This window comes from Saccostrea cucullata, unplaced genomic scaffold (assembly GCF_032062105.1).
Source record: "Saccostrea cucullata isolate Sc308-1 unplaced genomic scaffold, CSIRO_AGI_Scuc_v1 ctg9241, whole genome shotgun sequence".
Taxonomy (NCBI): domain Eukaryota; kingdom Metazoa; phylum Mollusca; class Bivalvia; order Ostreida; family Ostreidae; genus Saccostrea; species Saccostrea cuccullata.
This window is the reverse complement of record NW_026933318.1, coordinates 1-57,427: the sequence shown is the minus strand read 5'-3', so window position 1 is coordinate 57,427 and position 57,427 is coordinate 1. Positions and strand designations below refer to the sequence as shown.

The following is a 57,427-nucleotide window of genomic DNA, read 5'->3' as shown; positions in this document are numbered from 1 at the left end:
AAATAACGATTGTTATCTGCATTTATTATCATTTCGCGTTTTCTTGTATATCTATCACTTGTATATTATTCATTTCGTTAGATAGTGCAAGTATAAATTAAAAAATTGGTACGTCATTTCCATAGTTTTTATTCATTCATAAATTCTTTGATCCGCTCCTGATGGTTCGCAAAGCCTTGATCACCACTGTATACAAAACATTCATCTCGCCGAAAATGTTCATGATTCCGCTAAACTGAGAAAGTTCACACATGATTTATCATCTCATAACACACATCAGCTCTCTGCAATGCAGAAATGCTCGAATTGAAGGGGAAAATTCAGGAGTTATTGATGAGAAAAATTCAGGAGTTATTATGTCGCCCCGAACGAAGTCGGGGACGACATATTGATATTGTACGCATGTTTTTTTTATCCAGGCTGTTTCTCGGAGATGGCTGGGACAATCTTCCTGAAACTTTCCTCAAAGGACGATCACTGGTTGTAGTTGTGCAGTGAGGTCGTTCAGTTCCAATATGTCTACCGTTGCCATGGAAACCTGTAAAAAGCGACAAATTTTGTCCGAGAGTGTTCTCTCTGGTCCCTTAAACGTTCGTCATGAAACTTTTCTTATTTTAAGGATTAGTATCTGTAGTTCTGCAACTCGTATTTAAAATTTTCATATAATCGATTATTGCCATGGAAACCGGGTGAAAGTAAAAATTCTTTAATTTCGATTTTCTCAATAACTACTCAGGCAATCGTTTTGAAACTTTCAATGTTTATTCCTTGCAATGTGTCAAAGTGATTTCTACTTTCAAAATAATTGTAATGAGTCGCTCACGGTTGCCATAGAAACGAAACAGAAAAAAAGATTCAGATGTACACATGTGTTCTCCAAGGTCTAGGTCAAAGGGTCAAAGTTCGTCGTATCCAATAAAAGTTCTTTTCACAAGGATTACATATTTGAAATACGAAAGCCCTAGTACTTACCGTTCAAACGTTATGGCTATTTACTATGTTCAAGACGACCCCCCCCTTTTTTTTGAAGCACACAGCCAAGTAGAATACACAGATATAACATATACAACTTACAAGTAACTTTTTAAAATCTTCATTCATAAAATTCAGTTCCCGTCATGTGATATTTTGCCATCATTCATTCTCCTTCTGTTTTGTCTCTTGAATTTATAAATATTTTATTTTATCTATATAAAAAAAAATAACGATTGTTATCTGCATTTATTATCATTTCGCGTTTTCTTGTATATCTATCACTTGTATATTATTCATTTCATTAGATAGTGCAAGTATAAATTAAAAAATTGGTACGTCATTTCCATAGTTTTTATTCATTCATAAATTCTTTGATCCGCTCCTGATGGTTCGCAAAGCCTTGATCACCACTGTATACAAAACATTCATCTCGCCGAAAATGTTCATGATTCCGCTAAACTGAGAAAGTTCACACATGATTTATCATCTCATAACACACATCAGCTCTCTGCAATGCAGAAATGCTCGAATTGAAGGGGAAAATTCAGGAGTTATTGATGAGAAAAATTCAGGAGTTATTATGTCGCCCCGAACGAAGTCGGGGACGACATATTGATATTGTACGCATGTTTTTTTTATCCAGGCTGTTTCTCGGAGATGGCTGGGACAATCTTCCTGAAACTTTCCTCAAAGGACGATCACTGGTTGTAGTTGTGCAGTGAGGTCGTTCAGTTCCAATATGTCTACCGTTGCCATGGAAACCTGTAAAAAGCGACAAATTTTGTCCGAGAGTGTTCTCTCTGGTCCCTTAAACGTTCGTCATGAAACTTTTCTTATTTTAAGGATTAGTATCTGTAGTTCTGCAACTCGTATTTAAAATTTTCATATAATCGATTATTGCCATGGAAACCGGGTGAAAGTAAAAATTCTTTAATTTCGATTTTCTCAATAACTACTCAGGCAATCGTTTTGAAACTTTCAATGTTTATTCCTTGCAATGTGTCAAAGTGATTTCTACTTTCAAAATAATTGTAATGAGTCGCTCACGGTTGCCATAGAAACGAAACAGAAAAAAAGATTCAGATGTACACATGTGTTCTCCAAGGTCTAGGTCAAAGGGTCAAAGTTCGTCGTATCCAATAAAAGTTCTTTTCACAAGGATTACATATTTGAAATACGAAAGCCCTAGTACTTACCGTTCAAACGTTATGGCTATTTACTATGTTCAAGACGACCCCCCCCCTTTTTTTTGAAGCACACAGCCAAGTAGAATACACAGATATAACATATACAACTTACAAGTAACTTTTTAAAATCTTCATTCATAAAATTCAGTTCCCGTCATGTGATATTTTGCCATCATTCATTCTCCTTCTGTTTTGTCTCTTGAATTTATAAATATTTTATTTTATCTATATAAAAAAAAATAACGATTGTTATCTGCATTTATTATCATTTCGCGTTTTCTTGTATATCTATCACTTGTATATTATTCATTTCATTAGATAGTGCAAGTATAAATTAAAAAATTGGTACGTCATTTCCATAGTTTTTATTCATTCATAAATTCTTTGATCCGCTCCTGATGGTTCGCAAAGCCTTGATCACCACTGTATACAAAACATTCATCTCGCCGAAAATGTTCATGATTCCGCTAAACTGAGAAAGTTCACACATGATTTATCATCTCATAACACACATCAGCTCTCTGCAATGCAGAAATGCTCGAATTGAAGGGGAAAATTCAGGAGTTATTGATGAGAAAAATTCAGGAGTTATTATGTCGCCCCGAACGAAGTCGGGGACGACATATTGATATTGTACGCATGTTTTTTTTATCCAGGCTGTTTCTCGGAGATGGCTGGGACAATCTTCCTGAAACTTTCCTCAAAGGACGATCACTGGTTGTAGTTGTGCAGTGAGGTCGTTCAGTTCCAATATGTCTACCGTTGCCATGGAAACCTGTAAAAAGCGACAAATTTTGTCCGAGAGTGTTCTCTCTGGTCCCTTAAACGTTCGTCATGAAACTTTTCTTATTTTAAGGATTAGTATCTGTAGTTCTGCAACTCGTATTTAAAATTTTCATATAATCGATTATTGCCATGGAAACCGGGTGAAAGTAAAAATTCTTTAATTTCGATTTTCTCAATAACTACTCAGGCAATCGTTTTGAAACTTTCAATGTTTATTCCTTGCAATGTGTCAAAGTGATTTCTACTTTCAAAATAATTGTAATGAGTCGCTCACGGTTGCCATAGAAACGAAACAGAAAAAAAGATTCAGATGTACACATGTGTTCTCCAAGGTCTAGGTCAAAGGGTCAAAGTTCGTCGTATCCAATAAAAGTTCTTTTCACAAGGATTACATATTTGAAATACGAAAGCCCTAGTACTTACCGTTCAAACGTTATGGCTATTTACTATGTTCAAGACGACCCCCCCCCCTTTTTTTTGAAGCACACAGCCAAGTAGAATACACAGATATAACATATACAACTTACAAGTAACTTTTTAAAATCTTCATTCATAAAATTCAGTTCCCGTCATGTGATATTTTGCCATCATTCATTCTCCTTCTGTTTTGTCTCTTGAATTTATAAATATTTTATTTTATCTATATAAAAAAAAATAACGATTGTTATCTGCATTTATTATCATTTCGCGTTTTCTTGTATATCTATCACTTGTATATTATTCATTTCATTAGATAGTGCAAGTATAAATTAAAAAATTGGTACGTCATTTCCATAGTTTTTATTCATTCATAAATTCTTTGATCCGCTCCTGATGGTTCGCAAAGCCTTGATCACCACTGTATACAAAACATTCATCTCGCCGAAAATGTTCATGATTCCGCTAAACTGAGAAAGTTCACACATGATTTATCATCTCATAACACACATCAGCTCTCTGCAATGCAGAAATGCTCGAATTGAAGGGGAAAATTCAGGAGTTATTGATGAGAAAAATTCAGGAGTTATTATGTCGCCCCGAACGAAGTCGGGGACGACATATTGATATTGTACGCATGTTTTTTTTATCCAGGCTGTTTCTCGGAGATGGCTGGGACAATCTTCCTGAAACTTTCCTCAAAGGACGATCACTGGTTGTAGTTGTGCAGTGAGGTCGTTCAGTTCCAATATGTCTACCGTTGCCATGGAAACCTGTAAAAAGCGACAAATTTTGTCCGAGAGTGTTCTCTCTGGTCCCTTAAACGTTCGTCATGAAACTTTTCTTATTTTAAGGATTAGTATCTGTAGTTCTGCAACTCGTATTTAAAATTTTCATATAATCGATTATTGCCATGGAAACCGGGTGAAAGTAAAAATTCTTTAATTTCGATTTTCTCAATAACTACTCAGGCAATCGTTTTGAAACTTTCAATGTTTATTCCTTGCAATGTGTCAAAGTGATTTCTACTTTCAAAATAATTGTAATGAGTCGCTCACGGTTGCCATAGAAACGAAACAGAAAAAAAGATTCAGATGTACACATGTGTTCTCCAAGGTCTAGGTCAAAGGGTCAAAGTTCGTCGTATCCAATAAAAGTTCTTTTCACAAGGATTACATATTTGAAATACGAAAGCCCTAGTACTTACCGTTCAAACGTTATGGCTATTTACTATGTTCAAGACGACCCCCCCCCCTTTTTTTTGAAGCACACAGCCAAGTAGAATACACAGATATAACATATACAACTTACAAGTAACTTTTTAAAATCTTCATTCATAAAATTCAGTTCCCGTCATGTGATATTTTGCCATCATTCATTCTCCTTCTGTTTTGTCTCTTGAATTTATAAATATTTTATTTTATCTATATAAAAAAAAATAACGATTGTTATCTGCATTTATTATCATTTCGCGTTTTCTTGTATATCTATCACTTGTATATTATTCATTTCATTAGATAGTGCAAGTATAAATTAAAAAATTGGTACGTCATTTCCATAGTTTTTATTCATTCATAAATTCTTTGATCCGCTCCTGATGGTTCGCAAAGCCTTGATCACCACTGTATACAAAACATTCATCTCGCCGAAAATGTTCATGATTCCGCTAAACTGAGAAAGTTCACACATGATTTATCATCTCATAACACACATCAGCTCTCTGCAATGCAGAAATGCTCGAATTGATGGTGGCATGTCAGATTCGTTTTTCGGTAGAACCTCTAAAATGAAAGTGAAAGAGGGAAATTTCAGAGTTCCCACTGGCGTTACAATACACAAAATAATTCGGCTGATCTTCTTCATAAATTACATTTCCCAAGCTTTTATGATAGGAAAGATACTGCCAATTAACAAGTATGAGGCTCAGTTCAGTACATCTGCCAGATTTCGTTTATGCAAGTCTGCAAATTGAGGAACTTGTAATTTTCCTGCACTACTTTCTTCTCCTACCGATTCTAAAAATAATGAGAGGGATGTACCGAATTAAGGTCTTCCGTTTCCAATGGAAAGGACTGATATAACTCAAAGGTTTTCAAACTTAGCTTATGGACTTTTGTTTTAGTGATGATAAAAATGAAAGTCTTGTCTAATACGGGGCGACATATGCTATTGCTTGCAATAGCAGACTTTCTAGTTATTATTCTTATTCTTATTATTATTTTTCTTCTTGGGAAAATTTTGTCCGCGAGTGATCTTGTAAACTACACATCCGACTTAGGTGAAACCTTTTTAGGGTAAGTAGGCATGTTATGTAGATTTGCGGAATCAAGGTCATTTTGCGCGCACGTGCTTGCAAGAGCGCGCACGTGCAAAACTTAAAATGACCAATATATTTAATGGATATAACCGTAACTTCTCTATTTTGTGACGAAATGTTTTGAAACTTATAATGTAAGGATATATTAGTAATATGCACAAGATGACATGGTCAAAATAGCAAGATCGCACGCACATGCACGTGTGCTTCGCTCTGATTGGCTGAAACTAAAGTCTCAATATCTTTTTTGTTTATTGATAAAATCATTTGAAATTTTGAACATAGTCATACATTTGGGAGATCTACAGCCTGTAATATAAGATTTTTCATGAAAGCATGTGCATTCACATGTGCTTGCAAGAGCTCGCACGTGCAACACGAGAAATGTCCAATATGATTGATACAGACGTAACTATTAAAATTATCGATGAAATGCTTTGAAACTCATTTTATAAGTATATATAAGTTGTATGCACAAGATGACATGGTCAAAATAGCAATATCGCACGCGCATGCACGTGTGCTTCGCTCTCATTGGCTGAAACTAAAGTCTCTATATCTGTCTTGTTTCTTGGCATAATCCTTTGAAATTTTGAACATAGACCTACATTATGAAGATCTACAGCATGATATATAAGAATTTTCATGAAAGCAGCGCATGACCGCGTCCTGAAATCTGATTGGCTGAAACTTTAAATGGCTAAATCTACTTTGTTTTTTGACGAAATGCTTTGAAATTTAAAACATTGTCATGCATTAGGACATCCTACAATATGATATAGAAAAAAAATCATGAAATCACGCGCATGCACGTGTGCTGCAATCTGATTGGCTTAAACTTGAAATGGCTATAACTCCCTTGTTTTTCAACCAAACAGGATGGGATTTAGAATATAGATAGATGTAAGGGACTCCTACAAGAAGGTATGGTCATCATGCACGTGCACGCACGTGCATGCATTTGGAACGAGTGAAATGAAAAATACACTTGAAAGAGTTATTTTTCATACTTTTGGACTGAATGCTTTAATATATTGTATATTAAAATATGTAGATAGTGTAGACAAGATGATATGATCATAACGGACATGCATTCACATGCGCAGGGGTGCAATGCTAAAATCAGAATATTATTGGTATCCTTCTGAGAAAACGTTGTTAAAGTCAAAATGCACAGAGTTTGTCTTATTTAATGAAGCTTACAGGGAATATGGCACCAAAAAGGAGTTGGGGAGCGTTTGGGGAACATCTGTAACGGTTCCCGTTACAATTAGCACTAGTTAAGGTCTTCCGTCTCCAACGGAAGACCTTCTTGTTTTCGTTCGGTTTCTTTTTCCCTATTATTATTATTATTCTTCCAACCGATTTTGTGCAAGCGATTTCTCAGAGATGGCTCGTCCGATTTCTACCAAACTTTCAGATCTGAAAGATATTCAATTGATCTTGATAGGTTTTTTTCCTTTTTGATTATCTCACTTCCGGTCGTGAGATATGGACGATTTTCTGATTTTCAGAGGGTCGGCTTGTCCGGGAAACTCCTCCGAAACGACTTTAGATATGGACTTGAGATTTTCAGGGAAAATAGAGGAAGGTTTGGTGAGTTGTAATTGGGTCTCCAAATCTTTCTAGCGCAAAAGGCACCGGAGTTCGGTAGGGCCGAAAAAATGTCTCAGAAATATCTCACAAAATTTGACGCATTTTGTCTCATATCTTCACACCTGTTCATAATTTGTTAAAACATATTGAAGACAAAATGTGCAACATCGCAAGACCTTTCATTTGATGTCAAAAAAATAGGGCTGACCCTTCAAATTAGGGGCTCAGAGGGGCCAAAAGTCTTTTATCTATAACTCTCTAATGATCAATATTTTGTTATATATTACTGAGCAAAAGTATTCATCTTAACAATTTGATGCTTACTATATAAGTCGTTTGAAAATTGGCTTATCTGAATTCTAGATATTAATATTTGAAAATCTGAAGCGGGCCCAAGATGGCGGCTGTCTTTGTCAATTCCGCCATTTTGCAATTTCGCAATTGGGGTTTATGGAGGCAGCTGAGCGTTTGATTGAACTATTCCGACATAAGAATGCATGAAATGTAAAAGATTTACTTGAACTTTCACGTAGGAGTACGTTGCAATTCAGTGTCAATCTTAACACTTAATTACCATTTCACTACTTTAGTGTAACTGGGCTAGATACGATATATGTAATGTTTACAATGACTTTTTAAACGTTGAAATAAAATAAAGGCGATAAGAACGTTTTATTTATTTTATTTCATTGAAACTATCACACCTATTTAATAGATTAGTCCAAAGAAAATACGCGAATATTTACTCGTGGCGTTTGGCGCAAATTATTAATAGTGACCCGCCTTTTATGATTCTTAGACAGGTGTACGGTTGCAAAAGTATACACACAAGTATATTTAGAGCAGTACTCCCAAAAGCTGAATGGTTTGCGCGTTGGGGATAAAACAGAAAAAGGCGACATGGGTTCAATCCCCTTTGCGACCAAAATTTTGAATCACTTATCAGCTCGATTTTACGAGATTTTTTTCCTGAATCGGACGGAAGACCTCTCGTTGCTCGCAACGAGATCGTTTCTAGTTATTATTATTTTTCTTCTTCTTCTTCCTGGAACTTTTTTGTCCGGGAATGATCTTGTAAACTATTCGTCCGATGTAGGTAAAACCTTTTTAGGGTCAGTAGACATGTCATGTAGATTTGCGGAATCAAGGTCATTTTGCGCGCACGTGCTTGCAAGAGCGTGCACGTGCAACACGTGAAATGACCAATATAATAGATAAAGCCACAACTGTTCTATTTTTAGATGAAATGCTTTGAAATTCATACTGTGAGGATATATTTGTAGTATAGACATGATGACATGGTCAAAATAGCAAGATTTCACGCGCATGCACGTGCGCTTCGCTCTGATTGGCTGCAATTAAAGTCTCAATATCTTTCTTGTTTTTAGACGAAATCCTTTGAAATTTTGAACATAGCCATGCATTAGGATATCCTATTACATGATATATAGCAATTAACATGAAACCACGTGCATGCACGTGCGCTGCAATCTGATTGGCTTAAACTTTAAACAGCTATAACTCCCTTGCTTTTCAACCAAACCGGGTGGGATTTAGAACATAGATAGATGTAATGGACTTCTACAAGAAGAATATGGTCACCATGCTCATGTATGCACGTGCGTGCATGTGAAATGAGTAAAATCAAAAATACACTTGAATGAGCATATTTTATAATAATTTTGGATTAAATACTTTAATATTTAGTGTATCAAAATATATATATTGTGTAGAAAAGGTTACAGGGTCATTACGCACAGGCATTCACATGCGTACGTGTGCAATTCTAAAGTTTGAATGAACTCGGTACACTTCTGGGAAAACGTTGTTAAAATCTCAAATTCATAGAGTTTTTCTTATTTAATGAAGCTTACAGGGAATATGGCACCAAAAGGGAGTTGGGGAGTGTTTGGGGAACATCTGTAACGGTCCCCGTTACAATTAGCACTAGTTAAATACAATTTGGTACATAAAATATATTATTTATTCACATTTTAAGATTATTCATTCCTATGTTAAAAATAAAAACTCTTTATTACTAATAAATTTTTTTCATCTTTTTGCATTCTTTTTTTCATTATTTCCTCCTTATTTTCTTACTTTTCATCAATAAATAATTATTAAATTGGTAATAAAACACATAACTTCACATTGAATGCAGACAATAAATTGTTAGGAAAACATATTTCACCCTTGTTATTCTGTACGTAATTATTAAATGTGTCAAAAATGGCAACACAACTTGTAGTAATTAAACAATGAACTCTTATCTGATCATTCATCCCCAATAGGCTAAATAAATACCGGTACATTCAGTCCAAGTTTGATGCACATAAAAGATCATATCCATTTTGTGATTGCATTACATTACGGTAATTGCGACAACTCAGTATTTCAATCTTGATGTTTACCAAGTTTGTTTGTTGAAAAATCATAAACACTTTCATTAATTAATGGACATTTACAGCATTTTCATTAAAACAAACTGTAAAGGTTATTATGCACACAACATAAGTCATCTTTAAGTACATAAGTACACATTAGGTATAGTTTTTAACCACGACACCTATTTATGCATCTTGCCGACACAAGTCTTTCTATACATGCTCCACATATGTCTAAACAGAGGTAACAACAAGTTGATGAAACAAGAATTTCAGCAAGTCTTGTTTAAAGTTAAAATTTCATGTGTTGATACAATGACCTTGTCAGCAAGTACAATTTATCATTGAGTCAAATGCTGACTAATGTATTTCATAATATTTATTATGCCATCATTTACACACTGAATTGTCGACAGATTTTTCCGTTATTTCCAATTATGACAGAGGGCACATACTGTGAGTGTGACTGGTTAGTAGGGAATGCTCACTCCGCAATGGCACCTGATCCCACCTCTGATGTTTTGAAGGCCTATGTTTGCTCTGCTCCTATTTTGCATTGTTTTATGGGTTCTTGAGCTTAAATTCTGTTCGTTATCTCCATATATTTCATTCCCAAAACTTTCACCTTTGGGACGTTTTTTAATGAATTTGTCAACACAAACAGATGGCAAGCAATTATGCACAAATGAATTCTTTTACCAGGTTGGGCGCAACCTACCAAATGGTCTTTATACCCCTTTTGGTAGACAATCTACCATATCGGTGAAGAAATTTACTAACCAAATGGGGGACTTTTTTATTCAATTGCAATTTTTATTAAAATAAAACAAAAGGCATTTATTTAGGCATTGGGAGATTTTAGTGAACATATTCCTCACACAACATAAATCGGTCGAATTTCTATGTGCAACTTCTCCGTAACTTTGTAAAAACAATACCCATAGTTGTCTGTAACAGCCGAACTTCTTGATCAATCGATCAAAAAAAATCTTTGTTGTGTCTTGTTGGATAAAAAGGACAAGTGCACTTAAGCAATGCTTAATGGGCCCTTTTTATGTGCCATTTTACTTTAGAATGTATAACCAAATCGTTCTCTTTGGGAAATAGTTATATACTAGTGTATATTTCTAATTAAAAAGCACGATAATCATCACCAAAATCAGCATGGATTTGAAACAATTGACTATTTTTAAATGCCTATATGGACACCCTAAAAATCCGGAAAAGTCAAACCGAACCTTCTTTTAGTTTCGTTTATGTAAATCAAGGCGAAGAGATCTTGAACAATCTGATGGTGGATCATAGTCGGGCGCGTTTGTGGAATGTAACTTTTTTGTGCTATATCTGTTTTAAAAAATTGAAAGAAGTTGTGTAGTTGCCTGTAGCCATAATAATCAAACTAAGAAATCGGTACTCTTGCAGTTGAAAAAATATATACAATAAAATGAATTTGAAATCTAAAAGGAGTGTTTAGGTGGCTTTCAATACCTGTTTCATTGTCTTGCATAAATGTTAAAAATGTCTGACACTTTTATGAGTGGCGCTAACCTCTCTTTACCCTACCGTAATCTTAAATATAGATACATAGAAATATTTCTAAGCGGCGCGACTTTGACTAAATGATAAAAAAAAAACCTGCCGATGTTTTACAGTGAGCACCTTTGAGGAATGTTTACCTGGGTAGAACTCACGTGACTATCAGTATTTTAAATAATTTATTCCACAAGTGGGTTCAACATGGGTCATACAGGTTAATACCTCTCACTTGCTATAGTAAAAACATTGTACTTTTTGTACATTTTTAATATTTTAACTACCAGCCTAATCGTGTACAAATTTCCTACTTTCACACAAGTTTTATAAATGTATTATGCGTCCTTTGTCATTCGCACAAGTTTGTACAAAGTTAGGCTCATAGTAAACAAAAGCTTTGAAGTGTATGACCGTTCTCGATTTACTATAGAAAATCATAAATGTCGGTTGACCCCTGCCGCATTCTATGGTTTTGTTCTTTGTATATACGTGAATTTCAGCGGTAAAATTTGTTGAATCTTACGGTTTAGATATCAATTAATGATTTGGGATGAAAAATTTTGCTTAATTTGAATGTTTATTTTTTCACATTTTACCGGGGCCCATAAGTGCACTCGTTCTTTTATCTAGTGATTTAACTCTTGATGAGTTAACTTTCAATCTCTTTTTGGATCTTCGTCAATGTTTATCTCGGTGAAATCCTGTTAAACACGAGCTCCTCATGCCTTACCGGTATGGTGGGCACTTACTGCTATAAAGTTAAATTTTTCCATAGTTGAACGTAATATGTGTTGTCATTTTTCTTTTAGGATGAAGTTGCAGATTCCTTGCGACCTTTTGGGGTTTACTATGCATATTACTGGTGAATTTAATGAATTTGAAAAATAATATTATGCATTCCAGAATAAAAAAGGAAAATCCAGGAGTACTTTTTCTAGCTTTCAGTCAAAATTAATGATGGAAATTGCTGAATTAGAGGAATAATTGTATATAGAATACTGGACATAACTAGTATAGGGTTCATAATAATTCGATTAACTATCTAGATGAGTAAGATTACTTGCGGGTCCATAGTTATATCAATTTACTGAATTATATGGACCTGATGATCATACCTGAATACTGATAAACACAATATAACAAAAATGAACATTTCAATATCTTTGTTACAAATTATACATAGGGGAACATTCCTCTATCATTCCTGAATACTGATAAACACAATATAACAAAAATGAACATTTCAATATCTTTGTTACAAATTATACATAGGGGAACATTCCTCTATCATTCCTGAATACTGATAAACACAATATAACAAAAATGAACATTTCAATATCTTTGTTACAAATTATACATAGGGGAACATTCCTCTATCATCCCTGAATACTGATAAACACAATATAACAAAAATGAACATTTCAATATCTTTGTTACAAATTATACATAGGGGAACATTCCTCTATCATACCTGAATACTGATAAACACAATATAACAAAAATGAACATTTCAATATCTTTGTTACAAATTATACATAGGGGAACATTCCTCTATCATACCTGAATACTGATAAACACAATATAACAAAAATGAACATTTCAATATCTTTGTTACAAATTATACATAGGGGAACATTCCTCTATCATCCCTGAATACTGATAAACACAATATAACAAAAATGAACATTTCAATATCTTTGTTACAAATTATATATAGGGGATTCCTCTATCATCCCTGAATACTGATAAACACAATATAACAAAAATGAACATTTCAATATCTTTGTTACAAATTATACATAGGGGAACATTCCTCTATCATCCCTGAATACTGATAAACACAATATAACAAAAATGAACATTTCAATAATGATGTGCATGCTTGTGACAATTTGTATATGTAATCTTCGTCAAAATTTCATTTAAATTAATGTTTGTCAATGCAGTCAGAAAAAGCTTCCATGTTTCAATGCAAATATAGGCTAATGAAACTGTTCGACGAATCATTTTCCTTGCCAATATTTTTTCTATCTCCTTGCTTGGTTTTTCTTTCCTTTCTTCTTAGGTTTTGCTTTTGAAAGGATTATCTGAATTTACACAAATGCAAAAAATGTTACACATAGCTGAAAAGAAATATGTACGAAATAAAGATGATGAAAACAGTTATCGATGGGAAGAATTAAAAGTGAAAAAAAATACTATGTGAACAGACAGCACTTAATAACATGAACCTCATAAAATTCAGAAGTGGGATCAAGTGCTAGGAGAAAAGAAATAAGTATCCTCTGTTAACCATTTATAGCTTGCTGTTTGAGCCTTATAGGTATGCATGCATGTGTTTATGAATATGCTGACTGACAATATTCACAAAATATAAATTGACATATGACTACATATACTACATTTTGTACATACTACATGTACATTACACTATTGTCTTTGTACATACCTTATGGTCGTCAAGTTCTCTGTCTAGCAGTTCATGTAAATGACTTTCAATTTCATCACTAGAGCTTTGTTTTTTCTGCTGTTTGTCCATTAATTTTGGTAATAACCAGTCTGCTTCTTTTTTTGCATAATCTGACATTACATCTTCATTAGTTTTTACTAGTTGCAAGTACTCCAAGTATTGCTGCCACCACATGTACTCACTACCTCCAGACATATGGTATTGTTGCTTCTCTACATTCCTTCTTATGGCCTCTATGTCGATTTTATGGAAGCTTGGAGGTACGAGGGGTTTTGGTTTGCCAGGAGGGACTGTATGAAGCATAGTTTCTTCTGTTGGAGACCATGGTCGACTGCTGTTGGGCCGGTAGTGCATAACAACTTTCTTTGATGTGTCTCTGCTAAACTTAAAATGCAGCGGTTTGGAATGTTTTTTGATCTGATTCAAACATGGTTCAAGCCATGTTTTAAGGTCGAATAGCCCTCTTAATTGTTTGGCTCCATTCAAAAGTGCAAGAAGTTTTGGCATTGTCTCCGCATCCGATTTTCTAAGCTTCGTTGATAACTGTGAAAATGCAGCATCGATGTCTTCATGGGTGTGACCTACATGAAGAAACGATAAATGAACCTGGAAGAAAAAAAAATAACCTATTAATAATTACCGTAAGAAATTATTATTTTTATTCAAAAAATTCATTCATTAAACAACAATATTTTCGATTAAATGTGTTTTTTTCTCAATCTGATGTCCATATTCAAAATTTCAAAAATACATTGAATATAACAGTCTTGATCCAGATAAATCATGTTATTGTAATGAAGTACTAGGACTAAATTTAATCTTGCATTACCCAGTAAAATTAACATTATACATGTAGTGTCATTCATTTGTCTTCTAAACCAAATTGTTACTTACTTCTTTGAATATATCCAAAGTTACAAGTAGCTCACAGAAGCCAAGGACATATTTATTCTTATTTTCTCTGGCACAATTGTCAGCTTGAATGTAAAGTGTGCTTTGTAGAAAACCAGTCTGAAATTTTTTTTCAAAATCTTTTCGTTATTTGACTGTTGATCATTGATAAGTGTTCATATTTTTATTATTCTACTTTTCAGAATTTTTAAGATAGCATATTGAAAAACAGGTAATTGAATCTTACTTTTAATAAGGCCTTGTAAGAGCTTTTCAATATGATATTCATCACTAGATTTGCATCATGCATATATTCATTTATGTCAACATACAAATCTAGTGATTCCAGGCCATGATTCAATACTCCTTGAATATGAGTCTTCAGAAAACTGTTTGGGTCAACACCCTAAATAAAGAACAAACTTTGTATGAATTAATTGATTTAAGTTAATAATTAATTATTTTCAGATTTAAATTGAAAAGTGTTAAAAAATGATAAACTCAAAGTATATAATAAATCCGATAAAACGGTACCTCTTTGATAAATAATTAAAAAAGATGTTTAAAATACCTTCATAAGTCTTCCTGTGAAATGTGGCAAGTTAGTTTTACCTGTAGAAAATATCAATATGTTAAATGATTTGGAAATTGGATTTGACAGTGTAATTAATATATACAAACTACAAAAAATCATTTAAATTTACAAGAAACTTACTCTGGTCCATGCCATCAATGATGATACTTAGAAATTGACTAGGATTGCGCCTAGCCAATTCTCTTTTCTTGTAGTAGTATCTTCTTTCTTTCCTTAAAAGATTATTATAGACAACTTTAAGTTATTCTCCCTATCATGAAGCAGACGATGGATATTTATAATTTATATATTTTCCTAGATATTCTATATAATAATGTGTACAATTTAAAATTAAAACTTTCTATTATTCAATGCTTCGATTTGCTACGCTTACATTTGCCTTTGATTGTGGACAGACATCATTTCTTTAAGCTTTTCTCTTTTAACAGGATCCCGTGTTTTTTCTAGCTCTCGGTCAATGTGCACACACGTGCTACATCTCGAAAATGAATTTGTCTGAAAAGAAGGTGTATATGCAATTTCTTTAATTTTGATTAGCTATTTCTTGAAGGATTATTTATTTTGTAATTACATGTATTTCAATGTTATAATGATACGATTATGAAGTTATACCTGTTTTATCTTCAATTTTGGAAATTCTGTTTTCCAAACTTCATAAAATGCCGACCTGCTGACAGTATATGCAAATTTAATAGATATTGTCAGTTGCTGAATTTTTTCATCAACATATAGATCATAAAGATCGATCTTTCTTGTTTTGAATGGCAACATCATATCACCATTATCAGGCATTCTGTCTGCATGGAAGTACTCATAATTTTGCAACCACAAAATGGCCCCTTCTCTTGCCTCTCCAAATCCCCTAGTATTTCTATAGCTAGCTGCTGATTTTCCTTCTGTAGCTTTTTTGAAATACTTGTAGTAGAAATTTTTGTTGATCTTCAGCAGCAATTGGAAGCAAGAAGAGCACACATTGTGGCCACCATCGATTGTAAATGTAGCCTTTCCTCTTTGGCATTTAGATTCTTTTACTTTGTCTATAAACCACTCAACTCGTTGGTCATAACTTTTTGTCCAAAACCTATATCTCATACATTTCATCATTTCGGAAGTGACATGTTTCAAACAAAACTGTTGGCATTTTTTTCTTTTCTCTATAGATGACGAAATGTCTTTTAATGCTTTTGTTAAAAGGATAGAACTATGCTTTTTCTTGCTTGATTTTGGCTTTCTTTTCTTAACATTTTCCTCAAAACTTGAATTGAATATGCTGATATTACTAATATTCAGCCTTTCCTCTGAGTGACTTCTGTTTATTTCATCCTAAAATAAAAACCACGCAAAGTCAACAATCGACTACAAATAAATTACTAGTATAATCTACCTCATGTTTCTTAATTCGAGTACATGTACATTGAAGCAGCCTAACTTTACACAAATCACAGTTGGAACAAGTGTAATATACCAAACATAATTTTATCTCCCATCAAATGAATGATGTGTGCAAAATTGATTTAAAGTTACTTAAGAATAATTCAAACACAAAACATATTTATCATTTTATCATAAACAGTACAATAAGCTGTAGACTAAACATATGTACCGTGACTACATGTCAACCTTCATAATGCACATCAAACACTTGAATTAGGGGATTTATCATAAGTATTTTTGACGATTTTGCTTTCATCTGTTACGTTAAATACATGGTATCTGATTGCAATATCATATTCTTCAATAGCACCGCCAGTTTCTTTATTTTGACACCATTAATTTTCAGGAAAAAGCATGAAATATTTCAACTATATTTATTTGATAATGTTACCTTAAATTTCGGCGAAACTTGTTTCCAGTCTAAATGAGACTTAATTTTTTTTGGTGTTGATGTTAGTTGTAAAAAAGGCTCCCTCTTATAATCCAACATATCCTACAAGTAAAACAATATATCACTAAGTCAAATAATAATCATTGAAAGATGGTTATAAGATTTTTATTTATTGTTATACAATAAAAATAATAAAATCCCATTTATTACACTCAGGTTGAAAATGTTTCAAAACAATGCAACATTCAAACTTAAATAATCTTTAAAAAAACACTTTTTAAAAATTAAATATGTTCCTTTTCCCCTTAGTTTTTAATTTGATTTGGTTTTCCACTCTGCAATCAATAAAATAAATATTTAAAATTCATTAAAATATACATTGAAATAGTGACTATTAGTTTTTATTACCTCATTTTCAAATTCAAAAGGGTCCTCTTTTTGTCCACTTTGTAAATCTGGCTTTTCTTTCACATGACTCTTATAGCTTTCAATTGATCCATTTGCATCACTTTCTTCAAAACTCATGCTTTGCAATATATCAGAAAGATTTGACTACAAAGATATTAATATGAATAGCCAATTAAAATTTCGTGTAAGGTAGACATTTTTTTAAAACCGACATATTTGAAAAGAATTTTTTTTAAGTATCTTTCTATCTAATACTAACTAAGAACAAACATTGCAGATTGAAGTTGGAAAATAGCTCTTTCAAGATCTATAATGATTCTTGTTGGTTTATCTAACTGTTAATATTTTAATTAAATAAATATGATTTTATTACATCTTAAACTTGGACTTTACTTAGCCTGTAATTGTCAATGATATACATGTAGATAGAAATAGTGATTTAAATAATAAATAGAGAATTTTGAATCAAAAAGGTCTTTTAAGAATGAGGATTTATAAAAATACATGTAAATATTATAAAAAAGGAATGGAAGCAATAATTCTTGTTGGAGTGTTCTTTATGAATGCACCCTTTTTGATTAACAATTTCCATATTATTTTTGTAGTAAGTTGTAGACATAAAGATATATTTTAACTGTGGCATAGATAGATGTTTTCTGATATAAGTATTAAGTAATATAAAAGCAGAAAATTATACCCATTTTTATAAACTTTTCGAAGGCTATTAATAAAGTTAAAATTTTACTCACCATGGAAATATTGAAGTGTGTCTCCTCCTTTTCATTTTGTTTATCGATATCAACAAGAATAAAGGGCTTGGTTTTATTTTCATCTTCACATACTGGTAAATCAATTTCAAGTCTGGAATTTGTAACAGATGTAACGACATCATAGTGATCACCATTCTTATGGTGCAGATAAATTGCAAAATCTGTGCTTTTGCTATTTGAGGGTTTAAATTCTAACCAGTCATATCCTTTTCCATGCTTTGAAAAAACAAAAATTGAACAATTCAAAAACATTGCCGCAAAATATAGTTCTATATCAGTCCCCCACACATGATTTTCCCTCATCCGAGTTCGTTTTAAATAACAATCAGGAGTCTCATCACGTACAATAGGATCTTTACTCCTTGAAATAAATGATGTGAGCAAGGTCCTGAAATACATGTGAAGTTCTTCATTTCCACTGACAGAAAATGCAAGACTTCTGAACAAACAATTTCCATCACCTTTGATTCTAATACAAGTAGACGGTTCTCCTAAATAAGAGTTTGGTTCATGAATATGATCAGCTCTTTCAATTAAAGAAATTCCAAGTTCGTTACAAGTGTCTTCTTGCCACTCTTTGGAAACAGGGTTAAATTTTCTTGGATTGCTCATTTTTTGCATAGATCTCTGCTGAAGTGAGTAAAAGAATAATTTCCACTATTTGATAGCAGTGCACTTAAGTTCAAAAGAAATCACACACGCTGATTGGTTAAATTCACTCAGCACTGCGATTAGTTAAGCTATACTAAGGCGCTTCACTTAGAATCATTACCGTTAGGTATAGGATCCTATACAACCTTGTAGATTAATTATCAAACTTCAAGATGTCTCAAGATATCGATAAATCGGAGGAAATTTTCAGAAGTATAGATGCTGGTATAATTCAAAAATCACTGAAAGGTATGTTATAATTGATTATGATTTAATTCAATTTATTACAAGACAGGACATTTTGAAATTACAATTTTATTGTTTATTATATTTTAGGGAATCATGTCAAAGTACATGTTGCTAACCTTATTTCTCCAGACAATGATCACTGCATAAGATTGCTAAATGAAAAGCATGTGAATGAACTTGTTGAGTCATTTGCAAAAAACTTCCAGCCTTATACTACATTGGTTGGACTTATAAGCGAGGATTTCACAATTGAAGACCTTGCAATACCAGGAAAAAAGCAAATAGAGGTTCTTGGTGGAAATCATACAAGAGCAGCCTTACAGAAAATTGTGAATTCTGCTGAAAGTACTCATAAGGATCAATATGAGTTTATTTATATGGATGTTTATCAAAACTTGACGAAGGATCAGGCTCTTTTTCTAGCATACAAACATAATGAGCTCCATGAACACTCCCAAGAGTTAAGCTTTGCAGAAAAAGTTTGCTTTTTTCACAGACTGCTTCTTAAATGTCAAAGGAACAATGCCGGACAACCTCCAAAAACTATATCAGCTAAATGGAGATCTGACATTGCTGCAATTATGAACAAATCCGTAAGTATTAGTTTTTAAAATTATTCCTGTTAAATACAGTATGTATACATGATTGTGATTGTACATCTCAAGAATGAAAAATGTATATTCTCTTTTTAACAAAAATAATTAACACGATGCATGTGTTACTAATTATCCCGAGAAATGAAAATTACAAATTTAATTTTTTGTAACAACGGGGGAGAATATCTATCTACTGGAGAAACAAAAAAAAAAAAGAATTCATCATTCGCTTAAAATTTGAATATTTCTTTTACAATTAAAATCTGATTTTAAATTTTTTTGTAAGTATATCTCATAAGTAAACATTGCTCAGCAAACAGCAAAAAACAAACATCCCCCCCCCCAAAAAAAAAAAAAACGATGTAAAACGGTAAAATGATATGGGCTCTGGTAAGTCTTTATAATAAATATTTCACAATCTAAATTTTGTATTCTGTATTTTATATACTTTTCATTGATTTGCTTTAGTCTACATATACTGGATATTGAAAAGTTATTTTTAAGCAATATTTATGACAAATTAGAAAATGTATCCCTCTGTAGATACCAAACCTTATGGATTACAAAATCGGAAGTACTTGAGCCATTTAAGTGACGATCAAAAAAGGAGGTCACCTGTAAAATATTATATCTTTAATTAAATAATTACATGTACCTATAAAAACTGTAACTGTGTTGAATTTAGTTGCATATCCATATACTTTTAAATATACATATTTGTATTTTTTTTAATTATATGTAGCTTTGAACAGTTAATCCTGCAGTTTACAGTAAGATGTATTTCTTACCCAATAAAGTGAACTGAATTTATTTAATGATAGAAAATAAATTATATAAGTTTTGTAAAATGCAAAATCCAATGATCTATTGACCTGGTACATGTAAAAACTAAAAACAAAATAATAATAGTTAAATGAAACAAATTAAATGAAAAATTTTAACATTTAAAAAATAAGACATATTTCTCCTTTTTTTTAGTCATTCAGCTAAATTTTTTTTTGTTTACTTTGTTCTTCCCAACTCAATAACATTGCTCATTCCTCGTAATTAATTGATCATTTTTTTGATAGTATTAAAATTTCAGTCTGATGCTATAAATTAAAGCATATGGCCACAAAAGGGTTAGAAAGACATGTAGAATGTTACTAAGGGTTTTCTACGAGATATAGAAGTCGAGCGACAATGAAACATACGCTTAGAGGACAAGGTTTACTCGAGACAATCCATTAAATCTGTGTCAAATTAATCAGAATCATTGATACCAGCTTCTGATTCATATAGAGTGATCTGGTAAAACTTTAAAAAAGTAGATGTAAAATAAAATAATGTTACAATTCAAAAAATTCAGATTTATTTCGTTTTTTTAAAATAAATTTGGCTTTTTAATATTATGAAGTTTATTTTTTATTCTGATGCTGTAATACAGCCACTAGCAGGTCAGAATAAGATCAGAGCTTAGAAAGTAATGAAACTGGATTAATGTAGGGCACAGAAATTTCACAATGTTCAAAGTGTCAGAAAAATATGTTACAAAACACAATCCAGATACAGAGCGTGCCAAGTGAGGTCAGGCTGTCCAAATAAAAAAAAGAAATAAATTAAAAAAAAAGGACAATGATCTTTATACACATGGGTCGGGGAATCAAAAGTTACAAGATAGGATAATGACCCAGAAATTCTTCCCAAGTTAAAAATTACATGACCTTGTCAGGTCAGGAAGAAATAGAAAACAGCGAAAATTAAAAAAAATGAAAATGTAGGGCACCAAGATTTAACATTCAAACTTGCAATAAAGATATGCAATAAAGATATGCAAGTCAACAGAATCCAGCTGCGGGGCACACCATTATTAAAGATAGTTTAGGCTATATATTCACAAATATAGAAAGGGCATGTCATTGGTCTTAATGGTAAGAGCCTGGCTGTGCTCTTTGTCTGCAGCAGGTAATAAAGACAAAACCTGTTGCCAAATTAATTCAATGCAAAAACAATGGAGCAATAATGCATATTTTGATTAAGATAAATTGTAAGTCTTACAGTTTATTCTATTTTATTAATTATTAATTTTAATTAATTAATAATATTTTATTATTATTAATTAATTGTATTAATAATATTTTATTGATTATTTTTATTACTTCAATACAAAAAGAATGGAGCAACAAAACATATTGTGATTAAGATAAATTGTAAGTCTTACAGTTTATTCTATTTAAAAAGGAAAAATAAATGTTTTCATTTAAGACAGTAGACACTGAGCTTTTGATTATTGCTATATTTCATAAGAAATATTTTACATGATATATTTTAATCTAATTCTTGATAATGTTGCTCTTTTTATTAAATATTCGAAAGAATATGTAACTATTTTTGAAACAATTGCAATTGATTTATAATTTATGATGATATGGTTATAATTATGCAAATTTTGTGGAATGGGTGTGGAATTGTATGTTTCGAACACTAAAAAAATAATATATACTGATCTTAAAATGTTTAAAAAGGAGAGCAGCTTTTGCTTTGAATTTTCCATTTTAAATTTTGTGATAAACACAGCTACTAAGAGAAACAATAAGGTCGGACCCTCACTACTTGATTCGTTTATCCCAACCACGGGCGAAAAGGAATTATATATTAAACAACTGACAGGCGAAAAAATGGACTTCTACATGTAACTAAGATAATGGAATCAAACTACTTTTCATTGTTACCTTATTGAAAATAAGATTTTAAAAAAATTATATTACCGGTAATACAAAAAAATCACATAGATAAGTTTGAAAACTTTCAGAATTTGAGAGTTATATTATTAGAAATGATTTCTACCTCAAGTTGAATATATTTCCCATATTTTAAAAAATTACTTTTAAAGAATTATTTAGGGAATCTGTTAATCTAACATCTGGCATACTTATAAAAGAGAAGTTGACCTCAGACATAATCTTTCGCAGCTAAATTTTCTCATTTCTAAGTGGTGTAACTTGATATGTGCATCTGCTTTCTATAACTGACTCTGGAGTTTCCAATGATTAATGGTTGGAGCATACATGATGTGTCAATTATAACACAAGCTTTTGGTCAGTCATTTCAATTTCGTTATCAAAGACGGATGGAGAATGTAAAACTGCACAATTCCTTGGGCAGAGGTTAAAAAACAAATAAATAAGGACAGCAAACACTGATAATTTTCCCTGAATATTGCTACAGAGCAATCACCCAAATTAATTAATTGTAAATGAGAGAGTTAGAAGTTCTGATAGGTTGCAGGTGCGTGGCGCAGGCGTTGTAGCCCTGTTTCCCAAGAGTGTAATTTTAGTTAGTTAGAGAGAAAGCGACTGAGCGATCATGGATGTATAATTTGTTTGTTTGTCAAATGAGATTTTAGAATAAAAATTGCTAAGATAAAAAGACGGATATTGTGCATGGCAAAGGGCGACCCTGTCGACATAATTGGAAAAATGCGTTTTTATAATAAGAATTGGTAAAAAAAAAATCTGATGTTGTGTGTAATGCTTTTATTGCCCGGGATTTCCAGTATAACTGTATTTTTAGTTTTGATATTTTGAAAGACTTTGCATGATATATTGATGATACAAATAATTCTTTGTATTTAAATAATGAGTGTATTTCTAGTAGTAGTCCTGATGCAAAGAAGTTAGTGAGAGTGTGTGATGCATATGTAATTATGAGAAGATTTTATTCAGTCAAAGAAATAACTACTTGAAGAGTATATACATAGGTTGTGTACATAATGTATATCAAATTCTAAAATGAACATTCGTTTAAAAAAAAAGAAAAGATAAAAAGCAAAAATCTTATAAAAAATGTAAACACGAAATGTGTATGCATGTTAAATATTTTATTAATTCTGTGTGTAGTAAGGTCTCTTTATCTATGAATGTGTGATTCTGGTGAAGACAGTTAATTATGTAAACGATATCAAATTGTCATTATCAGTCTACTACATGTAATTATATTAGTGTGTCGAGACGCCACACTTAAGAGGGGAGGTATGTCACAAAGCAATAGCCCAAATTAATTATTTGTAATTGAGAGAGTTACTAGTTCTGATGGCTTGCAGGTGTGCGGTGCAGGCGACTTGTAGCCCTTTTTCCCAAGAGTGTAATTTAAGTTAGTTAGCGAGCATGGATTTATAATTGTTTGTTTGTCATTTCTGTTATCGTTGTTTATTGTGCGTGATAGAGTTCTGAGAGATAAAAGTGAGCATTGAGTTGATTTGTGTGAGAAAGTTTAGTATGGCCATACCCTGGGAACACGTGTGAGAGAGAGGAGAACAAGTCTGAAAGTCAATGAGTGTGGACGTGTCTTTTTATTGTGAACATTATGATTTCTTATAAATATATCTTATAAATATATCTTATGTAAATATGTAAATGAACAATGTAAATTTAAAAAATCGTCATTATTAACTAGTGCCAGTGACAGGGAGGATCCCCGTAACAATATAAACACAATAAATGTGCTATTTCCTGTTCCCAAACCCATTTTAAATTGACACTCTTGAGTCAGCCTCTTGTTAACCATTTAAAGATTGCTGACTATTAATGAGCTATTGTATATAATTTGAAACCATATCACTTTGATATTAAAATACATGTAATAATACATTAAAATAATAACTGGCAATTGATATAAAAAAAAATATCCATGATATGGAATAAAATGGGGATGTATTATTGATCGAGTAATCAGTAATTATTTAATGAGAAAATAAAGTTATGCTATTTTGCACTTTTTAAAAATTAAAAATAAAAATATCTTTTAAACTACACTAAGATACATAATTCTGTGTATCGGTTTTTTACATTGTATTTCGATGAACGCTGTTGCCGTGGTAATTAAAAATAGAAATTTCTGTGAAATTCTTTTAAAATGCTACTCCTCCTGCTGTTTTGGTCTGATTTCAATTTAATTGGCACACAAGTAGACAACACTAAGATACATAATTCTGTTTATCGTTTTTTTGACTTTGATGAACATTATTGCTTTGGTTACTAAATAGAAATCTCTGTTAAATACTCTCAAAATGCTACTCCAAATACAGTTTGATTATTATAATATAATGTGGCATGCAAATAGACTACACTAAGAACATAAAGAGACTTAATAAAGGATCATTATTCCTTTTATTGCTGTGGTAAAGTTTAAATTTTGAACTGCTTTAGAACTTTTCTCCTCATTTGCTATAAGTACAAACCAGTAGAGCTCCAGTCTCGACAGAGACTTCTGGTTCTATAAGAAAATTGTACTTAAAATCCTATTCATAATTTGATGTTCTGTTATAATTAAAATGACATAGGGTGCCTTGAAGAAAAATCTACTTTATGTCAAAACAAAATAGATATGTTTTTCAAAAATAAATACAAAACTTAATGAGACAAATTAGCCGTTTAAAAAAGGATATCCTCTAAATTACTCCAATAAGTACAAAGAATAACACAGTTTACATTAAACAGATTTTTTAAATCTCTAGTCTCTCTGTGTTAAAAAAAGACAAGAAAGAAAACTTTTGGCAATGTTGTAAATCTCTGTAAAAAAAATAAAATAGAACAAATGTTAAATTCGGTCAATCCATAGATATATCAACTTAAAAGCATATTGAATTTCTGTAAAGTCGATATATCTCTGGGTCAACCTCATCAACCTCAGGGTAATATTTATATGATAATTAGCAAAACCTTTTTTTCATTTTTGAATTTAACATTGTTTAAAGTGATGTACTACATCTTTTTTGACAAAATCTAAAAAAAAAAATAGGAAGGCTTCTGATCGATGTATTTTAAATACAATTATTGCTTTCTAATAAAAGTGAAAAGTATTTTGAAATTAGGCTTTTATTATGCATTTAAGATGCATCCACTATTTGCATTTAAGTTTCAATCTGCTTTAACTGAGATTTTTCTCTCTTTTTCTTGCTCTAATTTCAGAAGACTGAACTCAAAAACTCATATAAAGTCCATCTTAACTTGGCAGCCAGCAAAAATGACATTTGGGAACTCATAAAAGATGTCTTTAATGCTTTTGAAAATGGTTGCATTAAAGGCCAGAAAAGAGCAGAGCAGTGTTCTCAGTATTGTTTTTGGCATTTTTCTAAAGTCAAAAACAATGAATTGAAAATCTCTTTGCTAACCAGATTCAAAAATGGAGAAATGATACCAGAGGAGTTTCGAAGTGCTTGTCAGAGGTAATTGTCTTACATGTAAATTTATTGCTAATTAATCCATAGGGAATATTTAAAATATTGATCAGCTTGAATTTAATATTACAGATGTGAAACAGAAAACTGTGAAAAGAAATGTGAACGGGAGCCGCCTACGAACAAGTAAGAATGTATAATTTAATTATAATGGTCAATGGTTACATACAAGAAAAATACAAATGGTTTGGAATTCTTTTATGCATAGAATTGTTTGCAACTTTCTATTCAATAGGCAAACACAATCCAAAAAGAGAAAAGCTGTTGATGTCATGACAGCAAACCAGGATGAATGCCAAGGGTAAGCATTATCTACATGTATTTCAATAATATGTTTTGTAGACAATGACATACCTGTAAGATTTATTATTGTTTTAAGCATGTTTTCTTTCAAAACAATAAATTAAGGACATCCTTTATAAACTTTATGTTTAATCATATGATATACATACCAGGCCAAAGAAAACAAGTGGGAAGAAAGTGGTTCAGACAGAGAATGAAAATTTACTCGATGAGAAAGAAAAAGAAATTAAAAATCTTCAGCAGACAATAGCAACATTAACAGAAAAACTTAAACATGCTGAACAGTCAGTCGAACAGCAGGATCGCTGTCTCAAAGAGAAGGACAGTAAGATTATTGTAAGTAGTTAGATGTCTTGCCCGCATTTAATATTGTTAAAAAGTAAAACAATGTGCAAAATTTAAATGGTGTGTTCCCTGAACTGTACTCCCTATGTAAACAGTATTATTATCACACTCAATTAAGGGGCCCCTCTAAGGGGCACAGTAGAGTTTACCTGTGTTACCTATGTTTAAAACTGTATGAATAAACTACCTGCATTTATAAGACTCTATTTTAACCATGTAAATATATAACAGTTATTAAATCATGTTGAAAGACATTCATACCTTGAAAATGTGGGGGAAACAAAATAGTTTAAATAAAAATAGAATGAAATTCTGTCATATGCAATGATCAAATAAAAATTTTAATTTTATCTTTAAGGCCATGAAGAAGCACTTAATTGCTGTATTAACTAAAGCTGAGCAGCAGAAAGTGACGGAGGTCAACTTACAGGTAAGTTGTTTGCATTTGTTCATGATTATATACACTGTACTTGTTGAATATTACATTTATATGTGTATATTGCCTTTTCATTTTTAGAAGATGATAACTGACTTAGAAGAAAAATTAAAAGATGAAATCCAAAATAAACAGCATGCTGAGGATGCAGCTGCACGTGCCCGACAGAATCTTAAAATGATGTCTTCTGGTCATCAAGTAAATATTTAAATATAATATGTAAAACATACTAAATCAGAATAGAGAAATAGATAAACAAAGTGTTGTTTGCTTGATGTGATATTTACATTTATTAAGAAGGGCAATTACCGGTATATGTAAAGACTTCAGTAACAAATTACACATGCAGTTAGAACATTCATTTTGGATACCAATTCAGCTATAAAAAGAAGCATAATAGTTACAATAAGACACTATGCATGTGTTCCTTGTAATTACAGAAATGCTTAGAGAAAAAGAAAAGTTCTGTGTCTGAAGAAGTATCCTCAAAATGTTCAACTGCTGAAAAAAAGGTATATAATTTATTTGTTGCTTGCTGTTTAGCTTTTGGTGAGAGGGGGGATTTGCAATAATCATTTAAACTTTTATATTATAATATATATACTTTTATGTTTGATATTTTAATATCATACAATTTATGATGAAATTTTTTACTTAGATCATTTTGAACATTATAGATAAACAAGGCAACCAAGGATAATTCAGATTTAGAAGTGGTTCTTGTAGAGTACACAAAAGGAAAAATTTATTACGCATTAAGGGATAAATCTTTCCTGACATACTGCCACAAACATATTGGCGTAATTCAAGATGGACAATTTTTACACCGTCCGCAAAAGCTTTCCTTCAAAATAAACGAAAAAGACCAGCAAACTTATGAAGAAGCATTCATAATATTATCAATGAAAGGAGAAATAGAAGAAAAACAGATCAAAATTGATAAACTGTCAGCATCTATTGATGAGCAGTTATTGGCAGTAAATAACTACATAAGGGAAAAGTAATGTACCGGTATACATGTAAGATGTTATCCATGGAAGAAATTCTGTACATCAAATATCAATAAAGTTGGAGGAATGTTTATCAATGCTTTGGCATGAACAAAATGTAGTTTAGTCCTCTCTTTGGATTTTGTTAACCTTTTTAATTCTACTTGAACAAATGTGGAATTCCTTTAATATTTTCTATAGGAAATGTTTATTTTACATTCTGTATAATATTAACAATGCGAAATTTAAATCTTGACACGGTACATAGCCCAGACTTTTTATCACCATATCAAATATCAAAATTCAAAAATATTTTTTATCACTTGGTGGCATTTCTTAGCAGTATTCCAGGGTCTCTTGTTGAACTCACAAATTTTTCCACTTCTCAAGATATGAAGTCCTAAAACTCAGAATCCTATGGGAGAATGGTGGGATTTTCAGTCCCACCAACTATACCACGTTTCTCCAATGGGAGAAAAAAAAATGTCAGGATATTTTTTCCTAGGGTTTTTTTCCTCCCAAAAATTTGTTCAAATGGGATAAATCCCAGGGATTTCAACAATGAATTGTTTTTCAAATACATTGTTATATATGGTACATTTTCTATGTATTATGATAAGAAATCTGTCATTGTCATACTGTATGGGATATATTTCATGTTTCACAGTGAATTGGAAAAATTGTTTGATTGTCAACATCCCTGGGTTTTATCCTATTTGAACAAATTTGTGGGAAAAAAATCCCAATGGGTGAAAATATCCCATCTGACATGTTTTCTCCTTTGGGTGATTCTCACCATTCTCTCATGTAATTCTGGCTTTTAGGACTCCGTATCTTTAGAAGTTGAGATGTTTTGGGGCTCATCATAACACCCTGGAATACTGCCAAGAAATCTCTACGAGTGATACGAAATATTTTTGATATCACAATGAGAAATGGTAGTAAAACGTTGAACTATGTCGTGACCAGAGTAAAATGTTGTACTGTTATATTGTCCCTTATGTATAATTTGTAACAAACACAGATTTCTCATAGTGAAATGTTCCTTTTTTAAATATTCCATTTATCAGTATTCACGGGGATAGAGGAATGTTCCCCTATGTATACATGTAATAATAATATTGAAATGTTCATATTTGTTATATTGCATTCAACAATATCCATGGACAATAGAGGAATGTTACCCCATGTATAATTTGTAACAAACATAAAGATGGTTTTTTTGTAATATTTCGTTTGTTAGTATCTTGGATGATAAAGGAATGTTACCTTATGTATAATATCTTACTACAATATCCTTATATGTAACTTCCCGTTTATTAACTTTTATGGATGATAAGGAATTTTCCCACATATGTTCAATGTAGCGTATAGAAGGACATGTAAAATAATTTTTCATAACTTTTTGTAAAATTTGGATGTAGAGGAATATTCTTTAGGATAGATGAATGTTCCCCTAGTATGTAGAATTTCTAACCATCATGAAGATATCAAAATGTTCCTTTTTGTAATATTGTGTTAATCGGTACATGTATTCAGGGAGGAAAGTTCACCTATGTATAATTTGTAACAGACAGAAAGATATTGAAATGTTCATTTTTTAATACTGTGTTTATCAGTATTCAGGGATTATAGAGGAATGTTACCCCATGTATAATTTGTAACAAACATAAAGAAATGTTCATTTTTTTGATATTGTGTTTATAAGTATACAGGGATGATAGAGGAATGTTCCCCTATGTATAATTTGTAGCAAACAGAAAGATATGGAAATGTTCATTTTTTAATATTGTGTTTATCAGTATTCAGGGAGGATAGAGGAATGTTCCCCTATGTATAATTTGTAACAAAGATATCGAAATGTTCATTTTTGTTATATTGTGTTTATCAGTATTCAGGAATGATAGAGGAATGTTCCCCTATGTATAATTTGTAACAAAGATATTGAAATGTTCATTTTTGTTATATTGTGTTTATCAGTAATCAGGGATGATAGAGGAATGTTCCCCTATGTATAATTTGTAACAAAGATATTGAAATGTTCATTTTTGTTATATTGTGTTTATCAGTATTCAGGTATGATAGAGGAATGTTCCCCTATGTATAATTTGTAACAAAGATATTGAAATGTTCATTTTTGTTATATTGTGTTTATCAGTATTCAGGTATGATAGAGGAATGTTCCCCTATGTATAATTTGTAACAAAGATATTGAAATGTTCATTTTTGTTATATTGTGTTTATCAGTATTCAGGTATGATAGAGGAATGTTCCCCTATGTATAATTTGTAACAAAGATATTGAAATGTTCATTTTTGTTATATTGTGTTTATCAGTATTCAGGGATGATAGAGGAATGTTCCCCTATGTATAACTTGTAACAAAGATATTGAAATGTTCATTTTTGTTATATTGTGTTTATCAGTATTCAGGGATGATAGAGGAATGTTCCCCTATGTATAATTTGTAACAGAAATATAAAGACATTGAAATGTTCATTTTTTATATTGTGTTCATCAGTATTCATGGATGATAGAGGAATGTTACCCTATGTATTATAATTTCTAAGAACCGTAAATACCACATAAGTACTGAAAAAGTCTAAAATCATGCAATTTTCTTCAAAAGCCTGGGCATATTAAAATGTTCTACCAGGTAATAGGCTATGTAACTATCTGCTAATCAATGTCCATGGATTTCCTAATATATGCTAAATACAGCATAAAGATTCGTACTTGTATGATATCATTTCTGTCTGATGTGAATATAAAAGATGATGGAGGAATATTCCTCTAGGAAGGAGGAAAGAGGCATCAAAAATATGAAAGAATGCTATGTTCATTAGGTCCATATAATTCAGTAAATTGATATAACTATGGACATGCAAGTAATCTTAATCATCTAGATAGTTAATCGAATTATTATGAACCATATACTAGTTATGTCCAGTATTCTATATACAATTATTCCTCTAATTCAGCAATTTCCATCATTAATTTTGACTGAAAGCTAGAAAAAGTACTCCTGGATTTTCCTTTTTTATTCTGGAATGCATTATTTGTGACTGGGCTGTTTTCTTCATTTTTGTAGTTTTTTAAATCAAAAAATGATTGCATTAGATACACAACCCTGACTTTCAGCGTTATTTAATTTTTGTAATAAAGTAGCCAAAATATAACATTGACCCCCCCCCCCCCCCCCCACACACACACACACACACACACACACACAAACGGGGAAACACGGGATAGTTTGTGAGGAATTTTTTAAGCAGTCCTTCCATCCAATTAGAGAAACATTAACCAATACAATTGAAATACGACCACTTTTGAAATAATTTCAATGGTGGGTGAGAGTGCATTTCGATAAAAAACATTAATAGTAACCACTATTGAAATACGACCACTATTTGAAATGATTATTATACCCCACGCAACTAGTTGCGGGAGGTATCATGTTTTTGACCCGTCCGCCACTGTGCCTTTCATTATGTGTTTCACCGTCAAGTTTTCGGGGAGCGTGGGGTATGTGAGCTGGCTCACTTTTTCTTTCATTTCAATAGTGGGTGAGAGTGCATTTGAATATAATAACCATAGGTTTCAACCACTATTGAAATACGAGCACTACTGAAATATATATCTAATAGTGGTTGAGAGTGCATTTCAATATGGAAACCATAGGTTTCAACCACTATTGACATACTACCAGTATTGAAACAAAAGTTTCACCGCGTCAGCAACTTTTGAAATAATTATTTCAATATATATTGGACTCATTGTTCAAAGCACTATTGAAATCAATAATCTAATCCATATTGAAATTTTTATTTCAAAAGTGAACATTATTTCAATAGTGGTTGCAACTTGCAACCTATGTGAGTTAATATTGAAATGAATCTCACCCACTATTGATATAATTATTTCAATAGTAGTCGTATTTCAATAGTGGTTACTATCTATGTTTGTTATTGAAATGCACTCTCAACCACGATTGATATAATTATTTCAATAGTGGTTGTATTTCAATAGTGGTTATTACCTATGTTTGTTATTGAAATGCACTCTCAACCACTATTGATATAATTATTTCAATAGTGGTCGTTATTTCAATAGTGACTGCAACACAGGCTACTGACAGATACGTTTGTTACAGGGATTTCACCAACCTTGTTTGAAGTCAGCATTACTTACATGTACATGTTATGGTCGCTATATTGATCTTTTCACAAATATAACCTATCATTGGATTTATTTTGACGATGTGTTTCATTCTAATTTTTAGGCTTTTAATTTTGTTAATTTTTATACTGAATTTGACTAGATGGGATGTTCTGCCCACCCGATTAATACATATTGGTCTCACTTTCTAGACACCAGATTTCCAGGATTTTTGTTTTATGCCCTATTCATAGTTTTGTTGTTATTTATGGATGTGGATTTTAGAAAGTATTGTCAAAAAATTCATGCTTGAAGATAACTGAAGTTGGGTACTGATCAAAATGTACATATATATATATATACACAGGATGATAGGTTTATTTCTATTATTCTTGAAAAGAGAAAATAAAATGAAACCGAAATATAAAAAATATAGAGATACTGATAAATCCCATAAAACAACTTCCCAGTTCAAAAAATGTTCAAACTCTGAGGTGGGGTCAATTTTCAACAGGGTCTATTTTCAACTTGTTGTGGTCATCGGGGATAAGAAAAAAAATATCAAGCTGTTGAAAAATGACCCCGGGTATAAATTCAACGACTTTTGGTCTCAATTTTCAACGGAGAAAAAACACCCCTGGTTCAATATTCAACGTTGAAAAATGACCCCCGGGTCAATTTTCAACTCGGGTCAATATTCAACGTTACACCGGCCCTAAGAGTGATATGAATAAACAAGAGATGTTTGTGAAACACTTATCCTCCCTCCCTTAGACAAGGGGATGATAAATCTGTACATATACCCAATTTCATTTCAGTATATGCAACCTCTAGATCTGCAAAGAAAATGAAAGGAAACTGCAAATAATTAGAATTTTTAAGTCCAAGGGGCATAACTCTGTCAAAAATTGCTCAATCGTACCAAAAAACAAAACCTGGCCCATAGATATTTTTCTGATAAATCTGTATACCAATTTCATTTCAGTATGTGCAACCTCTGCATAGTAAATGAATGTCAATGGCTTTAATATTACCAGTTCCATAGCAGCTTGTCTCCATCCTGTTGTGTCTCAGAGATACAAGACAACACAACCTGACACCCATCACAATACACCGGGTCGCCCGTAGCAACATTGTCCATCTGATCAAGATCCTTCATGGACACCAAGATGACATTGGTGTCGGCTTTCTGACATTTAATGGTCTTCTTGGCCTTGGTCTGAGATCGTATGGGCGGGGCTGACTTTCGACGACTTGGATGACCTCCCCTTGTGTCACCTCTCCGTTGCTGATCGGGTAAATCTTCTGCTGTGGCTGATCGTCGTCCAGACAATCTGCGAGAGAAGATCCCACTAATTGAGGAGATGAAGCTTCTTACCCTGGATACTTGTCTTCTGGGTTTTTCTTGTTCACCTAGAGCCAATATTTTAAAATCAAATTTACATGTTGTTGTTTGTTTTTTTTTTTTTTTTGGAGAAAATATGAAAATCAGCACAAAGAGCTAGTTTATTGGAATTCATGAATTTTTCATTCATTTAAGCTGCAGTGTACTTGGTTATTATTTCCAAACACAAAAGAAAACATAGGTAATCAGAGATTACAGAGCTCACCTCAACGAATGTTGTCTTTAAGTAAGGCAAAGTCACACAATTAACCAACAAAAAGTGTACATTCCAAAATTGAAAATATTCAAGCAATTTTGATCTGATACTTTTAAATAGACCTACATAAAAATTTAAACTAGTTCTTCTTCATGAAAATGTAATCAAAATCCAGCATCTGAAGCAAATTTGAGAATTTTCATCTCTTGATGAAAACTTTAACCTGTTCACTCAACCGGAAAAAGTAGGTAAGATTCAGCATCCTAAGCAAGCCAGGTAGTGTGCATCCTTAGATGTATAATCCATGCAAGTTTGGTCAACATAGGGCTTATAGTTACTTGGAAATGAAACCTGCACTAAAAACTTTAACCTGTTCACTCAACCGGAAAATGTAGGTCAGATTCAGCATCCGAAGCAAAACCCGGTTGTATCCATCCTTAGATGTATCATCCATGCAAGTTTGGTCAACATAAGGCACATAGTTACTTGGAAATGAAACCTGCACCAAAAACTTTAACCTGTTCACTCAACCGGAAAATGTAGGTCAGATTCAGCATCTGAAGCAAACCCGGTAGTATCCATCCTTAGATGTATCATCCATTTAAGTTTGGTCAACATAGGGCTTATAGTTACTTGGAAATGAAACCTGCACTAAAAACTTTAACCTGTTCACTCAACCGGAAAATGTAGGTCAGATTCAGCATCCGAAGCAAAACCCAGTTGTATCCATCCTTAGATGTATCATCCATGCAAGTTTGGTCAACATAGGGCTTATAGTTACTTGGAAATGAAACATGCATCAAAAACTTTAACCTGTTCACTCAACCGGAAAATGTAGGTCAGATTCAGCATCCGAAGCAAGCCCGGTAGTATCCATCCTTAGATGTATCATCCATGCAAGTTTGGTCAACATAGGGCTTATAGTTAAATGGAAATGAAACCTACACAAAAAACTGCACCAAAAATGTTAACCTGCTACAAAAACATTAACCTGGTCATTCCTTTGCTGAAATTGCAGCATCTGAAACTTTGACTGGTACAATGAAACACACTAGAACCATCTTCCATGCATGTCTAATCAATATAGGACACAGAAGTACTTAAAAAGAAAACTGCTCCAAAAAACTTAACCTTAACCTGGGACGCCGACGCCGACGTGGACGCCGACACCGACGCCGACGCCGAGGGTATTACATAAGCTCCCCCAACTTCGTTGAGGTGAGCTAAAAAGTTTACTCAATTTGCAATAACCGAGTCTGAGACGGAAAAGAGAGAGATATAATAATTGAAATTTAGTTTAACCTATCAAATTGCAAATAATGTAAATTGGAGAAATATCAAATTCCTAGCAAAAATTTAATATATACTAGATACCTATGTGTATTACATGTGTTTATCTATAAATGAAATACCTTGCTCTGCTTTTCTTCGTCTTCCCTTCACTTTGACCATTTTACGATAAGAATCTTCAATGGTTGGATCATAATTCTCAACAAATTGGTCCGATACATATCTAATTGTCAGTGACGATTTTCCAACAGCTCCAGACCCAAGCATGACGATCTAGGATAAACAGAAACAACTAAAGTCATCATTCTCTAAATCAGAAAGAACAATCACATACTTTTGAAGTTGCATGATGATACACGTTAAACATTTGTAAAAGCTTTTGAGATGTGAAAAAAGATCCCTTATTTGGCATTTGGGTAATATCATCAACAAAACTGCTTTGTTATTTTAAAAAATAACTCTCAGAAAGAATCTGTTCAACTTTTATTTATTTAAATTATCTTATTTTATTTGAGTTATCTTCACTTACTTTGTGTGTAGCTTTGTGTTCAGGAATTTCTAAAACCAGATTTTCAAATGCTTCCTTTACTAGGCTTCCTGTTTTTGCAGAGGTTTCTAAAAAAGGAATGCCAAGGGATTCTGCCAGCTTCTTCCCCTCCTCAAATGATACCTCTCTCTCTTGCTCTAGATCACTTTTATTCCCACAAAGAATCTACAAAATCGAATCTTAAGTTTAATGAAATGCTCCTTTTGATATTTAGTCCCCTACTGGTGAAACCGGAGGGGACTATAAGTTACCTCTGAGTCTGTCTGTCTAGCTGTCTGTCAGCTAGTCTGTCCCCCTTGGTTTTCCACACTCTTTTTCTAAGCCCTTGCAGATATTGAGCTGAATTTTGGTATGAAAGTGAACCTTGATGAGATACAGATCAAATTTCAATGTTGTTTTGCTTCAATGATTTTTGATGGATTTATCGCATTTTAAATTTTTTATAATTTGGATTATGATCTGGTTCATGATGCACTAAATCAATGTTCTGAACAAGCTTGTATCCTAAAGAGAAAAGGGGAACATGGCAGGGGACATGTATTGCTTATGCAATATAACTCTCAGAATGCTTGTTTTTTCTACATATATGCATAATTATATAACCATAAACATAACTATAATAGACTCGCTTGCTAAAGATTCTATAAGTATTATTACTGGTTTAATATTTTTTTTTTTTTTCACTTCAGATGCAAGTATCAACATTTCTATGGACTAGTGTCATATTTTGCCACCATATGCTTACTAAAATGTTAAGATATTAAACTATAAGCCAGCTGCAGAAAAAAATAGAACTTTGCCCCATTGTCCAGGAAAGAGAATGGATAATAAAATCCAACCATTTCATGGTGGGGGCATGAAATATATCTTAACCTATTAATAACTTAGGTCTAAATACCCATTGTCTGTTATTTTTCAACCTACCGAAGGTACATGATCCATGCCTTTAATTTTCTGAGTAAGGTGATAAATGGCTGAGGCCTCGTTGAATGACGATCTGCTAGTAATGCTGTAGATAATCATAAAGCCGTCCCCCGAACTCATGTACATGTCTCGTACAGAGGAATACTCTTCTTGCCCTGCTGTGTCCAGAATATCCAAGCAACATGTCTGTAAGCAAAGAAGAGAATCATAATAAAGCATAAGATCCGAGAGTCTTGGCATGATCTCCAAACAATATTTGTTAACTTTATAATCAATTCATTGAAAGCATGAGATCCAACTTAAAGAATGCTCATATATATACATACCATCCTTACCAGCCCATTCCCCCTCCCCATGAGATTATTTTTTTATAAGTGAATAGTCATGAATACCAGAGTAAATCGATTCCTGATGTTTTTCCCTTCCTAAGAGTCCCACAAGTCATTATACACTTGATCTCTAAGTTAAGGTGAAAGGAATGACCTTAATGGTTCGGTGGTATACAGTGATGTACAAACCTCTTCATCTGCATTCTGGGGATCAATTTCTTCTTCCTTCTCCTCCAGATCATCTTCCTCAGGTATGTCTTCCTGCTCGTCTGTCAGACCCACGTACACAAGACTTCCCCCAAAATCCATTATCCTAAATATACACAAGGTACTTTTTATTTCAAAACATGTTGATTCAAACTGAATAAGTTCTAGTATCAATAACATTATATATTCTTAATAAAAGGGGAAATATATATAAAATTACAAAAAAAATAAATGAAAACAACTGGTATTCAGCATCAAAATCTAGCTATTTACATGCTAAAGTTATTGTCAATGAGGGAGTAAAAATAAAAATTCTAGTTTCCCTTTACCACACAGGACTGTTTCTCTTTTGGATCGAGGAAATGGAATATCTTGGCTAATTGCCACAAAAAATTAAATATCTAGGCCCTTCTTTAAATGCATATGTACACAACTCAGGAGACCAACACTTGAGGAGCCTAGCTATTGTAGATCTATACAGATCAATCTATATTCAGTGAAGGACAATCTGTATCTTGAATTGAAACTTGAAGATATAAAACCATGTAATTAACATATCTCTGAAAAAAGCAGTATGAATTAGTTTAACATAAAATATCTAATATATATATATACTGTTTGAGGCCTTAATCTCACGGAGTGTTAAAATTTAATTGTTGATCTGTTTTTTTTTCTTCAATAAATTTATCACAGCTAGCTTGTAAATAGTTCTATAGTTACTGATTAACCTCAATGATCTGTGTCCTATTTCCTGATTTATTTCTGGATAGGAAATAAAGGATTTTTAAACATGTAACTTTACAGGATTATATATGAATTAATAGAAAGAATAATTTTATATATATATATATATATATATATATATATATATATATATATATATATATATATATATATATATATATATATAAAGCACTAAAAATGACCAACGACACGAACAATAAAAATTGTCAAATTTTCGGGACGCCCTGTCCCTTCCTCAGGACAAAGAAAAAAGTTAAAAAGTCATAAGAACAAAGGAAAAATAGAAACAAAAACAACTAGCACTACTACTAAGCTACTAAACACTAGATATTTACATACTTAATAAATTACATGTTGAATTCGAAATTTTTAAGAACAACAATAAAGAAAGAAATCCGGACCGCTATGAAATGCGTCCGGTCTATCGGGTATACTCGGGTGAAGTGCGATTTACATAATTGAACGAATTAATTATGCTAATTAATTACGACAATCAGTAAATCGTACATTGTTTCATTCTCTCAAAATGGCGTAACTTTACTTAATAAAGAATAATCAAAGAAAAATAAGATGGCAGGGATATTTAAACATATGAATTATGATCCATTATAAATTTTGAAATATTTAAAGACTTAATACCGGGAAAAAATAATTAACAAAGGCGAAAGCAATACATAGCTATGTGGGTTGTTCGAGAGTTGGTGACGCAAATTGACTGTAGAGTGTACACTAAATTGAGAGAATAATCTTGTTTAGTATCGTCAGGAATTGGGTCTAGTTTACGTTCATTCTGGTGAAGTCATTTAGTTTGTTAATACCATTAGGGCGGAATGACTTCAATCTGTGCATCCAGAACTTTTCTTTGCTTTTTCTCTGAGCATCTGTCCATCTTGGGTTATGGTCAATCACCACTACTGTCATATCCTCCCATTTGTGACCCTCAAGGTTGAAATGTTCCCCAACGGGTTCATTGAGTTTTTTGGTCCTAATGGTCGAACGGTGGTTATTGACTCTCCTGCGGAGATCTCCTGTTTCACCAATATACTGTTTGGAGCAAACTTTGCAACTGATGAGATAAATGCAGTTGTCAGTATGACAGGACAAATTCCCTAGTATTTTGTAGCTGCGGCCTGTAACGGGGCTGTTAAAACTGTCTGTGTCAGTACTGTGCTTACAAAGAAGACATCTTCTGTCAGAGCAAGTTTTAAAGCCCCCGTTAGGTAATGGGTTGTCCAGTCTGGTTCTTACTACCATGTCCTTCAGGTTCCTTGGGCGTCTGTATGCAGCCAATGGGGGTTCCTTAAAGACCTCTGCCATTCGTTTGTTTGAATGGAGAATTGGTAGGTTCTTTTGAAGGATACCGCTAAGGTTCTTAAGGACGGGATGGTATGTGGTTACCAGAGGGACCCTACCGCTATTGTCTTTCTCCTTGTAGCGTAATAGGTTTTGCCTGTCATGTCCTGCCATCTCATCAATAGCTGTTTGTACGGTGCGGGCATTGTAGCCTCTTTTGCATAAGTGGGACTTAAGAAGACCACTTTGCTCCTGATATAAGGCAGGGGACGAACAGATGCGTCGAATTCTGGTGGCTAGACCCTTAGGCACTCCCTTAAAAGTGTGTGGGGGATGACAGCTAGAGGGCATAAGATATAGGTGGGAGTCTGTGGGTTTGGTGTGGAGACTGAATTCGATTTCACCATCAATCAGGGTAGATGTAGTATCTAGGAATACGTTTTTCGAATTAGATATGTCTACTGTAAATTTGATCGACTGATGAAAGGTGTTGGCAAACGTAATGAATGCCTCGAGGCTCTCGCGACATTCCACCCACTTCATCTCTATATCGTCAATGAAACGCAACCAGCTATGGGGCCTAAAAGGTGCTTGAAGTAACAAGTTGCGTTCCAGTCTGCCCATGAAGACATTGGCATAAGACGGTGCCATTTTCGTACCCATAGCAGTGCCATTAACCTGCAGGTAATGTTCTCCATTAAACATGAAGTTGTTGAACTTGAGAACATGTTCAAGGAGCTTAGCAAGGGACTCTGTAGAAGGAATTTGTATGGATCTACTATCCCAGACTTCTCTACAGGCTTCGATACCCTCATCGTGTGGAATATTGTTAATGGCACTGCTATGGGTACGAAAATGGCACCGTCTTATGCCAATGTCTTCATGGGCAGACTGGAACGCAACTTGTTACTTCAAGCACCTTTTAGGCCCCATAGCTGGTTGCGTTTCATTGACGATATAGAGATGAAGTGGGTGGAATGTCGCGAGAGCCTCGAGGCATTCATTACGTTTGCCAACACCTTTCATCAGTCGATCAAATTTACAGTAGACGTATCTAATTCGAAAAACGTATTCCTAGATACTACATCTACCCTGATTGATGGTGAAATCGAATTCAGTCTCCACACCAAACCCACAGACTCCCACCTATATCTTATGCCCTCTAGCTGTCATCCCCCACACACTTTTAAGGGAGTGCCTAAGGGTCTAGCCACCAGAATTCGACGCATCTGTTCGTCCCCTGCCTTATATCAGGAGCAAAGTGGTCTTCTTAAGTCCCACTTATGCAAAAGAGGCTACAATGCCCGCACCGTACAAACAGCTATTGATGAGATGGCAGGACATGACAGGCAAAACCTATTACGCTACAAGGAGAAAGACAATAGCGGTAGGGTCCCTCTGGTAACCACATACCATCCCGTCCTTAAGAACCTTAGCGGTATCCTTCAAAAGAACCTACCAATTCTCCATTCAAACAAACGAATGGCAGAGGTCTTTAAGGAACCCCCATTGGCTGCATACAGACGCCCAAGGAACCTGAAGGACATGGTAGTAAGAACCAGACTGGACAACCCATTACCTAACGGGGGCTTTAAAACTTGCTCTGACAGAAGATGTCTTCTTTGTAAGCACAGTACTGACACAGACAGTTTTAACAGCCCCGTTACAGGCCGCAGCTACAAAATACTAGGGAATTTGTCCTGTCATACTGACAACTGCATTTATCTCATCAGTTGCAAAGTTTGCTCCAAACAGTATATTGGTGAAACAGGAGATCTCCGCAGGAGAGTCAATAACCACCGTTCGACCATTAGGACCAAAAAACTCAATGAACCCGTTGGGGAACATTTCAACCTTGAGGGTCACAAATGGGAGGATATGACAGTAGTGGTGATTGACCATAACCCAAGATGGACAGATGCTCAGAGAAAAAGCAAAGAAAAGTTCTGGATGCACAGATTGAAGTCATTCCGCCCTAATGGTATTAACAAACTAAATGACTTCACCAGAATGAACGTAAACTAGACCCAATTCCTGACGATACTAAACAAGATTATTCTCTCAATTTAGTGTACACTCTACAGTCAATTTGCGTCACCAACTCTCGAACAACCCACATAGCTATGTATTGCTTTCGCCTTTGTTAATTATTTTTTCCCGGTATTAAGTCTTTAAATATTTCAAAATTTATAATGGATCATAATTCATATGTTTAAATATCCCTGCCATCTTATTTTTCTTTGATTATTCTTTATTAAGTATAGTTACGCCATTTTGAGAGAATGAAACAATGTACGATTTACTGATTGTCGTAATTAATTAGCATAATTAATTCGTTCAATTATGTAAATCGCACTTCACCCGAGTATACCCGATAGACTGGACGCATTTCATAGCGGTCCGGATTTCTTTCTTTATTGTTGTTCTTAAAAATTTCGAATTCAACATGTAATTTATTAAGTATGTAAATATCTAGTGTTTAGTAGCTTAGTAGTAGTGCTAGTTGTTTTTGTTTCTATTTTTCCTTTGTTCTTATGACTTTTTAACTTTTTTCTTTGTCCTGAGGAAGGGACAGGGCGTCCCGAAAATTTGACAATTTTTATTGTTCGTGTCGTTGGTCATTTTTAGTGCTTTATATAAATTTCCATCCGTGACCTTGTATCTACTTGATAGATCCGACATTTAGGATATACAGTGTTGTTGGTTTTTTAGTGCTTTTTATATATATATATATATATATATATATATATATATATATATATATATATATATATATATATATATATATATATATATATATATATACACACACACACACACATAATACTATGTAAATATTTTTGCCTGGATGGTTAGCTGGTTTAATGTTCATATTTAATATCAAATACCTTTAAACTAATGTGTTTAACAACTTGCACAATAAAAAAAAAACATTACTCATTTACTATTGATCGATTTATAGCTAACTTTGGCCCTACAACAAGATTGATGTAGACATGACATATATATCTATAACCAGGATATATACTGAAGGGTGCTTAAATCATGCAGTGCTTATCTATAATCACTTTAAAAATCTATCATTCATTAACATTATAAAAAGAATGAAAATTTATACCACACGTCTTACCTATCTTGCAGTCAACAACAACGCTGTAAAATACTTTGGTTTTCCCCATCGATATAACTTATAAATATACATTACACCTAATATTTGATTGGTAGATATAAATAATCTAACTAAAAATAACCTAGAAAACATCGAGTTGCGGACGGCGCGGATTTAAGTTTTTTCTATGTCCCCCGTTATCGAAGATTCGGGACTATACAGTAGTTTGTTCTGTTCGTTCGTCTGTATGTTTGTTTATCTGTTTGTATATTTGTTCAAAGAAACTTTAACCTTGTCCAAAACTTTTGAGTGGGTGATGCTTTGGCTGGTGTATTCCTTGTAACAAGACCTTTCTTTTGGTACTACAAAATTTTAACCTTGTGACCTTGACTTTGACTCACTTTAACCAAAAGTTACTAACATTAGCCATAGCATTAACTTTAGAAAAGTTGGTGCTAGGGGTTTCATACTTCACATATGCATTCATTATGACAAGACGATTCAGTGGGTTTAAGTATTTTGACCTTTTCACCTTGACCTTAAAGATTGATCCACTTAAAAAAAAAACTTCAATCATGATCATAACTTTTGAACCGCTAGTACTAAGGTTTCATATTTTCACAGGTGTGTTCCTTGTGACAAGACCTTCCTATGGCTACCAACAATTTTGACCTTTTTACCTTGACCTGAGAGTTTGACCCACTTGAAAAAAAAATAACGTTGACCATGAACTTTGAACCGTTAGAACTAGGTTTTTCATATTCGCAGGTGTATTTCATGTGAGAGGACTTCCTTTAGATATATACCTACAATTTTGACCTTTGGACCTTGACATTTAGAAATTTCAACCCTCGCCATATGCTGTCATACGGAGGCATCACAAAGACATCTTTCATTTTTCATTTTTTTACCTTTACTGGCAGGACTTCCACTCACAAGATAACAACAATTAATGTTTGGTGAGGTACTGCGGGGGGGGGGGGGGGGGGGGTGATGTACTGCGCCCTTCTATCCACTTTTTGCGAACGTAAATAGTTTTATATTTGAATTTAAGGAAAACAAGATGTGTTTGTGAAACACTGCCCCTAAGATACTGAACATCCCGAAGGAGGTTACCCTATTCCTTTCTTCATTAATGATGTACAGTATATACAATTTTATACAAAAATACACCATGCTCTCTCTCTCTCTAATTATTTTGCCAAGTGTGCATTACAGAGAGTCAGTAGTAGTTCAGGTTTTAAATAAGTTCTTGGATCTGTTAAAATCATAGGCGCTTGGTTTCAGGATGGTGTATTTTGTGTATTACGTGTTTTTCTAGGTGTGTCTGAATACTCTCAGACTGCGGAACATTAACTGGCAAAATTGGAAATATACAGCTTACTTCATTTCTATCTGTTACAATCAAAACATTCAGTGATAGACAATGAAATGGGCGGGTACAATATGACGCGGACGTGGGGAAAACATGGGATTGAAATTGCAGATCGAAATTCATTTTGAAACAAAGAACTATGAAACAAAGATTCTGTAAAAGTTTCATTTGAATTCATTCGTAGGTATAAGAGGAGTTGCGGATAAGGATGGGTACCCTAAAGACTAACAGACGGACGTACAGACAGAGGGATGGACAGACATGGATGGACATCCCGATCACTATATACCCTCCTGCTTTACAAGTGGGTGGTTTGACAAGTGTTTTGGAGCTGGCAGAATTATTTTGTGCTAGAAAACTGAGGTTATTTGACTTATTTCCCTTTGCTATGACCACCTATGTTACCTGAAATCATAAATTATTTGAATAAAATAATCATAGTATACATTGCCAGAATTTTCAAAGCATAGTGCAAAAAGTACACAGTCTTTAATTGCTAGGGAGACATATTCTTCATGTTGATAGTAACAAATGGGCAGGTGTATATTGATTAATTAGCACTGGCATGTAAAAAAAAAAAAAAAAAAAGATCAACCTCTTGATTTGTTACTGAAGAGATCATTAGCTTTTCTGTTCAGTGTCCTGATCATCCTATTTCTCTTAGGTGTCGACAGCACATCTTTATATAAGTTAGTTTTGTTTATATTATGCCTCTACGGAACCTTGACTGTTCTGTCCAGTAGTCAGTACACCACATCGATTGCCTATGATGATGACAAACCCTGACTGTGTCCATATACTCAGGTATCCGTTTTGTAAAAGGGGCCACGAGGCCTTAACGGCGTTTAGGCCCTGTGGCCACTATCACAAACATGCTTACCATTACTAATTTATCAGGACATCCCAAAAGTTCATAGCTATAATTATAGCTAAGCTCTACATCAAGACAGAGGCAGGTGCCTTTAAGCCCCCCCCCCCCCCCCCAAAAAAAAAGCAACAGAAAACGAAGGTCTTTTACTCTTCAGAAATTCTATCACCACATAATATATCAGTCTTCCAAGTATTAAAATCAGATGGGACTTTAGCTTCTTCTTGTCTGTTCACCTGTCTTTCCCACTTGGTTTTTTAAGTTTTTTAAAGCCTTACAGACATTGAGCTGCTTTTGGTATGTGATTGTACCTTGATGAGTTACATATCAAGTTTGCATTTTGTTCCACTTTAAATACAGTGATTATACCCCATGCAACAAGTTGCGGGAGGTATAATGTTTTTGACCCGTCAGTCAGTCAGTCCGTCAGTCCTGTTTTTTTGTTAGCGCAACTTCTCATAAACCGCTGCACAGAATTTCGTCAAACTTTGCAGATATTTAGGACACAATGTGTAGATGTGCATATTACCAGGAAATTCTGATTCCTTTATTTTTTTGGGAATTTCCGCACTTTTACACTTAGATTTTTGGCCATATCTTGAATATAGAGATGAACAGTTTGTCAGCGCAACTCCTCTTAAACCGCTGCACAGAATTTCGTCAAACTTTGCAGATATTTAGGACATAATGTGTAGATGTGCTTATTACCAGGAAATTCAGATTCCTTTTTTTACGGGAATTTCCGCACTTTTATACACCTAGATTTTTGGCCGTACCTTGAATATATAGATGAACAGTTTGTCAGCGCAACTTCTTTTAAACCGCCGCACAGAATTTCGTTAAACGTAGCATATATATTAGGACACAATGTGTAGATGTGCATATTACCAGGAAATTCCGATTCCATAATTTTTCTGGGAATTTCGGCACTTTTCAACGTAGAATTTTGGCCATACGTTGAATATAGAGATGAACAGTTTGTCAGCGCAACTCCTCTTAAACTGCTGCACAGAATTTCGTCAAACTTCGCAGATATTTAGTACACAGTGTGTAGATGTGCATATTACCAGGAACCGATTCCTTTATTTTCCTTGGAATTTCCGCACTTTTCAACTTAGATTTTTAGCCATACCTTGAATATAGAAATGAACAGATTGTCAGCGCAACTTCTCATAAACCGTTGCACAGAATTTCGTCAAACTTTGCAGATATTTAGGACACAATGTATAGATGTGCATATTACCAGGAAACTGGGATTCCTTTATTTTTCCCGGCAATTTCAGCACTTCGAGTTGGGGGGGGGGGGGGCGTGGGGTATGTGAGCTTGCACACTTTTTCTTTCATTTTGAGAGTTATTTTCTTAATTTTTAATATCTAATGAGAGCCAGTTTTCTACCCCACCCCTTAAATTATTAAAGGTATAAGCTCCTTTTTGACATGGAAATCGAGATCTATTTAGCTGTGTTAAAGATAGATCAAGTTGATATTTTGTTCTGCTCAAATAAATGAAATAATTTATAACTGAAATATAAGATTTACTAGTATATAGTTTTTATTTGTGATATAATTCGTTTCTGCTTTTGAAAGTTGAAACACTATACATGTATTTCAAAAACTCGATTAATCCAGAAAAACTCAAGATTCAAGGGAATTACATTGTATAAAAGCTTCAAGTTTCTATCCCTGTTCAAGACATTTCGCTAGACAATTACTAGTATTGCTTGCAATATGTACTTATACAGAAAACTTAAAAAAAAGCTCCTATTGGTACAAAAAAATATTTAAGGAGGGGGTGTTTACTAAATTTTCTAATCACTTTTTTTTTACAGTAGTCTTTGTTCCTTATGGTTCCATGGTCATTTGATCGTGATTTAATATCACTTAAAATTCCAGCCCTGGAGGATGGGGGTCCGGAAAACACCCACCCCTTGATCCACTGAAAACGCCTATGCTAATACCACTTGAAAATCTTTCAGTTTTTATCAGTAATAATGATAGCTGCAGAACTGTAGCGTAATTATGGTTTTACATATTAGTCTTGACCATAACGCTACAGATCCTATAATGTGAGTTTATCATTTTTAGAGACGATTTACGGCGCAAGATTTTTTGCGCACTGTTTGGGAGAATTTATCCAATTTTCAACATTGGTAAATCATCTACCTTTCCTTTCATATTTCTAAACAAATTTTTTAATAAATCTGTATATTTTATACACCTCCCAACACTATGTAGTCGTCTCTACAAGCGATAAACTTGCTTGATTAGGAATTTTCTGCAATCCCTCAGACAATTCAAACCAAGCCACTTTAGCGTCTGTAGAGGTGACTATAAAGGGTTGAGAGGAGGATAAAGTTACGAATGTGTCTGAAAATAGGGGTGAAAGGTAGATGATTTACTAAAGTTGGAAAGTGAAGAAATTCTTCCAAACAGTGCGCAAAAAATATTGCGCTGTAAATTGCACATTTTTTGCATTACAGGATCTGTAGCATGATAGTCAAGACTAAAACCTTAGCGCTACAGTTCTGCAGCTATACTAACAATGAGGGTTGACACTCTCTACTTCTCCAAAGCTATTATTAATTATTTTAAAAGGTGATGTATAGCGTATTATTTTTTTTTAATTCAGGCAAACTAAAATTATAAAGATTTTTCTATTTGTTTTATTTCTTAAAAAAAGATAGGACTTTCCTGTAACTTACACAATTTAAATCAATTGCGTTTTAAAGATATTAAAGGAAATTTAAAACAAACACCCTATTTGCCGACTTTACTTTTAAATCAGTGACAGACACATATGAAAGTCTATTTTACTGAAAGAAATGCGAGGTTATACAAGTTAAAAATCGGTGAACATTTTAATTTGAACGTATATAACAAATACATCTATTTTCTAAAGCTCAGATACACCGTTTATTTAGCTTTGATTTCTTAGATATATTTTACAATGCATAACTCACTTTCTCGCGTAATCCTTCGTAAATCCAAGTAAGAAAAAACATTTTAATATCTATGCATAATTTCTGAACAATAATACTAGGCAAATGAATGACTTACACATACGAGCACAGGTTTTTAAAGAAATGAAGCTTTTTGTCGAAAATTTTTGCAGAGAAAAGATGTTTGGACTCGCGGCAAAAATTTTGAAATCGTGATTTGGATTTTACACAGAAAATTAAGACATATTTCGAAATGTTAATAAAAATTGGTGAATTCACAACATAATTCAGACGGTGATCTAAATCTGTCTTCATTTTAATTATTACAACTTACTGATTGGTTAACATTCTCATAATTATCCATATATTATGAAAAGACGGGAATTTTAAAAATTCTTCTACAGAATATAATTTAAACTCTTCTGATTGTGTCAACAAATCTGCATAGGTAAACATCCCTGAATATTAATTAAAATTCGAAGAAAAAAACACTTTCTCCGATTAAAACGCACATGCCCGCAATACACACAATCGCTCGTTGTCGTTTAATGTGCGGCGGTCGTCAGCCGCGGCCATTCAGAATCTCGGGTCACTTGTCTAAAAGGTTCAAAAATTTAAGACAATCGTGCTTTGAAGATTTATTTTCAACATAGTCTACAGCATGTGAATTAAAGGAGGGTCGCTCACAATAAACACATCAGACTGTAAAATATAATGAAACATCTGTCTGGAATCGGACATAGGACATGGCGGGTTACGTAAATGGCTGAGCCGGAACAATGAAACTGTTATCTAACATGACAGATTTTAACACTTTAGGGATGATAGAGCACTCGGACATCCAGACGGTGCAGAGCATATATAAAGCTGCACATGCAGTAACGTGGATGTGTCCAAAGAAAGACTCCAAGCAAGTAAGTTGTCTTATCATTGCAAAATGTGTTCTCTATGAGCAAATATTGTACTGAAATCGAAAAAAAAAAGAATTACGAAGGATTCAGCTTAGTAAATGTCCTGGTATTCATTCAGTATGGTTTCTTTCAAAAATTATTCTAAATTAAATGTTTTAACAGTTTAATTAATGATATTGAATAGATAAAATAACCAGTCTTGTCCCATTTATCATTTTTAACTTGGTACAATCATGTTTTATATTCAATTCATAGCCTAAGGTCCAAAAGTTCGACTCTCACACATTAAGTTGCAGGACAAGATATTGCAATTCAAACTATATAAACACGATTTCTATAAATTTGTAATTTTATTTTGCAGTTTTAACAATGAAGAGATCGCTCGCCCTTTGTCTCGTCTTTGCCCTGGCTGATGTCGGGCTCTGGAGAACTATTGGTGGAGCGGCTGCCAATTTAATAGGTCATGATCAGGGCTGGGGAAAGGGCGGTATAGTTCACCAGCCGGGTCACATCGATCATCACGGATCTAAGGGTGGCGCTATCGGAGTCGGAAACGCCCAGGTTGATCTTGGTGTTGATCTTGGAGTCGGTGGACAGTTCGATGCTGGATTTAATGGTGGAAGCATTGACCATGGTCACCATGGAAAGGGAGGAATCATTGACCATCACGATATAGGCCATTTCGATCACCACAATGGTGGAATCATCGGAGGTGGTGCTCATGCTTCAGCTGATGTAGCCGTGGGAGCCGCTGTTGGTGCCGCTGTTGGAGGTGGTATCGGTGTTGGAGGTGGAATCGGGGGAGGTATTGGAGGAGGTATCGGAGGTGATATCGGAGGTGGCTTCCATGATAACATCGGAGGTGGATTCGATGACTTCAACAGCATTAATGGCAACTTCGATGACACCACAGTCATTGGAGGTGGAAACATCAACAGCATCAGTGGATCTTTCGATGACAGTACAATCATCGGTAGAGGTGGAAACTTGAACTCCATTAGCGGAAACTTCGATGACAGCACAATCATCGGTAGAGGTGGAAACTTGAACTCCATTAGCGGAAACTTCGATGACAGCACAATCATCAATGGTGGAAATCTGAACTCCGTCAGCGGATCATTTGACGATTCCGTAATTATTGGAGGAGGAGGTATCGGTGGAGGAATCGGAGGAGGAATCGGAGGCGGGATCGGAGGAGGTATTGGTATTGGAGGAGGTGTCGGTGTTGGAGCCGCCGTGGGTGCCCGTGTCTCAGTAGGAGCTAGGGCTGGAGCTGGCATTGGTGGAGGATTTGGAGGAAAGAAAGGCGGATACGGAAAGGGTGCTATTGGCGGAGGTTACTACAGACCCATGGTCATCTACAGACCAAAGTTCGGAGGATACAAAAAACGCTACGGCGGAGGATACAGAAAATCTTCATACAAAAAGATGAGGGTCCTTCCAATCAGGAAAATCAGATTTATGAGACCTATCTTCAAGAAAAAGTTCGGAGGTAATTCAGAAAAATTATCAAAAGCTTATAACATTTAAATTTTGTCAGTTGGAAGAATACATATATTATTCAAACAGATAGGCATAAACTGAAGCTGGAATTCAATACTTTTTTCCAAAGATTTTCTTTCCTAAATAAATGACGACTTTGTAGTTTAACACATTTTAATAATACTTCATAATAGCCATTTAAAAAGCATTACTGAGTATTTATATATATATATATTTTTTTTTTTTACTTTACAGGTTATTACTAAGTTTGTGCACCGATTTCATGGCACCAGTCCTCAAAATGGAGTCTTTGTTATTTATTGTTTGTTAATAAAAAATATGTTAAACATATACTGAAAACTGTTTTATTTTGCCATAGAAAGTCCGTAAAGAAAAAACTGCATGACTATTAAAGCACAAATAGTTCTGTTTATATTGAATTTGGAACAATAGCCTTGTTTGTTCGCTATTTTAACCAAACACACCCAGAACCTGGATCACATAACTTCATATGTATTAATGTGTACGTGTATTACTATGATTGATGGAATCTCCTGAACAATTTCATCCACCTATCATTTTTTTTAATTTTGAGTTTACAACATAATAACAGTTATCAAGTTGTAAATTTTGCATTTATCTCGACTTAGTAAATTTAAAATTTACAACATGATAACCATTTGAGTATAAGACGGATTCGTTCTCTGGTCAAGAACTTGAATCAAAATCAACACTTGTATTGGCATACAGCAGGGTGTCATACTTTCTCCGCTGCTCTTTGAGGACAATGCATAAAAATTGCTGTTATATATTTGAACAATTTTAATTTGTTATTCCAAAACTCTCATTTTTCTCCCATTTATTATTCTAAAGGAGGATCCAGAATTTTATTATTACTACTGAGATAATCAAGCGGTCATGATATAAATGGGCAGTTTCATTATTTTATGTGCACTATATTCCTTGTAAGAAACCACACATAAAATCTTGTGAAATACCGGTATCTTTATCACATTGTTATATACAAAAATGAATTTTTAGCCAGCATATGTTGTTTATACACTTATTTTTTCTTATTCTCCGATTTCATTCGCTTGTCAGTCTTCCGCATTTACGACTTTTAACACATTAATAACCTTGCAGAAGTTGTACACACTAATTGCAAATAAAAATGTTGCACTTCTGAACATCTGTATGACGATTAACTGCTCTCTGTGGTTCACCAAATGTGACCTTTGTGTCAACTTCCTAATGGATTTCTTAATGTGTGCCAAGTCTTCGGAACATTATAGGTTGTCCCTATTTATTCATTCAATTTCGTATGGTAGTCACTTTACGGACGCCAACAGGTAAGAGCAGTCCTCTATTTATCGAATCCCTGTGGTTTCTTTTATCTGTTGTTCCTATTGATATTTCAATTGATAAAAAACCTACCTAAATATCTAAAAAAAAAAAAAAAAAATCGCAATAATACATGAAAAAAAATTCAGGTGTTTCATTGGAATATCTGTGTTAAAACCTGTGTTAAAATTGAAAAAACAAAAAGAAAAGAAAGAAAAAAAAAAGAAACTATGAATGCATTTGCGTCTTTGAAATCTATTTAAGAGAAAAATCCTAGGCAGTTCATTAAATAACATTTATAACGTAATTTGTGTGCATACTATGTCTTATTCATTCATAATGTACTAGTAATAATTTAATATGAGAGCTGAATATACCCGGTAGATCTTTCTTACAACTTTGGGTTTATAAGCCGTCTGCTCACTCATAGAAAATAATGCTTTAATTCTTATTATTTTTCAGAGGGAATTTATTTTACAAGTAAAAAACAACAATTATATCAATGCTTGTGGGTCAAAATCAAATGTAAAAGACAATTCAAACTTGATAAATCTTTAAAGAAGTAATAGACATTTATTTCATTAGAGTTATCTCTCTTATCAGAGTATCAATGAACCTTAAGATTAAAAAAAAAATCTTTAGTTTTTTTAGAACTAGAAAATTAACTCGAAAAGGGAAATTAAATTTATGCTACCTATTATGTATAAGATTATTGACAAATGCTATGAAAAATGAGAGAGAGAGAGAGAGAGAGAGAGAGAGAGAGAGAGAGAGAGAGAGAGAGTTACATAAATTTTACGCAGTGAAAGCAAGCAGAGTTTATGGGAGGGTTCAGAGTCCCCCCCCCCCAGATTTATCATATCTGTTGGTAGCTAATGAACCCTCGTCAGCTGTGGCATGTCGATTGCAATTATTCTGCAAAAGTTCCCAACTGGAGTGTAATGGAAACATTTGTAACTCTTATTTCAATGTTTCAGCTATTTAAAATGAAATTCCGTAATTTGATATGCTAATTAATCTGTGTTTGCCATTTTCTCAGTTTAATTCATTTCGTTTGAGATGTTTAATTTTGCATCGTCATAATAACAAGACTTGTCAGGAATCAGTTTTGCAAGACTGAGTTTTCCTAGAATCTACTAGTTTATTCCCCCTAAAACGTCACACATAGGGGGAAATTGGCTATCCACAACAGGTCTCCAATACGCATATTTTGGCCGCCATGATTGATGATCAATGACATCCTTTACGAATTCCTTACCCACACTTTTGTCTGTCTGCGAGAAAGGTTGCCACCGGCAAATTTTGTGGTAAACATTGGTACCACTTGCATATCAATGGTAATTCATTTCCCTAACAGTGGGTGTGTTCCAGGTTCTACCACTGGTAACTTCTGCAGATCACTGACAGCGTGCCAGGACTCTCAACACACCCAAAATTCGGTGCGATTAGGGTTTTTACCGATTGGGAATGTCAAAACGACCACTGGTAGCTATGGCACGCCAAATTCACAAAAATAAGCTAAACATAATTTCACAGTTGATAAACTAAGATTATCGACTGTAAACTATAGTTTACAAACCGTGAACTATAGTTAACAATTCGTTAACTATAGTTTTCATCTGTAAAACTATATTTAACGGTCGTTAACTATAGTTTACGAATGCTAATCTAAGTTTATCTGTCTGTAATAAAGCGTTAACAATAGATTTTGTTGATAAACATAGATTCACGTTTGTAAACTATAATTTACAATCGTAAACTATAGTTAAGAGTTGTTAATCATAGTTTCACAAATCGTGAAACTATATTTATCAGATCGTTAACTATAGTTAACGGTTTGTAAACTATAATTTACAAATCGTGAAACTGTATTTATCAGATAATCTATGTTTTGCAATCGCAAATGATAGTTTTCGGTGTTAAGTATAGTTTACAGTTGTGAAACATAGATTATCGCGTTAACTATGGTTTACAGATGTAAAATATAGATTAATGTTGTTAACTATAGTTTACAGTCCGTAAACTATAGTTTACAACCGATAAACCTAGTTTATCGACTGTGAAACTATGTTTAGCTCATCTTTGTGAATTTGGCGTGCCATAGGTAGCATTTGTTGCCGACAGAGAACAAAACGACCACTGGTAGCATTTGTTGCCATCAGAGAACTATGTTAGTCTCTTTGTACTAAGTGATACCATTTGTAGTAATTTTTCCCCCTATGACTTTAGACAGACGACTTTTTGTCCAATTCAAGCAGTTGGTATTTAACTGATTGTACCTAACTGTAATGTTGTAAATGCTGAATTTACCGGATAGCAGTTAATACAAAATTTATTTTAAAAAGTCTCCAGGACTTCGCTATAATCGAGTTTTACTGTAATTCGCCGGGGATTGTAAGTGAAATAGTTTGCTGACCCTTCCGTTCTTTGTCATATTCTTTAAATATGCAGATTGCGGCTTTTATAAATCAGACACAACACAATGACCCCCCATCCCAAATAAACAGGTTAGGAGTAATTGCTAAATACATCTTATTGTTTTTTAGGACGAAATAATTTTTTGATTTAACAGCGAATTTTACTAGTTTTTTTTTTTGGCAGTAAAACCTAGGAGGCGCGGACTAACACTAAGATGATGACAAGACTGGCTTTCCTAGTTGTACTGTTGACGTTCGGCAATTTCTCCTCAGCCTTTCTTATGTTCAGAAGTAAGTATGTAAGAAATCAAAATATTTAAAAATAAATTCTCAAAATCGGATGACCTAGCTTATTTCACAGGTGCTTGAGGACAGGAACCCCCCCCCCTCCTCCCCTCAATACAGACCCCCGGGCCTGTTAGACTTTTTTCACATAAATTATATATGGATGACATATTTGTGATATAATCTATCCTATCAATTCAGAAAATTTGCTTAAACTTACATTTTATAAAAATATCTACCCTCTCTATATATAAATTGATTTTATACAGAGAATGTAGGGTAGATTTAATAGAACGTTTGTTTTAGGTAATTTTTCGATTTGCTGGTATAGATCTTATCACAAATATGGCAATGAAAGATTTTTTATAAGAAAAAAATCGAAAAAGCCCAGGGGTCTATATCGAAGGGGGGGGGGGTCCTGTCCTCAAGCACCTGTGGCTTATTTACGTGTATTCTACCGATTTATGCTCAAAACAACTAGTAGCTCACTTTATTAAATACGCGAGTCAAGTACACAAAAAACACCCTTTATTCAATCACAGCTAATTCCGGATTCGGAAGATACAATGGTGGACTGAGTAACTGGTTCATGAGAGGTTTTGGGGGTGGACTCGGTGGGTCAGAAGCAGGCGACGCCGGTGACATTCTAGAGCAGCAGCAAGCCAACCAGAAAAAGCAACTCCTGTACCGGAACACCTTCCGGGGGTCATGGGGCGGAAGTGGAGGGTACTTTAATCCGTTCATGGGTGCCTATGGTGACTACTAACATTCTTTGTCTTTTTAACCAAATTTATTTGTTACATTTGTCGTCTTTCAGTGTGTTTTTAAACGAAAAAGGTTTTGTTAAAATAATAGTTGAATGTATCGTCTGTGTTTAATGTTTATTAACAAAATATGTGAAACCCTGCTAACTGTACATGTATTATATTGTATTTCTTCACATTTATTTCCGCAATGACGCGCAATGTGAAGAGTAAATTTCAAATTCTTGAATGGATAAGATTTATCTAAAAACTTGTGCTTTACTTTTATTTTTTCTGGACTTGTAGGTTTTTCTCTCTTTGATGCCTGATGACCACAGAATCATTCACCTAGATGTCACTGAACTTAACATCACAGGACAGTGTGTGGTCTACTTAACCACAGGGAATTTCAATTTAAAGCATTTTATGCATTCTGACTATCAGTGGTCCAGAAAACAGTTCTGAGTGTTATCGCCATTACTGCCACAGCCTTTGTATGAATAAGTGTAGTGAAAAAAGAAAAATGTCATTTTGTTTTATATTTTTCATTTGAATTAATAAACTGGAAAATTGGTGTCTATATGTTTTGTCCATACATAAAGCCTACTAGCAATGTCTTTAAAATGAATGGAGTCTGATTTAAAACGATTCTTGAGTTTGTTGACTGATGTTGGGAAAAAGAAAAAAATCTTGTCATTTTGTTTTATGTTTTTTATTTGAATTAATAAACAGGAAAATTGGTGTCTATATGTTTTGCCCATGCATAAAGTCCGCCTGTAATGTCTTTAAAATGAATGGAGTCTGATTTAAAATGGTTCTTGAGTTTCTGTACAGCAATTTGTGAATCATTTCCTCTTCTACACACAACATAAACAGGAAAAAACTCTTCACCAGCTGAACTAGATTGGATGTGACTTTTCAGGCTAGCTAAACTGTCCTCTCTTCCCACACAATTAAGTGGTAAATCTGGGAATCAGGTCAAGAAAAAAACAAGATACAAAAAAATATTGACATCTTTGGCAATGGAAAGATAGTAGTGTTTTTTCAGGGCTGGGCCCTTGGCAGTATCTGTCACAGTCTTTTATAATCTGCTGAGCTAAATATATTTTCATCCTATGACTGCATTTTTGTATTAAAAAAAAAATATGCACATGTATACTGTACATCTACATCTGCCCCAAACCATTACCTGTATTTTGGCATGATGTGATTACTTAAAAAAGACACACCTTTCTAAATTCAGGTGTTCTTGGTGCATAGGGGTAAAGAGTTAATCTAATCAATCTTGAATGAGGGGGGGGGGGTGTCAAATGGAAACTTTCTCTAAATGGTATAGTCTCAATAGGATACTATAAGTGTCAGTGGGTAGCTTGCAGATCTCCATTTCTACTGGCATCCTAACGTCAATCAATACATGCTTCTGTCGGGAGTCTAGAATCTGCTTGTACTCCTGAAATATACATTTTAATCAAATTCACCGATCAAATGATATCTATTGTACATGTATACATTAGCTTGTAGTAATCTTTAGAATTATGTATACCCTCTGGTTACAGAAAAGTTGTAAAAACAATTTCTAACAATTTTGACAAATTACTGTACATGAATAATTGACAAGTACACATGTACAATCTACATATGTGTGACCTTTGACACAAAGTAAAGGAACTAGACATTCTTTTTCACAGGAATAAACATTTCTCTCCATTATTTTACATGTACCATCTACATATCCCTGAGCTATTCCCTATTCATACTAATCTTACAGGGAAAAAAACAAAATAAAAAACCTTATTAAGGTCACCTATTACCATTTCTTTATGATAATTACAGATCCATCTGTCCCAAAGGTTACAGTGATCATTCTTTTTATTAGTACTTGATAGATTTAATGTAAGCAGGGCCCTATTTGTATTAATTAAGCAGATAATAATGTTACTATATACAATTCTGAAGTCCTGAAATAAAAAAAAAAAATGACGACCCCGTGGAGAGGCATATCAGTGTCATCATGCCAAACAAAAAGATATAAATTCTGGTGTTAATGTGTGTGTTTTGACACCTTTCATTATATCTTTTTCTGCATCTAATGATTATCAAATGGTAAAAAAACTAGAAACGATCTCGTTGCGAGCAACGAGAGGTCTTCCGTCCGATTCAGGAAAAAAAACCCTCGAAAATCGAGCTGAAAAGTGATAAAAATAAATTGCCACAAAGAGGATTGAATCCAGGTCGCAAGCGTGAAAATCCAACGCGCTTTTTTCTCTTTTATTCCCAACGTGCTTAAATTACGCTACTGGGTCAACTGCTCAGAATGTTTTTGTATATACTTCTTCAACAATACACCTGTCTAAGAACTTTGAAAGGCGCGCCACTATCCATAATTTCGCGCCAAACGCCACGAGTAAATCTTCGCGCCTTTTCTTTGGAATGTTCCATTAAAAAGGTGTGACAGCTTCGATGAAATTAAGAAAAAAAAGAACGTTCTTATAGCCTAAATTTCGAGGTTTAGACAGTATATTTAACACATTGTACATACTCTACATCGTAGGTAAGTAACACTAAAGACGTGAAATAGTTATCATTTTTAACTATTTTAAATTTCCCGTTTATCCCCAAAGTGAACTATCCCGATTAGTTACACCTTACTGAAAAGGTAGAAATGGTTCGCTGAAAAACCTCAAATGTCTCGCCCTACGACAGTCAAGGAACCAGATACCATTTATGTTCAATAGCTTTAAATATCTTTGAGAAAAGAATGTAAATATAAACTCCATTAAACGATCTATTAAAACATGATTTTCTTATTTTTCTCCTCTGTTTGTATAATCTGACACAAGTGTGCATGGGAAAACAATAGTTAAGCTTTATACTTCAGATATACATCGATATTGTTTCTTGAAAAACTGTTTCTTATAACTATGA

At 33.6% G+C, this 57,427-nt stretch overlaps 5 protein-coding genes across 6 annotated transcripts; 3 read left to right on the top strand and 2 right to left on the bottom strand.

Annotated features, from left to right (window-relative positions):
* Positions 1 to 12,610: 12,610 nt before the first annotated feature.
* On the bottom strand, positions 12,611 to 18,774 carry LOC134237971 (uncharacterized). Its single transcript, XM_062720103.1, has 11 exons — positions 18,134 to 18,774; positions 17,385 to 17,528; positions 16,977 to 17,078; positions 15,764 to 16,474; positions 15,525 to 15,646; positions 15,272 to 15,363; positions 15,128 to 15,168; positions 14,804 to 14,962; positions 14,560 to 14,676; positions 13,645 to 14,271; positions 12,611 to 13,282 (listed from the first exon to the last, which is right to left on the bottom strand). The coding sequence occupies exons 1-11, from the start codon at positions 18,764 to 18,766 to the stop codon at positions 13,223 to 13,225; spliced, it is 2,808 nt and encodes a 935-aa protein (XP_062576087.1). The 5' UTR covers positions 18,767 to 18,774; the 3' UTR covers positions 12,611 to 13,222.
* A 162-nt stretch (positions 18,775 to 18,936) lies between these two features.
* LOC134237970 (uncharacterized) lies at positions 18,937 to 30,250 on the top strand. Its single transcript, XM_062720102.1, has 10 exons — positions 18,937 to 19,054; positions 19,142 to 19,647; positions 25,599 to 25,855; positions 25,940 to 25,993; positions 26,103 to 26,168; positions 26,323 to 26,506; positions 26,874 to 26,945; positions 27,033 to 27,149; positions 27,392 to 27,463; positions 27,629 to 30,250. Exons 1-10 carry the CDS (start codon positions 18,979 to 18,981, stop codon positions 27,953 to 27,955), a joined length of 1,731 nt encoding a protein of 576 aa, XP_062576086.1. The 5' UTR covers positions 18,937 to 18,978; the 3' UTR covers positions 27,956 to 30,250.
* A 2,842-nt stretch (positions 30,251 to 33,092) lies between these two features.
* Positions 33,093 to 42,209, bottom strand: LOC134237975 (circularly permutated Ras protein 1-like). The gene is made up of 6 exons (XM_062720107.1): positions 42,163 to 42,209; positions 36,978 to 37,101; positions 36,460 to 36,645; positions 35,518 to 35,700; positions 35,111 to 35,261; positions 33,093 to 33,510 (listed from the first exon to the last, which is right to left on the bottom strand). Exons 2-6 carry the CDS (start codon positions 37,095 to 37,097, stop codon positions 33,128 to 33,130), a joined length of 1,023 nt encoding a protein of 340 aa, XP_062576091.1. The 5' UTR covers positions 37,098 to 37,101; positions 42,163 to 42,209; the 3' UTR covers positions 33,093 to 33,127.
* Positions 42,210 to 48,141: 5,932 nt separating this feature from the next.
* Positions 48,142 to 49,982, top strand: LOC134237972 (uncharacterized). Its single transcript, XM_062720104.1, has 3 exons — positions 48,142 to 48,237; positions 48,596 to 49,726; positions 49,972 to 49,982. The coding sequence occupies exons 2-3, from the start codon at positions 48,604 to 48,606 to the stop codon at positions 49,980 to 49,982; spliced, it is 1,134 nt and encodes a 377-aa protein (XP_062576088.1). The 5' UTR covers positions 48,142 to 48,237; positions 48,596 to 48,603.
* A 3,670-nt stretch (positions 49,983 to 53,652) lies between these two features.
* LOC134237973 (uncharacterized) lies at positions 53,653 to 55,056 on the top strand. 2 transcript variants are annotated; one of them, XM_062720106.1, is made up of 3 exons: positions 53,653 to 53,765; positions 54,302 to 54,485; positions 54,809 to 55,056. In XM_062720106.1, the coding sequence occupies exons 1-3, from the start codon at positions 53,690 to 53,692 to the stop codon at positions 54,822 to 54,824; spliced, it is 276 nt and encodes a 91-aa protein (XP_062576090.1). In that variant the 5' UTR covers positions 53,653 to 53,689; the 3' UTR covers positions 54,825 to 55,056. The 2 variants fall into 2 exon arrangements, with proteins under 2 accessions (XP_062576090.1, XP_062576089.1); XM_062720105.1 differs by having other exon boundaries at positions 54,302 to 54,514; positions 54,809 to 55,055.
* Positions 55,057 to 57,427: the final 2,371 nt, after the last annotated feature.

Bases quoted from the DNA above. Each gene is read 5' to 3' on its own strand.
- LOC134237971 (XM_062720103.1), bottom strand. From the start codon at position 18,766: ATGAGCAATCCAAGAAAATTTAACCCTGTTTCCAAAGAGTGGCAAGAA. The intron at 15,169-15,271 runs GTAAGTTTCTTG...TATTTTCTACAG, and splicing joins CATTGATGGCATGGACCAGA to GTAAAACTAACTTGCCACAT. The intron at 13,283-13,644 runs GTATGTACAAAG...GTGTAAATTCAG, and splicing joins GAGAACTTGACGACCATAAG to ATAATCCTTTCAAAAGCAAA.
- LOC134237970 (XM_062720102.1), top strand. From the start codon at position 18,979: ATGTCTCAAGATATCGATAAATCGGAGGAAATTTTCAGAAGTATAGAT. The intron at 26,169-26,322 runs GTAAGCATTATC...TATACATACCAG, and splicing joins AACCAGGATGAATGCCAAGG to GCCAAAGAAAACAAGTGGGA. The intron at 27,150-27,391 runs GTAAATATTTAA...TTGTAATTACAG, and splicing joins TGATGTCTTCTGGTCATCAA to AAATGCTTAGAGAAAAAGAA.
- LOC134237975 (XM_062720107.1), bottom strand. From the start codon at position 37,097: ATGGATTTTGGGGGAAGTCTTGTGTACGTGGGTCTGACAGACGAGCAG. The intron at 35,262-35,517 runs GTAAGTGAAGAT...TGTTTATCCTAG, and splicing joins AACACAAAGCTACACACAAA to ATCGTCATGCTTGGGTCTGG. The intron at 33,511-35,110 runs GTATTTCATTTA...TATTGGCTCTAG, and splicing joins ACGAAGAAAAGCAGAGCAAG to GTGAACAAGAAAAACCCAGA.
- LOC134237972 (XM_062720104.1), top strand. From the start codon at position 48,604: ATGAAGAGATCGCTCGCCCTTTGTCTCGTCTTTGCCCTGGCTGATGTC.
- LOC134237973 (XM_062720105.1), top strand. From the start codon at position 53,690: ATGATGACAAGACTGGCTTTCCTAGTTGTACTGTTGACGTTCGGCAAT. The intron at 53,766-54,301 runs GTAAGTATGTAA...ATTCAATCACAG, and splicing joins AGCCTTTCTTATGTTCAGAA to CTAATTCCGGATTCGGAAGA. The intron at 54,515-54,808 runs GTGACTACTAAC...CTGGACTTGTAG, and splicing joins TCCGTTCATGGGTGCCTATG to GTTTTTCTCTCTTTGATGCC.